This window comes from Hylobates moloch, unplaced genomic scaffold, assembly GCF_009828535.3.
Source record: "Hylobates moloch isolate HMO894 unplaced genomic scaffold, HMol_V3 SCAFFOLD_64, whole genome shotgun sequence".
Classification (NCBI taxonomy): Eukaryota; Metazoa; Chordata; class Mammalia; order Primates; family Hylobatidae; genus Hylobates; species Hylobates moloch.
The window spans coordinates 82,137-151,259 of NW_026652339.1; the positions used below are offsets into that span (position 1 = coordinate 82,137).

At 55.2% G+C, this 69,123-nt stretch overlaps 2 protein-coding genes across 4 annotated transcripts in view; one reads left to right on the top strand and one right to left on the bottom strand.

The window, feature by feature from the left end:
* Positions 1-11,050: 11,050 nt before the first annotated feature.
* Positions 11,051-26,348, top strand: LOC116463786 (endonuclease V). Of its 3 annotated transcripts, none has more exons than XM_032147053.2 (10): positions 11,051-11,120; positions 11,520-11,691; positions 17,769-17,903; positions 18,146-18,185; positions 19,480-19,592; positions 21,002-21,070; positions 21,461-21,589; positions 24,594-24,658; positions 25,799-25,857; positions 26,067-26,348. In XM_032147053.2, the coding sequence occupies exons 1-10, from the start codon at positions 11,065-11,067 to the stop codon at positions 26,153-26,155; spliced, it is 927 nt and encodes a 308-aa protein (XP_032002944.1). In that variant the 5' UTR covers positions 11,051-11,064; the 3' UTR covers positions 26,156-26,348. The 3 variants fall into 3 exon arrangements, with proteins under 3 accessions (XP_032002944.1, XP_058290827.1, XP_058290828.1); XM_058434844.1 differs by having other exon boundaries at positions 26,192-26,331; XM_058434845.1 differs by lacking the exon at positions 17,769-17,903 and having other exon boundaries at positions 26,192-26,331.
* Positions 26,349-61,506: 35,158 nt separating this feature from the next.
* The window catches only part of LOC116463789 (neuronal pentraxin-1), a 9,776-nt gene continuing 2,159 nt past the window's right edge, over positions 61,507-69,123 (bottom strand). Inside the window, exons 3-5 of the mRNA XM_032147054.2 lie at positions 67,878-68,122; positions 66,432-66,611; positions 61,507-65,738 (exon numbers count right to left, since the gene is read on the bottom strand). Coding sequence (XP_032002945.1) covers positions 65,517-65,738; positions 66,432-66,611; positions 67,878-68,122 — 647 coding nt within the window. The 3' untranslated portion in view covers positions 61,507-65,516. The remainder of the gene's footprint in view (positions 65,739-66,431; positions 66,612-67,877; positions 68,123-69,123) is intronic.

Genomic DNA, 69,123 nt, shown 5'->3' on the forward strand with positions numbered 1-69,123 from the left:
AAAAAATTAGCCGGGCATGGTGGTGGGCACCTGTAGTCCCAGCTACTCGGAGAGGCTGAGGCAGGAGAATGGCGTGAACCCGGGAGGCGGAGCTTGCAGTGAGCCGAGATTGGGCCACTGCACTCCAGCCTGGGCGACAGAGCGAGACTCCGTCTCAAAAAAAGGAAAAAAGGGGGGGGTGGGGAAAGAATTTACGTAAAAAGAGTGTTATATGGTAAATTCTTGCCCTGAAATAAATTAACTGGTTGTTTAAAGAAATGTTTGTAATAAGTCAGAAAGTTGAGGTATGTCGAAGAATTGTCTGCGAAAGTCGTGAAAGACAAAAATGTTATAAAAAATTATGCAAGAAATGTTGTATAATTTAAAAGTAACTAGGCCTCCTAAATGTAAAACTATTGGGAAAAAAAACCAGTTTATGTGCAAGTGTCAGGCCTCTGAGCCCAAGCTAAGCCATCCCCTGTGACCTGCACATATACATACAGATGGCCTGAAGCAACTGAAGATCCACAAAAGTGAAAATAGCCTTAACTGACGACATTCCACCATTGTGATTTGTTTCTGCCCCATCCTAACTGATCAAAGTACTTTGTAATCTCCCCAACCCTTAAGAAGCTTCTTTGTAATTTCCCCCACCCTTAAGAAGGTTCTTTGTAATCTCCCCTACCTTTAAAGAAGGTTCTTCGTAATTCTTTGTAATCCCACCCTTGAGAATGTGCTTTGTGAGATCCACCCCCTGCCTGCAAAACACTGCTCCTAACTCCACCGCCTATCCCAAACCTACAAGAACTAATGATAATCCCACCACATTTTGCTGACTCTCTTTTCGGACTCAGCCCACTTGCACCCAGGTGAAATAAACAGCCTTATTGCTCACACAAAGCCTGTTTGGTGGTCTCTTCACACAGATGCGCGTGACATTTGGTACCGAAGACCCGGGACGGGAGTACTCCTTCTGGAGACCGGTCCCTATCCTCGCCCTCACTCCATGAGGAGATCCACGTATGACCTCGGGTCCTCAGACCAACCAGCCCAAGGAACATCTCACGAATTTCAAATCGGGTAAGCGGTCTTTTCACTCTCTTCTCCAGCCTCTCTTGCTACCCTTCAATCTCCCTGTCCTTCCAATTCCAGTGCTTTTTCCTCTCTAGTGGAGACAAAGTAGAGACAAAGGAGACACATTTTATCCGTGGACCCAAAACTCCGGCGCCAGTCACGGACTCGGGAAGACAGTCTTCCCTTGGCGTTTAATCACTGCAGGGACGCCTGCCTGATTATTCACCCACACTCCATTGGTGTCTAATCCCCACCGTTCCAGAATAAAGCTGTGTCCGTCAGACAGCCAGCGCGATATCTCCTCTTCCTCCTGGAAGTGGCAAGTACTCTCCCCTACTTCCCTTAAACTCACATTTCTGAAGAACAATAACCTTTATGAGCCTAATACATCCCTTCATTCTATTAGGTCTATCCATCCTTACCCTACTCTTTGCAACAGGGCTTTACGCAGTCACCCCCACTACTTGGACTGCACCCCAAAAACTTGTCATCCCTACTATCTTCTGTCTAATCATACTCCTATTCACCATTCTCAACTACTCATAAATAACCTGCTCTTATTTACACTGCCCGTTTACATTGTTTCTCCAAGACATCACTGCTGATATCTCCTGGTGATATCCCCAAACCGCCACTCTTGACTCCTGCTTGGAGTGGATAGATGATCTTTGGTGACAGGGCACCCTCCAATACTTCCGCCCTGATGAAGTTCTATTCTTTACTTTTATACTCAATCTTACTCGCATTCCCATTCTTATGGCACTCTCTACCTCTCCCCAGTTACCTCCAGCATCCTATCAATCTCACCCACTCCCTCCTCACTACCTCCAATCCTTCTCTAGCAAAGAATTGTTAGCTATGCGTTTCCCTTTCTTCCTGCTTTTACACAGCCATCCCTGCTCTACAGGCCAACTGGGCTACCTGTCCTGTCTCCCTGCACCTCAGAACCTCCTTTAATAGCCCTCATCTTTACCCGCCTGAGGAACTTCTTTATTTTCTAGATAGATTTGGTGAGAACTCCCCAGACATTTCACATCAACAGGCTGTCACACTTCTCCGCATCTACTTACGGCACCTTTCTCCTTATGCCAGTTCCATCCCCCCCATATTTGGACCCCTAACCACACAAACAACCATCCCTGTTGCCGCTCCTTTATGCATCTCCCGACAACAGCCTACTGGAATTCCTTTAGGCAACCTTCCACTGTCCAAATGTTCCTTTACTCTTTATCTCCAGAACCCAGCCACACATGTTACCAAACAGATGGGAGCATTCCAACTTCGCATTACTGACAAGCCCTCTATCATTACTGACAAACTAAAAAACATTGGCAGTCGCTATTGTTTAGGAAGACACCTACCCTGCATCTCACTCCATCCTTGGCTACCCTCCCCAGCTCGTCTGAATCTCCTCCTAGCCCCTCCTCTTGCTCATACCGAGCCCCATGAATAGCAGTGAAAGGTTACTCGTAGACACTATGCGCTTTATCATACACCAGGAGAACTGAACCCCTCCCTCTACGCAGTTGCACCATCAATCCCCATTATAATCTCTAACGGCTGCTGCCCTTGCTGGACCTCCAGGATTCTGGGTGCAGGATTCCTCTTTGAGTTCACCCTCTCACCTTGCCACTTTACATTTCCAGTTCTGCCTGACACAAGGTCTCTTTTTAAGTGGCTCTTCCACCTACATGTGCCTACCTGCCAACTGGACGGGCACATGTACTCTAGTCTTCCTTACCTCCAAAATCCAGTTTGCAGATGGGAACAAACAACTGCCTGTCCCCCTCATGACATCAACACAACAAAAAAGAGTCATCTCACTAATCCCTTTACTTGTGGGTCTACTTTCTGCCTCCACTATTGCACTTGGAACTGGAATAGCAGGCATCTCAACCTCTGTCACAACAGTCTGCAGCCTCTCTAATGACTTCTCTGCTCGCACTACAGACAGATCACAAACTTCATCTGTTCTCCAAGCCCAGGTTGACTCTTTAGCTGCAGTTGTCCTCCACAACGGCCAACGCCTCGATTTACTCACTGCTGAAAAAGGAGGACTCTGTATATTTTTAAATGAAGAGTGTTGTTTTTACCTAAATCATTCTGGCCTGATGTATGACAACATAAAAAAACTCAAGGATAGAGCCCCAAAACTCGCCAGCCAAGCAAACAATAACGTTGAACCCCCTTGGACACTCTTTAATTGGACGTCCTGGGTACTCCCAATTCTTAGTCCTTTAATACCTATTTTTCTCCTTCTTTTATTCGGACCTTGTGTCTTTCGTTTAGTTTCTCAATTCATACAAAATCACATCTAGGCCATCATCAATAATTCTATATGACAAATGCTCCTTCTAACAACACCACAATATCACCCCTTACCCCAAAATCTTTTTTCAGTTGAATTTCTCCCACTGTAGGTTCCCACACCGCCCCTGATCCTGCTCGAAGCAGCCCTGAGAAACATCGCCCATTATCTCTCCATACTACCCCCCAAATTTTTCACCGCTCCAAAACTTCACCACTACTTTGTTTTGCTTTTCTTATTAATATAAAACAGGAATGTCAGCCCTCTGAGCCCAAGCTAAGCCATCATATCCCCTGTGACCTGCACAGATACATCCAGACGGCCTGAAGCAACTGAAGATCCACAAAAGAAGTGAAAATATCCTTAACTGGTGACACTCCACCACTGTGATTTGTTTCTGCCCCATCCTAACTGATCAATGTACTTTGTAATCTCCCCCACCCTTAAGAAGGTTCTTTGTAATTCTCCCCACCCTTGAGAGTGTACTTTGTGAGATCCACCCCCTGCCCACAAAACATTGCTCCTAATTCCACTGCCTATCCCAAACCTACGAGAACTAATGATAATCCCACCACCCTTTGCTGACTCTTTTCGGACTCAGCCCACCTGCACCCAGGTAAAATAAACAGCCTTGTTGCTCACACAAAGCCTGTTTGGTGGTCTCTTCACACGGACACGCTGACACAAGGTGTATAAGAAAAGTAAATATACCTTTGGTAAAAGGATTATAAGAAGGCATAAGAATGTACATTTTTACCTAGATTAAAAGGTTAAAAATTTTTTTGAAGGTTTAAGCAAGTTTTAAAACGTTAATTATAAAAAAAATTGTGTGTAAACAATATTAGCTAAAGTTAAAGGGGTATCATCCAGGTTTTCTGTGAACTGGACATTAAAGTAAAAACACAATGGGTTTTTCTTAAAGCACTAACTTACTCTTTAACAAAGATTATAAAAGGTTAAAAAGAGTCTATAAAAATCTTATGGTCTGACATTAAAAATTGAATGAATATGCATACAAAGTTTTATCAAAACTAAGTTTAACATTAATAGCACGCTAATATAAAGGTGAAATTTAGCTTATCCGGTATAAAAATCATACAGAAAGCATTATTAAATATAAAATAGTGTTTGGCTTTCTTTGGTTTAAAAACTAACAAAAATAGGTGCTAAAGGAAATTTCTCAGTAAAAAGGCACCAAAGACTATGAAGTCCACTCTTGATGTCCCCACATTTGAAACAAAAAGTCAGTTTCTTAGAAATTATGTACTTGGTTTATCTTCCACTTTCCTTTCCCTCAAAACTAAAAGTCTTTTAGCACAGGTACCACCCCTAGAATTTCCAGTAAACCAGCACCAGCCTGAAGATCACCTTCTTATCAAAGGGAGGAAAGAAAACAAACTAGCCTAGGAAGGACCCTACCTTGTGCTGCTAACCACCGAGACTGCTGTTTGTACAGCGGAAAACGGAGGGACTCATCACGCCCGAGTCAAAGCTCCACCCCCTCCGGAGTAGTGGGCCACAGTCCCAGGGGAAAATCCTACCAAACTAAAGCTAAGAAAAATTTAACTCTTTTATCTATTCTATTACTCTTTCTTCTTTGCTCGCTCTATTGCTGACCATCTGGTTATTAACATAACCAAGTGGATTTTGCCTGAAACTACTGCATTGAATGCTTGCCTTGTTACACCTTGTGGGGACTTGCCAAGTCAAAGACAGCTCTCGACTTCAGAAAAGTATCTCTGTCCCTCCTGACTCTCCTCAGACTGGGCATTAGTAAATTAGTACCATTTAATCGGGGGAAATTTCGATAAAGACTCCAGTGTTAACCAGGAGTCTTGCTCCCCAGTGCAGAGCTTTTATGCTGTAGTTGGGCCAACATTCTGTGGACCACTAAAGAGCAAGGATGGACTGCCCCAACCGGTTTCTGTAATTTCCCAAAATCATACATTTATTTTACTAGAGGATCATAGAAGTTAAAAACTTAAAACAAGCTTTGGCAATTAAGACAGCATACCAAGATGCAAATGCCTGGTTGTAATGGATCAAATATTCCATCCGCACGTTAAACAAAAGCAACTGTTATGCTTGTGCACATGACAGGCCAGAGGCCCAGACTGTCCCCTTTCCACTAAGGTGGTCCTCTAGTCGACCAGGTGTGGGCTGCATGGTGGCTCTTTTCCAGGATTCTACAGCCTGGAGTAATAAGTCGTGCCAAGCTCTCTCTGCTATATCCCAAAGTCTGGCACCCTGCAGGTCAGCCCCCGAGGGCCATCCAGCCTCTGTCTCCCAACACTAAGTTCACTTCATGTCTCTCACAACAGGGAGGAAACTTAGCATTCCTTGGAGACCTGAAGGGATGCAGTGAGCTTAAAAATGTTCAAGAGCTTATCAATCAGTCAGCCCTTGTTCATCCCTGAGCGGATGTGTAGTAGTATTGTGGTGGACCTTTACTGGGCACTCTGCCAAATAACAGGAGTGGCACTTGTACTTTAGTCCAATTGGCTATCCCTTTCACCCTGGCATTTCATCAACCAGAGGAAGGAAAAATAAGACATCGTAAAGCGAGAGAAGCCCCTTATGGGTCTTTCGACTCTCACATCCATTTAGACGCAACTGGAGTCCCACGGGGAATACCAGATCAATTTAAAACTTGAAATCAAATAGCTGCAGGATTTGAGTCAATATTTATTTGTTAAGTGACAGTTAATAAAAATGTAAATTGGACAAACTACATCTATTACAACCAACAGCAATGAGCTTTTCATGAGTTAAAAGAAAAACTCAAGTTGGCCCCAGCCCTCAGGCTACCCAACCTGACAAAACCCTTTACACCCTATGTGTCAGAAAGAGAAAAAATGCAGTTGGAGTTTTAACCCAGACTGTGGGGCCCTGGCCAAGGCCAGTGGCCTATCTCTCAAAACAACTAGACGGGGTTTCCTAAGGCTGGCCCCCAAATCTAAAAGCCCTGGCAGCAACCGCCCTGTTAGCACAAGAAGCAGATAAACTAACCCTTGGACAAAACCTGAATATAAAGGCCGCCCATGCTGTGGTAACTTTAATGACTACCAAAGGACATCATTGGTTAACAAATGCTAGATTAACCAAGTACCAAAGCTTGCTAAGTGAAAATCCCCACATAACCATTGAAGTTTGCAACACCCTAAACCCCGCCACCTTGCTCCCGATATGAGAGAGCCCAGGTGAACATAAGAGTGTAGAGGTGTTGGACTCAGTTTATTCTAGCAGGCCCAACCTCCGAAACCATCTTTGAACATCAGTAGACTGTGAGCGGTACGTGGACGGGAGCAGCTTCGCCAGCCCCTGCAAAGTGACTCTGAGGAAGACAAGCCCTGCTCCAGTCACACCCGGAAGCTGACTGGTCCACGCACGGCCAAAGCATGAGAAAACTCATCGTGGGACTCATTTTCCTTAAAATTTGGACTTGTACAGTAAGGACTTCAACTGACCTTCCTCAGACTGAGGACTGTTCCCAGTGTATACATCAAGTCACTGAGGTAGGACAAAAAGTTGCTACAGTCCTATTATTTTACGATTAAGTGTACCAGGACTCTAAAAAAAAAAAAAAAAACTTGTTTGTATAATGCTATTCTATGCAAGGTATGTAGCCCAGGAAATGACCAATCTGATGTGTGTTATGACCTATCTGAGTCTCCCATGACCACAGTTTTTGAAATAAGATTAAGGACTGAGGACTGGTAGGGACTCATAAACGATACGAGTAAAGTGTTAACCAAAACAAAAGAAAAAGGGGTGCCCAAACAAGTCACCTTAAAGTTTGATGCCTGTGCTGTCATTAATAGTAATAAATTAAAAATAGAATGTGGTTCCCTTAATTAGAAAAGAGGCTATATGACAAAAAATAAGTACATTTGTCATAAATTAAAACTGTGTGGAAATAAATGTAAATACTGGTCTTGTGTCATTTAGGCTACTTAAATAAAAAAAAGGATCCTGTCCACCTCTGAAAAGGAAAAAGTGGCCCTTCCTGTACCAGTGGTCAGTGTAACCCCTTAGAACTAGTAATAACCAACCCCCTTGATCCTCGCTGGAAAAAAGGGGAGCATGTAACCCTAGGAATCGATGGGGCTGGACGGGATCCTTGAGCAAATATCATGGTTTGAGGAGAAGTTTATAAACGCTCTCCTGAGCCAGTATTTCAAACCTTCTATGATAAACTGAATGTGCCAGTACCGGAAATTCCAGGAAAAACAAGACATTTGTTTTTGCAATTAGCTGAGCATGTAGCCCAGTCTCTCAATGTCACTTCATGTTACGTATGTGGAGGAACTGTAATGGGAGATCAATGGCCATGGGAAGCCCGAGAATTAGTACCTACAGTTGTACCCAGTTCCTGATGAATTCCTGGCTCAAAAGAATCACCCTGATAACTTCTGGGTCCTAAAAGCCCCAATCATTAGACAATACTGTATATAGCAAGAGTGGGGAAGGACTTCACCTGGGAAGACTCAGCTGCTTTAGGCAAAAACTGTACACTACTACTACAAAAACAGCCACCTAGTGGAGTTCAAACCACACTAAGAAAAATCCATTTAGTAAATTCCCAAAGTTGCAAAACGTGTGAATCCACCCGGAGTCCCACAGAGACTAGACAGCCCCCACTGGATTATACTGGATATGTGGGCATAGAGCTTACACCAAATTACCCGACCAGTGGGCAGGTGGTCATGTTATTGGCACTATTAAACCATCTTTCTTCCTACTGCCCATAAAGACAGGCAAACTCCTGGGCTTCCCTGTGCTTCCTGCAAAAAGAGAAGCATAGCTATAAAAAAATCAAAAGATAATAAATGGCCCCCTGAAAGAATCATACAATATTACGGGCCTGGTAATTAGGCACAAGATGGCTCATAGGGATACCCGACCCCCATTTACATGCTCAACTGAATCATACAGTTACAAGCTGTCTTAGAAATAACCACTAATAAGACCGGCAGAGCCTTGACTATTCTGGCCTGGCAGGAAACTCAGATGAGTAATGCTATCTATCAAAATAGATTGGCTCTCGACTACTTGCTAGCAGCTGAAGGAGTCTGTAAAAAATTTAACCTTACTAATTGCAATTGCTGTCTACACATAGATGATCGAGAGCAATTAGTTGAAGACATAGTTAGAAATATGACAAAACTGGCACATGTGCCCGTGCAAGTGTGGCATGGATTTGATCCTGGAGCCATGTTTGGAAAATGGTTCCCAGCACTAAAAAGATTTAAAACTCTTATATTAGGAGTTACAATAGAAACTCTTTTGTAGGAGTTACAATTAAAACTCTTATATTAGGAGTTACAATAGAAACCTGCGTTCTGCTCCCTTGTTTGCTACCCGTACTTTCTTCAAATGATAAAAAGCTTCATCGCTACCTTAATTCACCAAAATGCTTCAGCACAACTGTACCATATGAATCACTATCGATCTGTCTTGCAAGAAAACATACGTAGTAAAAATAAAAGTGACAACTCCCACTACTGAGTGAGATTCTCAGAGAGGAGGAATAAGGGAGGAGACCACTCCTCATATTGCCTTACGCCCAATTTCTGCCTCCAAAGAGAGAAGTAAAAACTAAAAGGCAGAAATGAAATCCACAAGCAGATAGCCCTGCACCACACCCTGGGCCTGGTAGTTAAAGACTGGCCCCTGACCTAATTGGTTATGTTCTGTATAGATTACAGACAGTGTATAGAAAAGCACTATGAAAATCCCTGTTCTGTTCTGTTCCGTTCTAATTACCGGTGCATGCAGCCCCCAGTCACGTACCCCCTGCTTGCTCAATCGATCATGACCCTCTCACGCAGACCCCTTAGAGTTGTGAGCCTTGAAAAGGGACAGGAATTGCTCACTCAGGGAGCTCGGTTTTTGGAGAGTTGAGTCTTGCCGAAGCTCCCGACCGAATAAAGCCCTTCTTTCTTTAACTCGGTGTCTGAGGGGTTTTGTCTGCAGCTTGTCCTGCTACGCTCTGGTGGGAAAAGACGCCACAGCAGCAGAGCAGGGTGCGCGGGGTGCAGCGGGTGACGCTCATTCGTTGAAAACTGACCCTGCTTTCAAAGCCTTGTCAGTTCCCAAAGCTGTATGAAGCCTTTCCTGAGCCTCAAACTCTAACTAGAGTCTAATCTCATCTTCTGTATTTTCCCCTTTGTTAGTCCAAACTGCGCCATTTTGTAAGCCCCCTTCCATTTTGCAGACCTTGGTCAAAGTGAAACATTCCACGGGGGTTCGAGCCATGAGAAACAGCCTGCCTCTTAACATATTCTGCTGGGACAAAGTGCGAGGAACACCACATTCTGCCTGAACCACCTCATCCTGGGAACACGTTAACATCTTCCCGAACAGCAAGCCATACTGCCTAGATCCCTCCTGCCCAGGCCTACGAGTACTCCAGCCTGTAATCGCTGGTGGGCTCTGGCATGAAGCTGGTCCCCCCCAGGTGTTTGCAATATACCTGTGTTGCTGTAGAACCGCCCGCGCGCCGGCACTCTCACTCTGCGTCATTCTTTAACCTTCACCTTCCCTTCAAAACCTAACACGCTTGACGTTTATATTCAGACTATTTTATATATATATATATATATATATATATATATACACACACACACACACATATACCCTTCTGAATCCTCCCAGTAGAATATAAAACCACGGGTTAAACTGCTACACTTCAGCTTCACTGGCTGCCTTTCAGAGCTTCAAATACACCAACCTCTTTCCCACCCCGGGACCTTCATGCCAAAGCTGTTCCATTCACCCGCCATGCTCTTTCACTCACCCTTCAGGTGTCTTCAATATCGCCTCTCAGGCCTTTCCCAACCACAAATAAATACACATTCTCCCCACAAATAAATACATATTCTCCCTCACAGTACTTCGCACAACACCTGGCACAGCGAGAGCACTGAACCAACACTCGTTCAACTGAGGAGCACAAGGTAAGAACCAAGACCCCCCAAGGTCGCCCGTACTTTGGTAGGGGAAGCTTTCTGCCCAGCAAGGTCCAACCCAGATGAAACCCATTCCAAGTCTGCAGCCCCGCCGTGAGTCCAGCCCGCTAAACTGTGAAGAATTTAAATACACGACACCTGCCCTCAAAAGCTTGAGGGCACCCCTGAGCTGCCGTCGAGGTGGGGGGCGTCAACGACAGGCGCTCAGTAAGTGCTCCTGAGGCAACCGCCGGGCTGTCCTGGACCTGGTGAATCCTTTCCGGGTTCGGCAAAGGGGGACGCTGACCCGGCCAAGGAGTGGGACAGGCAGTGCTGGACCACCCTTTTCCAAGCGCGGAGATGCCGTGCCCGCCGGCTCTCAACAGGGCGAGCGGCCCTCCAGCCGTGCAGAGCGCAGCGCTTGCAGCGGGGACAGCAGAGGCGGGACGGGCGTCACGGAGTTCCCGGGTCCTCGCGCGGTCACTTACCTGGCCTCAGCTATCCGCTGAAAATGGGCGGACGGACTCCCGGGATCCGAGCCGATATCGCGCGCGGCCCCGCGGAGCAACTTGAAGCCGTGTGCGTGCCTGTGCGTTCACGCAAGGGCTCACCCGGCCGCCACGGGCTTCTGAAGACCCAGGTGGGAAGTGCGGCCCGGGAAAGCGCAAGCATCTCCATGGCAACGAGGGCGGATGGCGCCTGCGCGAGTCACTTCCGGAAGTGACATGCGGGCGGGGTGCCCGAGACAAAGCCATGGCCCTGGAGGCGTCGGGAGGGCCGCCGGAGGAAACGCTGTCACTGTGGAAACGGTAATGCTGTCAGGCGACGCGCACGAGGCGGGGGATGAGGCCGGGCGGCCCTTCGCGCACCTTCCGAGCTCGTAGTCTTCAGGCTGTGGAATCGGAGCCGCCACCGCCCGAGCCTTCGAAGCACGGCCCAGCTTCCGGCGCGGGAGCGGAGGGATCTCAGGAGTTGTAGTCCGCGGGGTGGGCGCGGTTCTCGCTTCCGGCCAGTTCGTTTGGCCTGCGCTTGCCCGGGTCTCCGCCGCTTGGGCTCCTAGGGACTGTGGCGTCACCGGTACGTCCCTTGCTTTCCCCTGAAGCGGGAGAAGACCCGGCAGAGGCGCTCTGTTCGCTGCAGCCGCGCGGGTGGAGGAGGCAGAGTCTGGGGTGTGACCCTGACCAAGTTTGACACTTCTGTCCTCCTAGGGAGCAAGCTCGGCTGAAGGCCCACGTCGTAGACCGGGACACCGAGGCGTGGCAGCGAGACCCCGCCTTCTCGGGTCTGCAGAGGGTCGGGGGCGTTGACGTGTCCTTCGTGAAAGGGGACAGTGTCCGCGCTTGTGCCTCCCTGGTGGTGCTCAGCTTCCCTGAGCTGGAGGTAACCTGGGAGGACGCCGAGCTCGAGGCGGGCCTCTCGATGGGCTCGGGCGTGCGATCTCCGGGACAGGGAACAGTGCAAGCCTAGATCCTGGCTTCTTGTTTTGTAGGATGTCATTAATAGTCTGGGGAGTTGGCCGGGCGCAGTGGCTCACGCCTGTAATCCCAGCACTTTGGGAGGCTGAGGCGGGCGGATCACCTGAGGTCAGGAGTCTGAGACCAGCCTCAACATGGAGAAACCCCGTCTCTACTAAAAATACAAAATTAGCCAGGCGTGGTGGTGCATGCCTGTAATCCCAGCTACTCGGGAGACTGAGGCGGGAGAATCGCTTGAACCCAGGAGGCGGAGGTTGTGGTGAGCCAACATCACGCCGTTGCACTCCAGCCTAGGCAACAAAAGCGAAACTCCATCTCAAAAAAAAAAAAAAAAAAAGCCTGGGGAGTCTTGGAAGGGAAAAAAAAGGAAAAAATTAAGGGAATTCTGTGACTGTTAAGAATCAGCTCATGAGCTTCATCTTCAAGTCTGATTGTTATCTTGGGATCCTCAGCTCAGTGACCTGTCCATCACACCCCCTGTTGCTCAAGCTGGAGATCTGTGTCCTCCTAGACCCCTCCTTTCCTCTCTCGTCCAGTCGCACACTAGCTCCCTTTTATTCTGCCTCTTAAATGTTGCTGGAATCTGTCCCCTTGTCTGTTTCCCCACTGCTCCTTCCCTGGCTGTGCCACCGTCACTCCTGTGGGTTCCTGAGCAGCATTTTCATGGGTGCCCTGGCCCAAATGTTCCTCCTCAGTAGTTTCTTTTACATACTGCCAGCAGACCGATTTTCCTAAACAAGTATTTTCCTCAAAAGCAACAAGTCTCCTCCCTCCTTCCCTCCCTCCCTTCCTTCCTTCCTCTCTCTGTCTCTCTCTTTCCTTCCTTTCCCCTTCCCCCACTCTGTGCCCAGGCTGAAGTGCAGTGGCATAATCTTGGCTCACTGCCAAGATCGGATCTCAACCTCCTGGACCCAAGTGATCCTCCAACCTTAGCCTGAGTAGCTAGGACCACAGGTGTGAGCCACCACACCCGGCTTATTTTTTTATTTTTTGTAGAGACAAGGTCTCACTATGTTGCCCAGGGTGGTCTCCAGCTCCTGGGCTCAAGGGATCCTCCCACCTTGGCCTCCCCAAGTGCTGAGATTACAGGTGCGAACCACCACACCCAGCCCACAAGTCCTCTTAGAACATTGAAGTGCCCTTCTCATGACCTCATGGTGAATAAAGTTCACTCTCGTTGGCATGGCTTCAAGGCCCCTTATGACCTGTCCCCTGCGTAATTTAATATGACGCTGGAGGCTCAGCCCTCACCACCATTCTCAGTTCTTCCCACCTCCTACAGCCCACTTTGAATCCTTCACACGTGTGCCACGCTGTATTTGGTGGCCTGACCTTTGCAGTAATGTTTCCTCTCCTGGAAGGGTTTCCATCTGGCTAACTCCTATTCATCTGTTTGGGCCCAGTTTAGACATGACTTCCTCCACTAAGCTCCCTCTCGTCCCACAAGCCCAGGAGTTGTCCCTCAGCACCGTGTCTTAGTCCGTTTGGGCTGCTGTAATAGAATACCTTAGACTGGGTGGCTTACCCACAGAAGGAATTTATTTCTCACAGTTCTGGAGGCTGGAGGCTCGAGACCAGGGTGCCAGCGCAATCAGGTTGTGGTGACGGCGCTCTTCCAGGTTGCACAGGGCCAGCTTCTTAACCATGTTCTCACATGGTGATCTACTCACCTCCCTAGAGGCCCCACCTCGTAATACCATCACCTGTGGGTTATAATTTCAACATAGGAATTTGGGGAGGACACCAACGTTTAGATCATAGCAACCCTCTGCTTCCTCTTGTCTCGCTGGAATGGAACTGGCCCGTCTTCCCTACTGGAATATAAACTCCGTGATGGTAGAAACCATGTTGCTTTGCCCACCATGGGTAGCATGCAGAAGACGCTGGAAGCTTCCTGAAATACGTACGTGTGTGAATGGACAGTGGGCTCGTGATTCACATGAGAGTCAACAGCTCCGGAAGCCTCTTGGCGTCACTCGCATTGCTCCTCTGCCGACTCCCGAAGATGACAAATGTCTTCCTGCTTCCATGGCTTTGTGCTTTACTTGGGAGGCCCTTTTCAGTCCAAATCGAGCAAAAATGTACTGAGTGCCTACTGTGTGCTAAAATTGGGATATTCGGCAGTCCCTACCCTAAGACGTCCCCTGGCCATTTTGTAGGCTAGCATTGGGAGTGGGTGCACAGTCTTAGGGTCCTGACTGCTCATGCTCACACCCAACTCTGCCACTCCCCACTTTGCCCTCTAGGCCTCTGTCTCCTTTTTTCTGACTTGAGGATGATAGTGGTATTAATATCTAGCTCACAGATTGTGATGAGCAATACATGAAATGCATGGAAAGCAGTTAACACAGTGTTCCCTTCCCCCTCCAACTTTCCCTGGCTGCAAATTAATCACCTTCTCATCTGCATCCTGGGCCTCTTTTTAATGCACGTGCTGTTATAGCACTTCTCACATTGTATTACAGTTAGTCGTTTATGATTCCATTTTTCCCGCTGACTGTAGGTTCTCAAGGGTAGGGCTGTACCATATTTCTTTTACAAGCCCAGCACCAAGCAAAGCACCTGCTACTTCGTCGGTATTCATTGTTCTGGCTATGAAAGCTTAGACTAGAAAAGGATCTTGGAACAGTCTGGTCCACTGGTTCCTGAATGCCCTACCGTGGACCTGCAGAAGCAGAATCACCCAGAAGTGTGTTGAGAAACAGATTCCATAGGCACATCCACAAAGACAGAAAGTGGATCCTTGGGCCTTGGAGTTGGGGTGGGATGGATGGGAAGTGACTGCTGATGAGTATGAGGTTTATTTAGGGGCTAAGGAAAATGTTCTAAAGTTAGATTATAGTGATATTGCAGAACTCTGTAAATACCAAAACCATTGCATTATATGTTTTAAACAAGTGAACTTTATGGTATGTCAATTGTATCTCAGTAAACCTGTTAGAAAAAAAAAAAAACAGGCCGGGCGCAGTGGCTCATGCCTGTAATCCCAGCACTTTGGGAGGCCGAGGTGGGTGGATCACGAGGTCAGGAGATCGAGACCATCCTGCCTAACACGGTGAAACCCCGTGTCTACTAAAAATACAAAAAAATCAGCTGGGCGTGGTGGCGGGCACCTGTAGTCCCAGCTACTCAGGAGGCTGAGGCAGGAGAATGGCGTGAACCCAGGAGGCGGAGCTTGCAGTGAGCCGAGATCGCGCCAGTGCACTCCAGCCTGGGCCACAGCAAGACTCCGTCAAAAACAAACAAACAAAAACAGATTCCAGGCCCTACACCACTTACTGGGGGAAAAACTCTCCCAGAGTGTGGCCTAAGAATCTGCTTTTTAAAATAAGCTTCCCTGTGATTCTAAAGCAGAGCTGGGTTGGAGAACCACTGGCCTGCTCTTCCCACCGTGAAGAACACGGTCCTTAGCATCCCTGACAAACGATGGTGGAGACCGTTCCGTGCCAGACGCTGAGCCATGGCTAGTGTGTGCTGCTCCACAGGCCTCCCAGCGGAGCCCGTTCCATGCCGGACGCTGAGCAATGGCTGGTGTGTGCTGCTCCGCAGGGAGCTGACTCCTACTTGTCTGTGACTCCCATCGATCAGTTCTGCCCTCAGATAGTGAAACAGAACGGATCTTCCCTGCCTTCTGCTTGTCAGCCTGTCTGCTGCTGGAAACAGCTGCCTGCTCCTTGACCACACGGTCCCAAGAGGCTGCGGTGACATCCAGCTTCTTCACTGGCCAGTGGCCCTCTGGTCATGCCCTCCGTTCACAGGGTCCATCTTTCCGTCTGCACTCAGAATCAAATGCAGGAACTCGGGTGTGGTCTATCCAAGTCCCTAGACCTAACTCTCATCCATGCCATTTCAGTCGGTGTAGCTGGAAACCCTGGTAGCTTTTGAGGGGTACCAGGCCACTGGCTTATGTTGAGATTGCTGGTCATCCAGACCTGCTCCCCACACTGATCATACAGTGATTTTTCTTTTCCCAGATTTTTAATTTGAAAATGTACATATATCCCCCCAAATTAGAAAAGGATATGTTGGACACCTGTATTCCTTCTACTTACGTTCAGCTGTTGCTGCTCTGGAATATTCTCTCTCGCGCACATGTGCTCTTTGTGTGCGTGTGTACCATACATCCCAGCGACTGTGACAGCTCAGAAGACATCAGCAGGCCTGTCCTGAGAATGACACTCTCTTCCACAGCCGCAGTGTCATTATCATACTGATTACAAATCATAGTCATCCTATAATGTCACCTGAATTATAACATTATGGGAGAGATTCAGATGTAAGCAGCCACCCCCCTCCTGTGGGAACTCAGGCCACACTTGAATTGCACGTGTCACTGTGCAAAGTGACTTTACTCTGTGGGGATGTCAGTGATCCAGCCTGCTGGCTTCTCTGTGAACCCAAATTCTGTTATCAGAATGGACCCTCCCCACTTTGGGTCATGGGCAGATTTGATCAGTTTCCCCATTGAGTCACTGATAAAGATGTTGGGAGAACAAGCCCCAACCCTCTGTGCTAATACAGAGCACTCCGTTTTCTTTGGTGTGTTTAATTATTGATCCAGCCACAAGTGAGGAGTATAAGTTGTGATTTGAAAGCTGTCACCAAGAGATTTGGGGTATTCAGTAACAAAACTGCAGGAAGGTAGACAGGTCTGCAGAATGTGGACATAGTGAGAAACGTCTCCCCATTAAGGCCAGTGTGACTAAGGAAAACACAAGGTTAGGAGACTCAGGCCTGCCATGTTGTGCTCTAAACTGCAGCCTCTGCCTCCTGGGTTCAAGCAATTCTCCTGCCTCAGCCTCCCGAGTAGCTGGGATTACAGGCATGTGCCACCATGCCCGGCTAATTTTGTGTTTTTAGTAAACACGGGGTTTCTCCATGTTGGTCAGGCTGGTCTCGAACTCCCAACCTCAGGTGATCTGTCCGCCTCAGCCTCCCAAAGACAGGCGTTTTTGGGATTACAGGCGTGAGCCACCGCGCCTGGCCAACGCTGTGTCTTTTTAAAGCCTCCAACAACCCATGGAGGGGTGGGGTGGGGCATCAGCTTCAATACACAAAGGAGGAGACACCAGGAAAGCAAGGGGCAGGCAGAGGTGATGCAGCCAGCAACCTTAGCCTTGCTTCTGATGGAGACTAGGTCCCAGAGGGCTCCTACGGACCTGATCCCAGGGAATCCTCCTACAGACCAGGTCCTAGGGAGCTCCTCGTATGGACCAGATCCCAGGGAATCCTCCTATGGACCGGGTCCCAGAGGCTCGTCCTATGGACTAGATTCCAGGGAATCCTTCTACAGACCAGGCCCCAGGGGCTCGTCCTATGGACTAGATTCCAGGGAGTCCTACAGACCAGATCCCGGGGAATCTTCCTATGGACTGGGTCCCAGGGGCTCCTCCTAAGACCAGGTCCGGGGATGGAGGGGCTCCTCTTATGGACCAGGTCTTGGGATGGGATTTCTCATATGGACCAAGTTCCAGGGGGCTTTTCATATGGACCAGGGAATCCTCCTACGGACCAGGTCCCAGGGCTCCTACTACACATCAGGTCTGGGAGTTGGCGCTCCTCAAAAGGACCAGGTCCTGGGGTGGGAGGTGCTCCTCCAGTGGACCAGGTCCGGGGTGGGGGGTTCTCATATGGACCGGGTCCCAGGGGGCTGCTGCTATGGACCAGGTCCCAGTGGGGGGGGGGGCGGTGCTGCAGCTACAGACCAGGTCCTGGAGTGAGGCGCTGCTGCTATGGACCAGGTCCTGGGGCATCTGCTCCTATGGACCAGGTCCCGGGGGTACCTGCCCACCACCAATTTGCAGGGTACATCTTCTGGTTCCTTTTTCCAAACCCATTGTCTCGTAGGTGAGGCAGGGAAGGGGAGCCATGAGGGTGACGTAAGGGAGAGGGAAGGATGTGGGGGGCAGGGCATGGAGGGAGTGGGGACGGGGCAGGTGGCCGAGGGCTATGCTGCCCACTGAGCTGCGTGCCTGGTGGCAGGTGGTGTACGAGAAGAGCCGCATGGTCAGCCTCACAGCCCCCTACGTGTCGGGCTTCCTGGCCTTCCGAGAGGTGCCCTTCTTGCTGGAGCTGGTGCAGCAGCTGCGGGAGAAGGAGCCGGGCCTCATGCCCCAGGCAGGTGTCTCATCCCTAGGACAAGAGAAAGGTCCCTCCTTTCCCCTGGGGGAGGGAAGGCGGCTGCAGGTCGCCGCCACCGCAGTGGCAGGGAGAGACTCGTGAGCTTCCTGGAAGAGAGGAATGAGGATTCTAAAAAGCTGGACCCCAGAGACAGTGCCCCCTTCTTGCCTCAGGGATGGCCCTGTCCTGAGGGCCGAGGCGCAGCTCAGCTGACTGTGACTCTCCCCGTGGCTCCATAGGTCCTTCTTGTGGATGGAAACGGGGTGCTCCACCACCGAGGTAATCCTCCTCTCAGAGGTCCAGGGAGGGCACTGTGGGGAAGAGATGGGGTAGAGGGCACCTCTGTCGTCCCCCCCACAAAATGCTGGGCCCTCGGCCTCTGCCACCAGCCCCCTCCAACGGCTCCTTTCTGGGTGCAACGAGGACTCGCAGTGCGCTCGGCCCCTCCCTGCCCCCCCACCGCCGGTAAAGGACTGTCTACCTTCGCTTCACCCCTCACCTCTTTCCTGCCCGCCCCTGCCTTCTCTACAGTGCCCTGTGCTGGCTCATCTCCAGGTGCCACTATCCAGTTCTGACCTGATAACCAAAAGATGTCCCAGGGCCAGGGCTCAGAGTGGCCTTCCCTGCCAGCCGCCCACCCTGCATGGCCCGTCAGGCCCTTGTCCACAACTAGACAGGTGTACCCAGGCCCCCGCCAATGCCAATGCCGGGAACCTTGGCCTAGGGAGCGTGGCTGAGGGAGATGGGCTCTTTTTTTTTTTTTTTTTTTTTGGAGACAGAGTCTTACTCTGTCGCCCAGGCTGGAGTGCAGTGGCATGATCTCAGCTCACTGCAAGCTCTGCCTCCTGGGTTCATGCCATTCTCCTGCATCAGCCTCTCGAGTAGCTGGGACTACAGGTGCCTGCCACCACGCCTGGCTAATTTTTTTTGTATTTTTAGGAGAGACAGGGTTTCACGTGTTAGCCAGAATCGTCTCAATCTCCTGACCTCGTGACTGCCTCAGCCTCCCAAAGTGCTGGGATTACAGGTGTGAGCCACCGTGCCCGGCCAAGGGAGATGGGCTCTTCTACCCTCACATACAGAGCTGAGGGCGGCGCAGCAGCACCCAGAGAGGGCCCAGGAGGGGTGACATTGGACCTTCCTGGCCAGCAAGTGTGATTGGGCCCTGGCTGTTGCCTTTGCACATGGGTGCAGAGCCAAAGGGTTGTCATGTGCCGACCCACATGCTCGTGCCAGTGCTGGCAGGCCACCGTCGAGGGAAGAGGAGGCTGGGAGGTGCAGGAAATGACCGGAGAGCTGGGCTGCAGTATCCCAGCATGCCAGCGAGTTGCTGACCCTGGCACTGACTGTGTCAGAAGGAGGCTTCCTCCCCGGCCTCGCACCCAGGAAATCGGGCACAGGGGGCCTTGGCCCAGGGCTGCTTGGGGCTGAGATCTGGTTTCCCTAGCCCTCTGCCCGTCCACAGACCTCTGCTCGCTTAGGGAAATTTTTGGTGAGACTCTGGCTTGTCCTGAATCCCTGCGCCAGGCCCCAGCCCCACCTCCCCAACCCCACCCTCCTTTCTCCCTGGCAGGCTTTGGGGTGGCCTGCCACCTTGGCGTCCTTACAGACTTGCCTTGCGTTGGGGTGGCCAAGAAACTTCTGCAGGTGGACGGGCTGGAGAACAACGCCCTGCACAAGGAGAAGGTGAGGAGGGGCCTGCTGCAGGCCATGCCCGGCAGCTCAGTGGCGGGGCTGTGGTGGCCCTGGGCATGAGGACGCTTCTGGACCAGCCCTTGCCTGCTGACGCTGCCCTCCTCATCCCTGGCTTGTGACCTGGAATAAGGAAGACCTGCTTTCCTCTGGGTGTTGCCTTGCCTGTCTCAGCCGAGGGCGCTCCAAGCTCCTCTCCTGCCTCCTGGGTGTGCCTGCCTCTCTGGTCCCCCTTGCCTCTGAGCCACCGTGACACACCAAGTAGGGCTAAGTCCTCCAGTTACTGGGGACAGGACGGGCTTCCAGGCTGTCCCGGGCGCACTTGGTGCTTTCCCCACCCCGCCTTGCCCCAGCCCCTGTCTCCTCCCCTGCATGCTCAGGTACCACAGCCTCCATGCCCCCCCCCCCCCCGCCCACCAAGGCCTGCCCGGAGCTGCCACCCACAGTCTTCCTACCTCACCTTCCCCTGCACCTTCCTCCTCTGGGACCCCATGTTGGCACTGGGAGTGAGACACTCTCAGTGGAGGGAGCCGGTGACACCCCCAGCTGTTTCACTGGATGGCAGATTCTGAGAGCAGAGACTGCGTCTCATTCCTCCCAGCTCTCAGGTGCCTGCATGGAGCAGTTGCTTAATAAAAATCTGTTGAGTTGATGGGGACCTTAGATAGACCCACTCAATGAGCCAGTCCACCGCCGCCAGAAATGCCGGCCTGTTGAGCTGAGTCAGATGTGCCCAAAGCAGGAGAGAAGCCACAGGAAGGAAGCGGGCTCAGCACCGGTCACTGGGCAGTGGTGGCACCTGTGTGGCTGCCAGCCTGGCACAGCGGCCCTGGGCAGATTGCTGCCCTTGTTCTAAGTCCCATCGTCAGTTTTGGACAGGGTCTTGTGAGCAGCACCCTCAGCTCAGGGGCAAGACCACATCACTGCCTGCATGCTCAGTGTCGTCTCAGGTGGTGTGGCTTTGCCTGGGCTGTGGCTCACCTCCAAGATCAGTCCCCTTCCCTTTCCTGGCCCAGTGACTGGGTTTTAAAAATAAAGAGACCTGGGCCGGTCGCGGTGGCTCACGCCTGTAATCCCAGCACTTTGGGAGGCCGAGGTGGGTGGATCACGCGATCAGGAGATCGAGACCATCCTGGCTAACATGGTGAAACCCCATCTCTACTAAAAATACAAAAAATTAGACGGGCGTGGTGGCACATGCCTGTAGTCCCAGCTACTCGGGAGGCTGAGGAGGGAGAATCGCTTGAACCCGGGAGGCAGAGGTTGCAGTGAGCCGAGATCGCACCACTGTACTCCAGCCTGGGCAACAGTGCGAGACTCCGTCTCAAAAAATAAAGAGACTTGCCTTCAGCCCTTCACCAAGAAGAGAGGGGTTTTTTCCCCATTTTTCCCCCATTTTCCAGATCCGACTCCTGCAGACTCGAGGAGACTCGTTCCCTCTGCTGGGAGACTCTGGGACTGTCCTGGGAATGGTGAGTGGCCAGGACCCTGAGCCCCTCCAAAGCCCTGGGGTAGGGGATCCTTTGCAGGCAGACACAGGTGCATACAGACACGCGTGCACTCACACTTGCCTACATCAACCCCCTGCCTGCCCGTCCATCCGTCCTCCTGCCTCTGACTGAGCCCAGGGTGTGATGTATGTGTTTGTTCCCTCCAGCTCTGCTGAGGAAGCCTACCCTGCCCCAGGGACAAGCAGCAGGAAGGCACCCTGAGGGTGGGCAGGCCCTGGCCCCAGAGAGCACTGCCCCTTCAGCTTCCCTCTTGCCCCAGGACATTTTGTCAGAGCTCCAGCCGCTGAGGCTGTCCTGACCCTGGTCCCAGTGGCCCAGCCCACAGGACAGCCCTCGCCTTCCTTGTCACAGGCCCTGAGGAGCCACGACCGCAGCACCCGGCCCCTCTACGTCTCCGTGGGCCACAAGATGAGCCTGGAGGCAGCTGTGCGCCTGACTTGCTGCTGCTGCAGGTTCCGGATCCCAGAGCCTGTGCGCCAGGTGGGTGTGCTGGGGATGCGGGGAGGCAGCATAGGCTCCTCTGCTTCCTGCCACCTGCTGTTCAGGGCTCCCCAGCAGCTCAGCTGGGGTCAGAGTGCAGTGACATGAGGACGGGTTCCTGAGCCAAGGACAGGTCACAGACCTCTTGCTGGAGAGCTTGCTTGGCCTGCGCTGGGCCCTGCAGTCAGGACAGTAGACTGGGGGGTGCACGGCTCCCAAGAATTCATCCCCAGGCCCTCTGCCCCATGCACTCAGCCTCTCAGCCTCTCTGAGCCTCCTGCACCCAGATACATGCCAGCTTGGAGAATCAGTGATGTTAGCTCAGGTGGTGAGGTGTCCTGCCAGTTCCCAGCCAGCCCCTCGGGTCCCAGAGGGAGCAGCTGAACTTGAGCCAGGAGGCTCCTGCAGGAAAGCTGTGCAGGCCCCAGAGACGCTGGTCTGGGGACTTGGGTATGCCCGCCTCAGAACCCAGCACCGAAACTGGCGTTCGGTCCCCTAGGAAGGGTGAGAACTCTGCTGAAGCCGTCAGCTCAGCTGAGAAGGGACTCAGCCTGTGGGCCAGGAGAGAGACAGCTGGCACGAGATGCCCACAGCCAGCCTCGATAGGACCAGGGGACCACAAGACATGGGTGGATGCCGTCCCAGAGAAGCCCACAGAGTGAGGGTTCAAGAAAAGTCAGTCTTAGGAAGAGACCCGCTGGAGGAAGGGGAAGGACAGCCCTGGGCAGGAAGGAGTTTGATGTGCTCAAGAAATGGGGGGCCTGGAGGGGTGGCTCACGCCTGTAACCCCAACACTTTGGGAGACAGAGGTGGGAGGATCACTTCAGCCCAGGAGTTTCAGGGCACCCTCGGCAACATAGTGAGACCCCGTCTCTACAAAAAATACGTAAAAACAAATTAGCCAAGTGTGGTGGTGCGCACCTGTGGTCTCTGCTACTCAGGAGGCTGAGGCGGGAGGATCACCTGAGTCCAGGAGGTCGAGGCTGCAGTGTGCCCTGATTGGGCCACTGCACTCCAGCCTGGGTGACAGAGCAAGATCTTATCTCAAAAAAACTTTAAAAAACAAAAAGAAACTCAGCAGGAAGATGTGGCTGGAGCCAGGGCAGTGAAGTACAGAGTGGGTGGGAACCCGTGAGCGTCTTGGGGTGCGCCAGGGTTTCAGACGTCACCCACAGGGACATGGATGGCTGTGAGTTGGCAGCGGGGCGCCCGCAGATTGGCCTTTTTAGGTGGCCGCTGTGCGTGCGGTGGAGGCTGTGGGGTGGAGGTGGGGATGCAGATCTGCACAAGCCGTGCTGCTTCCAGCAGCCCAGCCCTGGAGCCTCCCTGGAGTCTGCTGCTTCCCCATCTTACCCCCACCGCTTGCCCTGCAGCCTGCGCTGGGGCAGCCGCAGCACCAGTGGAAAACCCCCAGGCCACTACCATGGGGCTGGGGCCTTCCGGCTGCTGGTGTGCAGTTTGGCCTCCAGGGGGCAGCAGCAGCCCGCATACCACAACGGCCCTCGCCCTGGGCAGCTGTGCCCAGTGGTGGCATCTGACAGCGGGCTCCGCAGCCTTGCAGGGCTTTGCTCAGGGCACAGGTGTGTGGACTCTCAAGCCTGTGATCTGTGTCCCCAGCCCCCAGGAAAGAGGCCTTTCTTCCTCCATTCCAACTCAGCCATGTGGTCTTCCGAGAGAGAACCCAAGAAACTGTCCCCCAGACCTTCAGCCCCAGGAACTTTAGGTCGTGCTGCTGCAGACAGCACAGTTCCCGGAGCTCCTAGACCTTTTTCCACCTCAGTGCGCCCCAGAGTAGGACAGTGGCCCGTCCTTGCAAGGGAGGGGACGCCTGGCCTGTGAGTACCTTGAGCATCTAGAAATAGAGCAAGGATCTGTGCCTAGCACCGGCGAAGAGCCTGCCAAATCCTGGGCCCACTCTCCAGAGGAAGGAAAGCCACAACCAGATGGGATATGCAGCCGCCCCGCACCGGGAGCCCGCAGCTTCTTACGCTGGTGTGAGCCGACGGTCGTGTCCTGCAGGGCTGGCTCTGTCTCTGGGTCCATTTTCTTCCTGAGCTCACTCACCTCTCAACAGGTTCCCCTCCTGACTCTGTTCCAGAAGGTCCTGGGAGAGCACAGATGGGGTTAGTGTTGGTCTGCTCTCTCCCTGGCTCTGCGCCGGGCCGTCTTAGTGGCCCCATGGTCACAGGCACTGCTGCGCTCCTGGTTGCCAGGTCCAGGCTCTCCTGACAGGCCAGGCTGGGCCGCTCCAGGGGAAGGTGAGAGGTGCTGGCCCTGCCTACCACTGCCCCACTTCCCCCATGAATGGAAGCAGGAGCAGGCTGGGGGATTAGCCGTTGCTTTCCATGAGTCGTGCAGCCCTGAAGCTAATCTAAGCCCATCTGAGCTGGGATCAGGGGGACTTCCCAGGGCCAGCCCCCCCATGCCCCTGGGGGTTCCCACTCAGACCTAAGCCCTGTTCAGTGTCCCTCCCTGCTAGGGTCTGCCCCCATCCCAGCCTGTGGCCCACCGCCCTCTTTTATCCTGGTGATTCTGGAGATGGGACAGGGGTTACTGCTCATCTAGTCAGGGGAGAGGACAGACCAGCTGGGCTCAGAGCCCCCAGAGAAGCAAGGGTTAGCAGGGCAGCCTCGGCTTGCACACAGCCTACAGGGAAGCACAGACTGGAGACCAGTGAAGGCTGAGCAGCTCCAACTGCCACTGGTGGGGAGGAGACCCAGGACCCCCTCGCTCAGCCTGTCCACTCACCAGCTACTCAGGCCCTTCAGGGACTGCCCAGCTCGGTTTGAGAGCTGCCATTGCAGGGCTTTGACCCCAAAGTTCCAGGCATGCCTGTCACACACTCGCCGACAGGGCTGCGGCTCCTGAGCCTGAAGAGCTGGCTGTGACCTGTGTGTCCTGAGTGGGCTTCTGTGGGGGATGGAGGCATTGCCAGCAGCAGCTCCTGGTGGGAAACTGGTCTAGAGACCAGCTCAGCACCTGGCAGCACGTCTGTCTCCTCCAGGCTGACATCTGCTCCCGAGAGCACATCCGCAAGTCGCTGGGACTCCCCGGGCCACCCACACCGAGGTGAGCACCCCAGGAGGCTGGGGCACTAAAGGGGCATCTCGCAGACACCTGCATGGGCTGTTTCTGGTGGCTCAGCCTCTCCCTGTTGCAATATTGTGGCTCAGGACAGACAGTGCAGGGCCAAGGAAGGCAGGGGACACAGGAGAGGTCTTCAGAAAGGGAGGAGAGTGGAGTGGGGTGGACTCCTATTCTCATGGGAACTCTCCAGAAACACCACTGCCTCCACGCAAAGCCCTGGGACCATGGCCCCGTCTGGTCCAAGCCCTGCCTCCCAATAGGGCTATCCCCAGCCTTCCTCAGTCCACTTAGCCTGTGAGGTACCAGGACGTGGGCTCTGCAGAAAAGGCGTGGCCTCGGAGTCAGACATGACCCAGCCCTGCATAGCCAGCTGTGGCGTTTGCACTCTTCAAGCCTCAGCTTCCTCATCGTCGTGATAGGTTCCGTAATTCTTGTCCCGCTGGTTCTTGTAAGTTAGAGTGACCGTGTGCCTGGCACAGTCACAGCTAACAGTGCAAGGCTTTGTCTTAAAACCGTTGCAGATTATTTGATCCTGCTAGCAACCTTGATGTGAGACAGGTACTGTGACCCCACTTTACAGATGAGGAAGCTGTGACCCCACTTTACAGATGAGGAGGCTGGGATACTGAGCGTTGATAAGGAGTAAAGCAGAATTCAGTCTGGCCACTTCCTCTCCTCTTGGTGTGGGCAGTTTGGATTCCAGGCCCTGCATCTGAGCCTCCAGGCTGAGAGGACACCCCCACTCCCTGGGCAAAGACCACAGGAGGCCCCAGGCCTGGGATTCGCCGGGCCCTCGCCCATGATTAGTTTCTGAAGGGCTGCAGTTCCTTCGTGCTCATTTTCCCTCTAAGCCAGGGGCTGTTCCCAGGCCTCCCTAGGCTGCTTTGAGAACTGAGGGAGCAGGTGGCAGGGACCCCCCAAGCTCTCCCAGAGTTGGGGACCGGCCAGCTTGAATGCAGGTTGCGTGTCTGAGCAGCATGCCCTGCCCGGCCCTCTGCCCTGGGCTGTAGCAAGCCCTGAGTGTCCAGGCCAGCCGCAGTTCCCAGACCCCATCTGGGGTGTGAGGGGGTGTCAGGTGGGTGCTAGCATCTGATGCTGTCCCTTTCTCAATGTCATCACCAGGAGCCCGAAGGCGCAGAGGCCAGTGGCATGCCCCAGAGGAGACTCTGGAGAGTCCTCAGGTGAGGGCCAGCCCCCACAGGACCACAGCCCAGGCCCCAGGACAGCCCCGAGGCCAGGCTCCCAGGAGCAGGCGGGCAAGGACCGGCAGTAGGATGGAACTGGGCACCATGAAGACAAGAAGGACACTGGCCACCCCGTTCTGGCCTCAGGACACTGACCACCCCTGGGGGTGGTCTAGGGACTTAGGGAAACCTTACCTCAGCCGCAGGTAGAGCACCCAGTCCCCAAAGACAGGCTGACCGCACCACCCCAGGGGGACGCTGCAGCACAGCCCAGCGCCAGGTGGGGCGGAGGTGACCACGGCCCCTCTTCGCCCCGTCATCGGCTGGTCAGCTGTGGTCACGGCGCCTCAGAGGACAGATCTCTATGGGGGCAAGTGCCAGATCCTGAGAGTGCACGAGACGGGGACTCGGAGCTGCAGCCTGCACGACCCCTGCAGCCTGTGCTTTGCCCGCCCCTTTCAATAGATGGGACTTGCTTGCCCTTTTTTTTTCCTTCTCAGGGTTCATTTTTTATTTTACTTGTTTGTTTGTTTGTTTGTTTCCATTGATCTCTTTACCCGAAGGTTTACTTGCAAAGTCAGGGTTCATTTTTAAAGCAGGTCCCCAGCCCCAGCCATACTGAACCACCTCTGCCCTGACATGGGAGGGGTCCTAGCTGGGGTAGCTGGGCTTTAGCACCTGCCTACTGCCTGCCATGACCCCTGACCCCAGTCCTGGCCATCCTCCAGCCTGCCCCGGGAAGAGGGAGCAGAGAGCCTCATCTCAGCCTGGAGGGGACCGAGGATGGGGGCAGCACACAGGGGCAGTCTGGGCTGTGGGGCAGGAGGCCAGACAGGGCGGCACTGGTGCCTGAGGGGTTGGGTGCCAGGCTCTGTGCCCGGCGGGGGCTAGGATCGGGGATGGCACCATCCCCACAGGCTCTGAAAGTTGATCACTGTCCTCTCTCCCTGCCCGCCTTGCCCCAGAGGCACAGCCTCAAAACTGTCTCCACTGTGGGAAAGCAGCCCTAGGCCCCTGTCTGGCCACTTCCTCTCCTCTTGGTGTGGGCTAGAGGTGCCAGCTGGGGAGTGGGGGCAAAGGGGACGGCTCACCTGCAGCCCGGTCCCAGCCCCTGGGCACCTCCCAAGCACCCCCCAGCCCTTGACATGCCGGTTGGCCTCCAGACCCCAGGCTCCCTGAGGATGCTGGAAGCTGCCACAGAGCATGAAAAAGTCCCTGGAATCCTTTCTTGCCATTCACCTGACCTCTACAAGAAGGGGCCGGTGATCATGATTTGACAGCTTGGGACAAGAATCCAGGGAGGCCGGGTCTCTGGCGCGCCTCCATGCTCCTCCAGACGGTGCTGTCCTGGTGTTCCTGAGGAGCAGGGCGAGCCTGGGCCTGAGGGGACAGGTACACAGGCAGCAGCACTCAGGGCCGGGGAGTGCCAGCCCCACCAGCCTGCGCCCACTCGAAAGCTGCTTTGGAGGGCTGGGCTGCAGGGCCAGAGGCTCCAGAAAAGAGGCCCAGGCTGTGTAGCTGCCCTTCCTTGATGGAGCAGACTCTATTCTAGAAATTTCTATAAGAAGTAGACCCACTCCAGGACAAGTGGGGCTGGGGGGTGCGGATGCTGAGGGGCTCTGCGGGCACTTTGTGCCTGAAGTCACTGGGGGCACAGGAGAGAGCAGGAACTAGGTGGACTGTTCTGGCTGCCGTCCATCAGCAATGCTGGCCGGAACCAGATGAGCAGTGTGGGGCGAGAGGGAGCCCCAGTGCGGCCCCTCAGACCCTCCATGCCTCAGGGTGTCAGTGGCCCCGGACTGGCCTCACTCAGTCCTGGGCACTTGGGCCTGTCGGGGATCTAGCGTTCATTGAGGACCCCACCGGTGGACCGAGGCTCCCCTCACCGTGGCAGAGGGATCTCTGCCCTTCCCACCGAAAGGGGCAGAAGCTAGTGGATGGGGACGGCTCACGGCCCTCCCTTTCCACCTGCCTTGGGAAGGGAGAGGCAGCAGACAGGAAGGGCCTTGGAACTCAGGCCAGTGTGGGGAGAGCGTCCCCAGAGAGTCCTTGGGGTGGGAGAGGGGTGGAGTTGACAGCGGGTGAGGCCGGCTTTGAGGTTGTGTGGACCCTGTCTGCCTCTAGCTCAAGTTGGGAGGTGTGTCAGCTGCGGAGCCATGTGAGCCTCGGGGACAGCCACGCATGGGGTGCAGACCGGTCTAAATGTGCCTGTCTGGTGGGCGCTGAAGGTCCCCTTGGGAGAGTCCAGGGCAGCACCTGATGAGCTGAGAGCCGCAGCCGTGTCCACCTGGAACCTGTTTCCTCACCGGGAACATGAACACCTGCTTCAGAAGCTTTGGGGGTTAAAGGTGGGGATGCACGTAGGTCTCTTGCCCAGCGGTGGACACTCAGTACACTCCTGATAAATGAGGCATGGGGTGGTGGAGTCCAGCACCTGGCTGGGCCCAGGAACGAGGCATCAGTGGTTGGAGGGGAGGGCGTCTGCCCACCTAGCATCTTTGGCAAGGATCTGCCTGCCAGCACCCCCATGGAGTCCTGTCTGGATGGGAGGAAGAGCAGGGCCGTGGACAGCCTCCAGAGGTGTCCCCCTGAAACCTCTGAATGTCACCGGCACAAGCAGGCCAGGCTGGGTTCTCCTGGCAGTAACACCAACCAAGCACAGCCGTTGTCCTGGGGCACGCCATCCGGGTTGGGGGACAGGGAGGCAGAGGTCCTGCGTCATTGCCCGTGAGTCCAGTTCTTAGGCACCACTCTGGGGACCCCTCATGCTGGTCCCCAGGCCCACTGAGGCATAGGTGAGACCATTGCATGGTCCTTGGAAAAACGGGGCTCCTCAGGCAAGGAGTGGACAGAGCCGATGCTGGCGATGGGGGGGCCTTGCCCCAGACAGAGTTATGGGAGACGGAGTCACGGGAGCGCTGTGGGGGTCCAGGCAGGGGAGCTGCTGACTGCAGGTGGCCCAGCAGTACCCAGGTTTCTGCTGGCTCCCATTCCACCTCCCCGAGGGCACTCGCAGGAAAGGGAAACGTGGCACCCAGCTGGTGCCTCATTCCACCTACTTCCTGAGTCAAAGGGCTCCACCACCCCAGACACACCCAGAGCCTGGTGTCCAGAATGCCATGTGTGTGCCCCAACCAGTAGGACCCTTGGGAGGCTCAGCACCCCCTTCCCCAAACCAATGCCTCTCCCCTCTCCACACTCACTGGCATCCCCACAGAATGTCCTCCTGACTTCTAGAGCTTTCCCTATCCAGAGCTCCAGGACCACAGGTGGCAGGGAATTAGAGGCATGAGCAGCACAGTGTGGAAGCTGGGCAGAGCTGGCTGAGATCCCACTGTCTCTTCCAGGCCGGCTTGAACAAAGCTCAAAACGTGTCCCACAGGGGTCGATACCTGCCCATGTGGTGGGGGATATTCCACCAGGTGAAGTGTGTAAGGGCTCAGCAGGGAGCCTTGGCACATGGTGAGTCCTTGGTGAGGGAAGTCTGCTGGTTTGGAGAGGTGAGGCCCCAAGTCAGTCAGTCCGCCATGCTGTGCCAACCCCAATGATGAGAGGATGAAGCCAGGTCAGGGAGGTCTCGTCTACCAGGCTCCTACCTGGGCTGGCAGCTCCTCATGCCATCCCAAGCCATCAGAACTCAGGTCCTCGAAGGGAGGCCTGGCTGCCCCCTTCCTCTGAAGCCACACAGGACCACGCCCCCTGTGCCCTGGGGCTTCACTCCAACAGGAGGGCTTCCCAGGGGCCCGGGAGACTCAGCAGAAATGCCCACAACTGCCTGGCACGTGGTAGGCTTTGCACAAAGAGCAGTAGCTTCAACCCCAATGACCCACCTCTGTGGGTTTGGGCTCCTCCGGGGCTGGAGGCTCTGGGCTCCTCTGGGGCTGGATGTCAGGCTCTGCTTAAAACTGTTGGTTCCTCAAGGACCAGGGGTGTCAGGTGGGCCTCCCCAGCTGAGGGCCTGGCCAGGACCAGGTCAGGGGGTCCTCCCATTTTCCCCTCCCCTTGCAAGGAGGAGCAGGCCAGAGCCTGGAGGTAAGTTTGCAGAACAAAGCATCTATTCAAATCCTTTGCCCATTTTTAAATTTGGGTCGTCATCTTGTTGAGTTGCAGAAGTTCTTTGTATGTTCTGAATCCTAGATATTGACCACTTCTGTAGTTTACAAATATTTTCTCCTGTGGGTTGTCATTATTTTCTTGATAGTGTCCTTTGATGCATGAAAGTTTTTAAATTTGATGAAGTCCATTTTGTTGCTTATGCTTTTGATGTTATGTTTAAGAAGCCATTGACTAATTCAAGGCCATGAAGATTTACACCTACATTTCCTCCTAAGAAATGTATAGTTTTAGTGCTTACCTTTAAGTCTTTGATCCATTTTGACTTAAATTTGTGTATGGTGTAAGGGAGCAGGTCCCATGTCATACCTGTGAGTAGCCAGTTGTCCCAGACCATTTTGCTTTGTTGTTGAGACAGGGTCTCCCTCTGTTGCCAAGACTGGAGTGCATGGGCGTGATCATGGCTCACTGCAGCCTCGACCTCTTGGGCTCAAGCAGTCCTCCTGGCTCACCCTCCAGAGTAGCTGGGACTACAAGCATGCACACCATGCCTGGCTAATTTTTTTTTTTTTTTTTTTTTTGAGACGGAGTCTCGCTGTGTCGCCCAGGCTGGTGTGCGGTGGCGTGATCTCGGCTTACTGCAAGCTCCACCTCCCAGGTTCATGCCATTCTCCTGCCTCAGCCTCCCGAGTAGCTGGGACTACAGGCGCCCGCCACCATGCCTGGCTAATTTTTTGTATTTTCTTTTTTCAGTAGAGACGGGGTTTCACTGTGTTAGCCAAGATGGTCTCGATCTCCTGACCTCGTGACCCACCCGCCTCAGCCTCTCAAAGTGCTGAGATTACAGGCGTGAGCCACTGTGTCCGGCCTAATTTTTAAAGATTTTTTTGTAAAGACAGGGTCTCACCATGTTACCCAGGCTGGTCTCCAACTCCTGGGCTCAAGCTTTCCTCCCACCTCGGCCTTCCAAAATGCTGAGATTACAGGCGTGAGCCACCGCACCTGGCCTATTTCTACTTCCTCCTTTCCAATCTGAATGCCTTTTATTTTTTTTCTTGCCAATTGCTCTGGCTGGAACCTCTAGCACTTTGTTGAACACAGTGGTGACAGCACATATCCTTGTCTTGTTCCTGATCTTAAGGGAACGTTTTCAGTCTTTCACCACTAGATGTGATGTGAGCTGTTGGATTTTCAAGGATGCTCTTTATCCAGCTGAAGACGTTCCCTTCTAGTCCTAATTTGTTAAGTGTTTTCATCCTTAAAGGGTACTGGATTTTGTCAAATGCTTTTCTGGCCTCTGTTGAAAAGATCCTGTGTTCTTCCGTTAATGTGAGGTGTTACATTGATTGATTTTCATATGTTGAGCCAGTTTCCATTTCTGGAATACATCCAACTCGGTCGTGGTGTATAATCCATTTACTCTGCTGCTGAATGTGATTTGCTTGTATTTTGGTGCAGATTTTTACATCTGCATTTATAAGGAATATTGGTCTGATGTTTTCTTATGATATCTTCCTCTGGTTTTGATATCAGGATAATATTAGCCTCATAGATTGGGTTAGGAAGTGTTCTTTCCTCCGTTTTTTTGGGAAGAGAGAGATTGGTGTTAATTCTTGCCAGAACCTTTGGTAGAATTTGCCAGTGAGCCTATCTGGTCTTGGGTCTTTGGGAGGATTTTGATTCTGATTCAATCTATGTATTTGTTATAGATTGTTCGGATTGTCCATCCTTGAGTCAGTTGCTAGCTTGTGTGTTTCCAGGAGTTTTTCCGTTTCGTCCATGTTATCGCATCTGTTGGCATACTGTTGTTCACAGGATTTTCTTGATGTGTGTGAGGCCTCTGAGAATGTCCCTGCCTTCACTCCTGCTTTTAGTCACTGGCATCTTCTTTTAACTTGGGCCGTTTGGCTGTGCATGGTTTTGGGGGAGTCCTCCTTGACTCTGCAGATGCTGAGCAGTGATGTGGCTGGGAAAGGGGACCGGGAGTGCAGGGCACCTCCTGAGGACTCACCTAAGCCCAAGATTCAGAGAGAGCTCCAACCACATCTGCCTGCATGCCTTTCCCAGGCTCTCCCCATGCAGCCAGCCAGCACCCCCTCCCCAAAGACCGGGCAGTTCCTGACCAGCACCTCACCAAGCCCTCAGTAAGGCATGTCTTTGGGGGAGCAGGATTTCAGGAGGACAGTGGAGGTGGTGTACAACTCACGGCTGGCGGTTCCGGGCCTCTCAGGAAGCTTTGCCACTGGGCTTGGGGTTAAGTGGGTGTGGGGCTCCGAACCCTAAAGGGGTGAGAGTTGAAATGAAAGCGGCACCTGTAGTCCATTTGGGGTGCAGGTGTGCGCCAGGGGTCCTCAGCCCCAGCTGATGGCCACATGAACCGCATGAGGAGAGGCAGGGCGTGTCAGCAGCAAACCTAAGTGTGTGCACATTTCTATGGGCCCTCACTCTGTGACACTGCAGCTCTCCAGAGGGACGCTTTGAAAACAAAACAGGAAAGAACACACAGCCCGCGTCTCTTGCCTGAGTCACTGTATTCCTTAAAAGTTGAAGTACCCTGGTCCTTGGCTTTTCCTGCACATGAGAAAATGTTGGCCAAGGTTAGCGATTATGCTTCTGTAATCTGTAACCAGAAGTGCTCTTACGCCCAAGCCTTGGTGTGATTTTGCTGTAATGTAACTTCAGAGCCAGCTAGATGGATGTGACTGTGCAGGTCCTGAGCCCCGGCCCCTGTATCCAAGCAGTGGGCCGAGACACTGAGCCGGGCAGTCAGACAGGACCTCGCTAAGGCTGCTCCCGGGCTGGGGCCTGGGTCTAGGATTCTCAGTAAGACCTTTGAATAAAACTAACTTGAATTCTTCAAAAGCTTGATTTTTTTTCTTCAGTCAAAAGCAGCTTGCTGAGATGCCGGCCCACCCTGGGGATGTGCAGTGGCAGCCCTGAGCTGGCCCAGCCCCTTTCTCCAAGGGTGCTCTGGGGGAGGGGGGTGGGTTTGGGGGAGTAGAGTGCAGGGGAAACAGGGTGTGCGGGTCAAGGGGGGCTAGAATTGGGGGAGCAGGTTCACGGGCCACGGGCTGGGCAGGGGTGGGCCTGGGCACCTGGTACGTGGGGGAACCCCAACTTCCCATCCCTGCGTCACACGCCCTTCCCCTGCAGGGTGGGGGTCTGCAGGGTTGGCATGTGCCCCCCTGCCCCGTCCCCACCCTACTCCCTGGCAGCAGGCAGAGGGGCGTGCAGGGGGGCCCTAAGTGCAGTGGCATCTCGACTCCAACCCACAGAACTTTAAAAATAGGGCCATGGTAAAGTCCGTCTCTACAGACCACAGCCTGCCCAGAGCTAAGAATATTCTTGAACCACTTAATAATTCAAGTCGGATCCAAATAGATTTTCCTGCTCACTTGTGGGCCTCTGTGTCCCCTTCCCAGGCCCCCACCCTGCCTGGAGGCTGGGAGGGAGAGACTCCAAGAAGCGGGTGGGCCTGGCCTTTGGAGCCTCTGAGACCCCAGCTGGTCCTGTCTCCCCTCTCCTGTGGCACTCAGGATCAGAAGACACACCAGGGCTGGAGTGGTCCTTTAGGATCTGGCCAAGGTCAGGCCCCAGGGAGGGGCCCCTCTGGTGGTCCTAGCTGTCCCAAACCCCACCCCTGCTCTGGCCACAGGCACTGGACTATTTGAATCTGGATCTGAGCTAGGCCTTGGCCCCTTGTACGGCATCTGACCTGAGCCACGCACCTCTCATGGGGGCCCCGTCCTCCAGGGCCAAGGGCAGCATGAGCTCCAGGAGAGCCGGCCTCGCCCCTCACACCCCGGTGGCTGGTACATGCCGACCCCAGGGCCTGTGTCCTGCCTCCTCTACGGAAGAGTCCCTGAAGGGCCTGGCCTGGGGCTCCTTGTCCTGGTGAAAGTGGCTGTGCAAAGGCAACCAGGGCCCTGGGTTCCAGACCAAGGCCTCTGTACTTGTGTGCTGTGTGTGCTTGGGTAAACCACTTCACCTCTCTGAGCCTCTTATCAGTGGGATGGATTGTGACCAATGCTTTTAGAATAGGCCGTGGTGTTTGGGGCAGGAAGGGGTATCTGACGGGTGCCCTGAGGCCTGTCACCCTCTCCTCCAGGGGCAGTGCCCAAGCTGCAGACACCCCTCACCCATCCCTGTCTCCCCCCAAGCTCTGGTCTTTCAAACACGAACTCAGGTTGAAGGGGTGCTACCTGGGAATGCTTGGGGGAGCCCACACTTGCTGGCAGGGGAGGTGCTCACCAGCCTGGTCCCCTAACCCCGGCAGCAGCCCAGCCTTAGCAGTCCCCGCTGAACTTCCCTGGCCAGGCCCTGAGTGGAGTTTTACCAAATTATTAATTAAGGGCAAAGCCATGCAGCAGCGCTGACATCCAGATGAATAGCACGCGGTGTAATTAGGCGAGGTGTCATGGAGATGATGGAGCGCAGCCTGCTAGCCCCAATTCACCTTCCCGGCAAGCAGGAGCAACTTCTCTGTGTCCTACCACCATGGGCGGCTGGTGTGGGGCCAGTTAGGGGTGTGGTTAAAGGGGCCAGCTGACAGCTATTGCAGGCGCCACAGGCCCTGTGGACAGGGCTGGCCTCCTCCCCCACGGACAGGCACCCCTTCCCCTCTGATTGCCATGGGCAGAACCCAAAAGGGAATAAAGTGCAGAAAGGGGCAGGCAAGGTGGGAGGCAGGCCAAGGCAGGAGGGATGAGGACTAGGACAGATCCACAGATAGACCTGGAGCAGCCCAGAGAGGGGCATGGAGGGAGCACAGGAGGGCCGAGAGGGGCTGGGGAGGAGGTGCAGAATCCAGGAAGACAGGACAGGCCTCGGGGCCCTACCCTGGGGTTGCATGGGCCTGACAGAGAGCTGGGAGCAAGGAGCAGCTTGAGAATTTTTGGTTTTGTTTTTTAGTTACTTACATTCATGTGTTTTTTGTCGTTTGAGACGGAGTCTTGCTCTGTTGCTGAGGTTGGAGTGCAGTGGCGCAATCTTGGCTCACTGCAACGTCTACCTCCCAGATTTGAGCGATTCTCCTCCCTCAGCCTCCTGAGTAGCTGGGATTACAGGTGTGCCACCACACCCAGCCAATTTTTGTATTTTTAGTAGAGACAGGGTTTCACCATGTTGGCCAGGCTGGCCTCGAACTCCTGACCTCAATGATCCACCTGCCTCAGCCTCCCAAAGTGCTGGGATTACAGACGTGAGCCACTGCTTCCGGCCTACATTTCATGTATGCTTTTAATCAACATCATAAATTGACAGTTTGAATAATCGAATAGTACTACAAGGCTTCTGATGAAAAACCACACCTCTTTCCTGATTCCCCCTTCTCGGAGGCAACCTTTTCTGTGATTGTAGCTGATTCTCTTTGGTATTTACTTCCGAATAGCCATGCTCATGGTGCTGCTGCTGCTGCTTTTTTTTTCTCCTTTTCAGATTGAGAAATTTACCCATGTCCTTCCCACGATGGCGGCTGAAGGCTTGTTCTCTCACACATGCCCCCCCACACTCTCCCACCAGCTTCTCCTTTTGATTGAATCAGAATTCAATGTATGCACTATTATTTCTCAGCATACACTCTTCTCAGCTGAGTAATGTGTTGTAATTACATTTCCTTTCTTGTACAACCTCTTATTTTTCCTGGACTTAATAACTGCCTCATTTAGGGGATTGGGTTGATATTCTGTGTACCCATTACTTATTTATCCCCAAACCCTGCCATGGAAGTATAAATCTCCTTTTGGTTCATTAAAAACATCCGGCCCATCTGGGCACAGTGGCTCATGCCTGTAATCCCAACACTTTGGGAGGCCGAGGCGGGAGAATTGCTTGAGCCCAGTAGTTCGAGACCAACTTGACAACATAGCGAAACCCCATCTCCATCACCATTTAGTTTTAAATAAAAGATATTTTTAAAGTTAAAAACATCCAGGCCAGGCTGCGCTGGGCCCGCCTCACTGTACAGGACTGCGCTGCCGCTGTCCTTGGTGCTGAAGTCAAGGCTGGGGCCGGAGCCTCTCCTCCAGCCTCACTCCTCTTCAGCTTCCGCCAAGCTTCGCCTCCATTCCCGCCCAAGACCCCCTGGGGAGCAGACCCCAGGCCCTCCTCAAGATTGCCGACCCCAGCCCTCGTCCCAGCCCAGGCCGTCTCTCCCAGGCCTTGCCTCTCTGTACCAGGTGGTCTTCCTCCCCAGGGGGCTCCTCCCCGCAGCCCTGGCAGACAGCTTGAATCCCGGAGTTGCAGCAGGTGGGTGTCTAAGTGGAGATCCCTTGTGTATAATCAGAACTTTCCAGGTTACATGTGACAAAAACCAACTTAAGCAAAGCGGAGACCTCGTTAGTTCACTCTAGGAGGCAGCACCACCCTGCATGGCCTGGCCCTGGCTCCCTCCCTCTCCAGGAGGCTGCCCCCTCATCAGCCCAGCCTCACTTCCTCACCCACATAAGGATCCTCGGCGGAGTGAGCCCTCCTGTTCCAGCGGCCCCAGTGGCCCCAGCGAAGGCCCCAGGCCGACACTTGTTGGCTGGCCAGGCTTGAGTCACATGCCTTCCCCTGAACCCCTCACTGTGGCCTGGGGTCGGGGGGCCAAGTGCCCAGTGCAGAGCTAGGGCCTGGACCAGCCTCAGTGCACCTTGTGGAGGGGGGACTTCTCAGTAGAACAGCGCTCTTGCTAGGAGAAGGAACACCTGGTTGAGAAAACTGAGGTCAGGGGACCTTCTCAAGAAGGGTCAGTGGCTTCAGGATCTCTCATAAGGCTTCATCTCCAAGGCCCAAGGAGAGCAACAGTGTCCCATCTTGTCTCCAGGTAATTCTATTCCAGTGCCAGCAGGGAACAGCGTGATTAAGCCTCCATTATTAACTTGCCAATCTTGTTTCTGGGGCACAGACGCTAACGGCTTAGGGGACCCAGTTGGTATATAACGAGGTCTCCATGACAAATTACTTGGTTATCAATTAACTATCTGGGGAGATGTCAAGCAGGATCCATCATGCTGGCAGGAAGAGAGAGCCAATTAACCCAGGGCAGTTCGTCCAACCCACCGTCGCTGCATCCAGCAGGGCCAGGAATGAGAGAAAGGGCCTGTGGAACCCGGAGCGGGGCAGTCCCTCCACCCCCTAGGGACGGTGTGACACCGGCTGCGGCTACACTGGCAGCGGCTTCTGCAGTCATGCCTCACGTGCTCGGCGCACCACTCTTGCCTGTACCCGTCTCTGTCCATTCATTCATTCCTGGACCAGGCACGGGTGGGAGAGGTGACTGAGGACTGAGGTTAGGGAGGGACACACGTGCAGACTGCAGACAGCAGACTGTCTCGTGTGGTCTCTACAGTGAGCAAGATGGGTAAGAGCATCCTCAGGACAGGGAGGAGAGAAGAGTTCATTCTAAAGGTGGGGGGGGTACAGAGAGAGCATCACAGCTGGGAGGAGAGAAGAGTTCATTTTAAGGGGGTAGGTGGGGGACAGCGTCACAGAGCTGGGAGAAGAGTTCATTCTAAGGGGGTAATTGGGGGACAGAGCATCACAGAGCTAGGAGGAGGAGAGAAGAGTTTGTTCTAAAGGTGGTGGGGGGCACAGAACATCATAGAGCTGGGAGGAGAGAAGAGTTCATTTTAAGGGGGTAAGCGGGGGACAGCATCACAGAGCTGGGAGAAGAGTTCATTTTAAGAGGGGGGGACAGAGTGTCTCGGAGCCGGCAGGAGGAGAGAAGAGTTCATTCTAAGGTGGGGGACAGAGCATCACAGAGCTGGGAGAAGAGTTCATTCTAAGGGGCGGAGGACAGAGAGACACAGAGAGACTCTGTGACAGCATCACAGAGCTGGGAGGAGGAAAGAAGAGTTCATTCTAAGTGGGGGTGGGGGGTGGGGGCAGGACAGAGTGCATCACGGAGCTGGGAAGTGGAGGAGGAGGAGCCAGGTCCCTGAGACGAGGGGCAGGGTGGGTGGCCACCAGGCAGAGGGTGCCCAGGCACAGCAGGGGACGGGGCTGTTCCAGGCTTGGGCAAGGGACGATTGACCGTGCACTGTCGGGACCTGAGCAGAATCCAGCTCTGTCGTTGCTGTGCTGGGAGACCTTGAAACAGTTTAGTAAAACCTTGCTGAGCCTCTGTTTTCTTATCTATAAAATGGGGATAATAATCCCTAGTTCTGGGATTGTTGTGGGAACTAACACTGTGGCCCCCTTTTGGTGCTGGCTGAACCTGCTTCCTCCTTCTCCTCCCTACAAGGGAGGTCTTGGACCCACCTCACTGGTGAAGGCTCACAGGGTGCACATGCTGGAGCAGAGGAGCAGGGAGGAGGGAGGCATCCTGGAGGAGGTGGCTTGGGCTGGCAGATGGCACACAGACGGGCCAGAGGCCGAGGGGCAGGGTCAGGGACGTTGGTCACTTATCAAGGTCAAAGCCCAGGACTTTTTGGGTTTTGCTTTGTTTTCAGTAAAGGCCCTTGGGTCACCTGCGATGTGTCCCACCCTGGTGAGAACCAGTGACCAAGCCCTGGCCCTACCCTGTCCCCTGGCCTTTGCCTGTGCCCCCACCCCACCCCTCTGGTAGCCCCCTCCCCTTGCCTACTTGGGGGTGATTGGCAGCTGCCTCTTCCCAGCCCCCTAGGCCATGGCACGGAGCCTCAAGCCTATTCATGACGCGGACATATGGCACCTCCATGGGGGGCTTGGAGGAAACTGCCAATTGCGAGAGTGCAGCGTGTCCCCATTCCAGCCCTGCCGGAGCAAAACAAACGCAAGCCGCCAGGGGAGCAGAGGCGGCCCGGGGGTGTGCGCATGTGTGCGGGTGTGCCTGTGTGTCTGCAGCTCACACCGAGGGGGTGCTGGGAGGAGGGGAGGCTGCCCGCTTCTTAGGAGTCTGAGGCTTTCAGACGCTTCTGGGGGCTTGGCTACTGGGGTCCTAAGGAGCTGAGCTGCCCCCCTCATTCCGCCCCGCAGGCCGTGCCTCTCCCGTCTTGAGGCCCCTTTCGCCTCCCCACACCTCTTACCCAGGACGCTGGGCTGGAGGCTGTGAACAGCCCTGGGAGGAGATCCCAGAGATGCTCTCATTCTTTCTGGAATCAGGACGTTCCGCCCAATGTCAAGCCCAAGTCCCCAGGGCTCCAGGCTTAGCCAAACTCTTCTGTTTTATTGGAGGTGGCACCACCCCCATATCAGTGGGGGCACTGCAGCCACCAGTGCATGGCCCCCTAGGCCCCTGCCCCATGCTGGGCTCACCCTCCTGTGCCCAGCTGGGGACCCAGGCATGACAAAGCCCTGCTCCTGAGGCAGGGGAGGGTGTGGGGGGGGGGCGTGGGGAGGGCGGCAGGGGAGGTCGTGGGGAGAGCCCGGCCAAAGGCCAGGCTCTGGGGGCCTCAGCACCCTCCTCTCCCGACCCAGGGCGGGAGGCTGCTGCCATGGAAACCAGGCCTGTCCACCCACTGGCCATGTGCATCCAGGGGCCGTGGCCACCACCTCCTAGCACCCAGCTCTGCCCCCCACCCCCATTCGTGGGAGTGAGAAGTCAGGAGAGAGAGGAAGGGCGCTGAGCGGAACCTGGAGGGTGGGCCTGGGGTACCAGAGGCTGAGGTGCTCAGGCAGGCTAAGGGTAAGGGGCCTGTCCCCTGAGCCCCAGCTGAGGGTCTAACCCTCTGTGCTGCTGGGAAGCTCCAGACCCTCTGCCACAAACCTTGGCATGCACTTCCAGCAGTGGCAGCCCCTGTGGGGTGTGTCCGTGGCACCCATCAGCCTCCTCCTTGTGGCTGGGGCCTGGGAGCACAATCTGCATGCTTTGGGCCTTCCCCAGGGAGTCAGGGAGGCGAGGGTGCAGCCCGCTAGAGAGCGGCCCATCCATCAGTTCCCTCCCAGGGCACTGGTTGGGGGTGCGGGTGGGGAGGAGCTGCAAGGGCGACTCTCACTCCAGCTCTGCCGACACCCTGTCCCCAGCACTGGCAGGCACCTGGGTGTCCTAATCTGTCTATAGCCTGGCCTTGGACGAGGAGCCTCTGCCCCAGCTGGGTGTTTCAGGGCCCAGGCCCCCACCTTGGCTGGCAGCATGCACACCCGCCACAGGCGCTGGGCCGACCAAGTTGCAGGCACCGCTGTGCATCCAAGCATCTGCTGCTACCGTCTCAGGGCAGATGGGCTGCCAGTGAGCTAAGTGTGTGCGGGGGAAGGGGTGCCATAGGAACCCCTCCCCGCCGGGAGCGCGGGGGCGGGAGAGGCAGGCACCCGCCGGTGGGGGAGCCGGGAGCCATCAGAGGGAGGGGGGCTGGGATCACATGGGCTCCAGGGTTGGGGAGAGTCCCGTGCAGCCGGTTCCTGGGCCAGGGGCTCAGAGGACCTGGGCTCAGCCTCGGAGGATGCAGAGCCTTAGAGGTCCTGATCAGGGCTGGGAGACCTGTCACCCCTGGCCAGGTGGCCCTGGGCAAGTCCCTTCCTTCTCCAGGCCTCAGGCCCAGGAGTGTGTGTGGATGGTCTGGAGGGTGCCTTCCCGCTCCGGAGCCCTGTGCCTTGGCAGGATGAAGGCGTCCTCCGCACACAGATGCCTGCCATCTGCAGGGGCCTCCTGCCAGGGGACGCCAGCACACCCTGCCAGACTGATCCGGGGCACGTGGGCTACACCTCCGCCCCTTGCTCCAAGGCTGTGGCTCCCAGGAAGGCTGGGGCCATGCTGTGTGTTAAGTGAGGCCACTTCGGAGCTTGTCAGCTTTCCCCAGTCCCTGCCTGGCCACAGCAGGAGCCCCACAGTGAGGAAACCTGCCAGGCTGGGCAGGATTCTGGCCAGGGTAAAAGATCCTTCCCTGCCCCTGCTGCCCCCAAAGCCCATCACACTGTATCCAAGACCCCTCAGGAGTACTGGGATCCAAGGAAGGAGGGAGTGTGGGAGAGTTGGCAAGGAAACAGCCCAAGGCCACCAACAGCCTTGGAAACCGTTTGTTGGGGCATCAGGAGGGCCTTGAGCAGAGAGGAGGACCCCACAGACAAACCCTCCAGCATCCCTGCTCCGGGAGAGGGGTGCCCACCCGGCCTCAGGGGGCTTTTCTTTCATGATGGCAGTAAACAGAGCACAGTTGTCTGTGCTCAGTCCCTGTCCTGTGCGAGGCTGCTCTGAGAACTCAGCTCTTCTGTAATTGGCACAAGAATGCTAAGAGCCGCCCTTATGCCCACTAGACAGAAGAGGAGGCTGAGGCTGAGCAAGCTGGGGCGCCTGGCCCCGGCCAGGGGCCAATGAATGGCTGCGCTGGAATTTGAACCTGAGGTCTGCTTGACCCCTTGGGCTCCCTGACCAGAGCACCCCACTGGAAGGGCACGTGTCCTCCAGGAGAGGCTGCCTGGTGCCTCCAAAAGTGCAGGGAAGCGGGGCAGGTGGCCCCTCTGTGCCCCCTCCCCTACCAAGCCTACGGGGGCCCCCATCCCCACCATGGCTCTCTCGGATTCGACAGATGCCTCCGCCTGGCTGTGACTCAGCCTCTCAGTTTGTTGGTGGTTGCCTTTTTTTTTTTTTCTTTTTCTTTTCCAGAGTATGACATCGCCACTGAGCCTTGGCAGAGTGGCTCCCAGGACACTGGCAGGTCCCTCTCAGGCCTTGCTCAGGAGTGCCCGTGGGTGGCCCCAGCTTGCAGGGGCCATGGTGGCTGATGACCAGATGCCACGACAGGCACCCCAAAAGGGCCTCGCCCTTGGACTGTGGCCCTGGGCAGACAGACTCTGTTACCTTCAAAGTAGGCACAGCCCATCCCTTAGTTGCACCTGACTGGGGCACAGTGCTGGGGACACCTGTCCAAAGTCACCCTCCCCAACTGCCTCACAGCCCAAGGACATCTGTCCAAAGTCACCCTCCCCAGCTGCCTCACAACCCAAGGACACGGCACGTACTTGACGTTGCAGATTGGGCCAGAAACCCTCCTGGGGGGAAGGGCCCAGAGCCCTACTTTTCAAGCGCGGGCTAAGAAACAGAGAATTTGTCTTGGAGAAGACTTGCAGGCCAGCAGCACTGCCCATTGCCAAGGCCAGTGGGCTGAGTTCCATGGAGAGAAAAGGGCTTTCCCTCCATGAAGGAAGCTTTCTTGGCATTTGGGACTGTTGGTAGAGCCCAGTTTTTTTGTTTTTTTTGGTTGGTTCGTTTTATTTTGTTTTTTTGTTTTTTTGAGATGGGGTCTCACTCTGTCGCCCAGGCTGGAGTGCAGTGGTGCGATCTTGCCCCGTGGCAGCCTCGACCTCCTGGACTCAAGCAATCCTCCTGCCTCAGCCTCCCAAGTAGCTGTGACTACAGATGTGTGCCACCACACACACACACACACACACACACACACATATATATAGTAGAGGAAGCATATTGAGATGTTGCTCAGGCTGGTCTCAAACTCCTGGCCTCAAATGGTCCTCCCACCTTGGCCTCCCAAAGTGTTGGGATTACAGGCATGAACCACTGCGCCTGGCCCTAGCCTGTGTTTTGTGAGATAGTGAGTTCCCTGTCCCCAGAAGGATTTCAGAATCCCCAGAAGGATTTCAGCAGGGATAGCATTCCTCATGGGACAGAGCCGCTGTGGTGGAATCAGAGAAAAGAGTCACTTACAGCTGGAGTTGGTCATTTCAGGTTCAAGTCCAGGTGTGTCTGTGTGAACTCTGGAGCAAGGTATTAAACCTCTCTGCTTATCTCTGAAATGGGATTTGGGTCTCCCTCAAAGGCAGTTGGGTCTCCCTCAAAGGTGAGACTGTGTGCAGAGTGTGTGCAGACATTTTCATGCCCCAGTCTGACTCATGGCCCCGTGCACCTTGACAGGTCTCCGTCTCTGGGAGCCTCATCAGAAGAAATGGGTTAAACTCCACAGGGTAGGATTTGGGGAGGAGAAAGAAGAGCTTTGGGCTATGGGGAGTGGGGAGACGAGGGGATGGCGGGGCTTACTGTCCTTTCAGTGACCCGAGAAAGAGGCTGGCTTGGGTGAGAGGAATGGGGCAGCTTCTCTTGCCTCTGGGACTCAGGAGAACCCAGGGCTCTGAGGCTCAGAGGGGATCTGGAAGCTGTTGGGGGGCGGATGGGGCACTCATGGCATCTAGAACTGGGACATGCCAGGCAACAGTGAGGAGGCCAGGGGTGGTGGAAAACAATCTTTCAGTGGCAAGCAGGCCTGGGTGTAAGAAGACAGACAATCCCACGTCCAGGATGACAGTCCCAAGGCAGTTGGCTCCTCCTGCCCCAGCGGTCCCAGCCGACACCCACGTCCTTCCCTCTTCTCCTCCTCCCTCCCCCGCTGCCTGTCCTGTGCCCATTTATCATGCCCATGGTAGTGCCCCAAATGGTGCTCCCAGGTGTCCACCCAGAACCTCAGAATGTGACCTTTTTTGGAATTAGTCTTTGCAGATGGAATAAAGTTAAAGATTTCAAGACAAAAATCATCCTGCATGAAGGGTTAACCTGAAATCCAATGACAAGTGTCCTCGAAAGAGAAAGGCAGAGGGAGATTTGAGACCCAGACACCCACAGGGGAAGGTAGAGGTGGGACAGTGGGAGAGATGCCTCCACAGGCCAAGGCGTGCCAAGGTCCCAAGCACCCACGGAAGCTGGGAAAGTGGCCTGGGACAGGGTCCCCGCAGAGGACCAGAAGGATTTTGGAATTCTGGTCTCCCAACCTGTTTAGAGAGTAAATGTTGGTTGATGCTCATTTGTTATGGCAGCCCCAGGAGAGGGAGACAGCCTCCCTTCCCGTCTCTCCAGGCCAGCGGACCGCTGGGTATTGGGGTTGGAAAAGTCTTTCCAGGGCTCAGGGAGTGCTGGGGTGGCCACCACCTTCTGAGCACCATCCTGTGCCTGGGCCTGCCTCCCTTGCAGCCTGAGCCCAGGCACAGGAGCCAGCTCCACTCACACCTGCCAGCCTCAGCCTCAGAGGTGAGCAATGCCAGGAAGCCGATGCCTCCAGAATCCCTTGACTAACGGGGATGGCGGCGGGGCCCTGGCTTTCAGAACAGCAGGAGTGGGCGGCTGGGTCCATGCCCGGTGGGGGAGGCTGCACGGTCGGGCCATTGTTCCTGGTTGTGTGGCCGCCGAGTCTCTCTGGAAGGTTCTATGAGCCTCCTAATATCCTGTACTGGGTTCCATTAAGCCGGCCAGAGTGAGTTCTGCCGGTTCCAAGTGGTGTGTGGGATGGGGAAGTGCTCTCAGCTCCGTCCCTGGGACAGGTTGGGGGTGGGGGCGTCACATGCCAGAGATCTGGGGTGAAGGCCTGAAGACCCTTCCCCTCCTGCTGGAGGAGAGCCAACCTCCTCCACAGGGCCTCGTGGGAGTGCAGCGGCCAGCAGGCCCGTGGGAGATCAGGAGGGAGATGTGCTCACAGCCGGCACTCGAGGCACCTGGGCTCGGGACACACCTGGGCTCGGGACACACCTGGGCTCGGGTCATACCTGGGCTCGGGTCACACCTGGGCTCGGGACACACCTGGGCTCGGGACACACCTGGGCTCCGGACACACCTGGGCTCGGGACACACCTGGGCTCGGGACACACCTGGGCTCGGGTCACACCTGGGCTTGGGTCACAGCAGCCCCCATTCCCCAGGTTGAAGAGGCCTAGGCTTTCCCTGGGCCTGGCTCTCGCTCTCCTCCCCCAACGCTGCTCCGGTCCCCGGCGGCCTCCTCAGGGCCCAAGTCCTCCCTCCCCCTGTCCTCCTTCTCTCTACTACCCCCTTCTTAGAAATGAAGTCATCTAGAAAAATAATCAAAAAATAGAAAGGAAAAAAACACCTTAGAAAATGGGATTTTTTTTTTCCCCTTCAAACATTTGGTGAGACACCTCCCACACGGATGAGTGGCCACGGGGCCTGTTTTGGTGTGAGAGAGACTTGGGCCTGTACCCCCGGAGTTGTGAGAGGCAGGGGGGCCTCCCAGTCCCACAGTGGGGGTCTACACTAGGCCTCCCCTCTGCAGCCTGGCTAAGGTTGGCCCCAGAAGCCTGAGGTCCCCGCCAATGCCCTGAGCAGGGAGGCCGCTGAGTCCCTGAAGCCGGGGTGCAGGGCAGGGCGGGAGGGCTGGCAGGGGCCAGGCCAGGGGCTGCCTTAGCACCTAAGTGAGGCCCTGTCTCCGGTCTCTCCCCTCTTCCCACCCGGCCCACGCCGCTGCAGGGTTCTGGTTTGTTTATTTATAATTCATCCTCTGCCTGCTTCCAAGAAGGCTCCCGGCACTTACTGGAAAGCTGCTTCCTAAAGCTCCGTTGTGCTCCTGGCAGGCTCAGGCTCAAAGCCCGTCAACGCTTCCCCATCGCTCGCAAAGGCAGACGACTCAGCATGGCTTCCAGGGCCCTCCGGATCTGGCCCCCAAATGCAGTCTTTCCGCCACTCCCTGATGTATCTCCTGGCCCCAGAGGGACCCTCCCTTACAATGCAGATTGCTCTAGGGACCCCGGGACCCAGGATGCTTCCTCCTACCTTGGGATCAGACCCTCCCTCACCCCATGGCGCCTTCTCTGGTCCCGACAGCGGGGGACGTTGGCACCTCTCTTCTGCCCATTGGCTGTCTGCTCTGTCACAGTTACCTGGTACAGGCTGCTCCTTCCTGCCCCAGCCCTACCTCCCTGGCCCTTGGAGGAGCTTAACCAAGTCAAATCATTGTTAAGTCTGACGGTGACAATGCCAGGGAAGGTGGAGGCTCCCCTCTGCCTCCGGAGTGGCACTGAGGACGGAGGTGCCTGCAGTTGGTCCCCATGCTCGATAGGCAGGAAGCTGTGGTCAGGAGTGGGGCTGAGAGGAGCCACCCTGGTGGCTTAGTCTGGACACCTGGCTGGGGGTTCCACGAGTGTGTCCTCGGGGGCTGGGTGGCGATGTGTGACTCCAGGGGCTGGAAGGGTGGGGACACAGTGTGGTGAGAACCAGCATGCAGGGCTGCAGGCGGCAGCTCCACAGTCAGGGCTCTGGGCTCAGGGAGCTGTCCCCTGAGCGGGGAAGCTCACACCAGAAATGGTCAGGCAACCCAGGGATCTGTGAGGGATAAGAGATGGTAGTTGTGTGAAGCCTCTAGGCTTTGGGGTGATTTGTTACACGGCCAAAGCTAACTGATACAGCCAGGAACTGCTGATGGCACAGCCAGAAGTCCCACCCACCCTTGAGAGATCAGCCCCTGCTTTAGGCAGGAAGCCCAGGAGGCTGTGGGAAGACCTCTGGCCTGCTGGAGGCCCCGGTTGCTGGTGCCAAGAGGAGGGGCAGGGAGGGACCAGGGAAGGGGACACCCTGACCACTGGAGTGCTGAGGAGCGAGTTGGGGGGTGGCCAGATTAGGAGTTAGCAGCTCGAGGGGCACACCTGGGGGGCTGTTCCCAGGTGGATATTGGAGGCCAGCCAGCAGGCTCCCTTGAACCAAGCCCTCATGCCACCTTCCCAGCCCATCTGGGACCTCACCACATCTTGCTTCCGGGAGGAGGGTCACCCTCGATCCTGGGCCTGCTGCGACTCTTCCCTGCTGTGGCTGAGTGAGCAAGCCGGGGCCCTGGCCTGAGGGTCTGCTTAGTCCCCCTCTCAGATTTGCACCGGTCAGGGCCAAATAACTGGCTAAGCCAGGGGACCCTGGAAACCTCACTTCATTTCCTTCGAGCCCTAATTCCTCCATTGAAAAATAGGGCCCTGTGCGGAGGAGTAAACACGAGAAAGCCCATGGGGCATCCATGCATATCCCCCCGCTCAGCGCCTCAGCTTTCCCTTCTGTAAAATGATGCTATCTCTTCCGCTTCGCCCTCTGCCAGTCTGTACCTCCAACTTCTACAGAGCAGACCGGATGCCTCTGCCCACCGGTAGGGCACATCACAGGCAAGGGGTGGGGGCTGTGCCCCATCCTCCACCATCTGTGGGCTCCAGATCCCACTGGCCCGGCACCATCAGTCATGGCCAACTCCCAGCTCCTCCCTCCCTCAGCTTAAGCAGCCACTGCCTGGCAGAAGGGGAGCCCTGGCATGGCAGGACCCTTGGGGGCTGCCCTCAGGAAGCCTCAGTGGCAAGGGCAGATGCCAGCTGGGCTGTGTCAGGGATCCTCTGCCACCTGGCAGACACACTACAGAGCGTGGCCTTTCCCTGCTGCCGACTCTCCTTGTCACTGAGTTCCGTGGGGCCACAGATGTCCTGGCCATGGGGGTCAATGTAGAACAGATGTCCATCCCTGGCTACAATGCTCTGTGCCAGAAGGACAGTGCCAGAATGGCCCCTTGCTGACACAGCCCCGGAACCCCTGACTTTGGAACTGGGTGGAAGGGAAGAGAGGAGCCAGGTGACTCCATCTCCTGAAGGAACTGCCTTTGGGAGCCCAGGACCGGCCCAGGAGCATCTGGCTGCGGGGTGGCCTATGGCCTCCTCCCCACAAGGCTGGCTGGCAGATGGCTGCCCTGGCCTGCCCAAGCCACACGCCCGGCAAAGAGCTCCTCTCCCAGTGCCGGGGCTCACGAGGAAGCCGGCTGTCCGGACATTTGCATGCAATTCCGGGCAGCCCCGGATGCTTGTCTGGCTTCCAGCCCGGGAAGTGGCATCGCACCCTGGGAAGAGGACAGGCTTCCCGGCCACAAAGAGCTCAACTGAAGATCTGAATCCTGCATTTACTAGTGGTGTAACCAGGTCAGGGGCTTTCTGAGCCTGTTTCCTCCTCTGTAAAGGAAGGCTAATTGTGTACATGTGAGCTTGACATCTAGAGCCACATCCAGCACAGAGGAAGCGATCTATGATGACTGGCTCCTTCCTTTCCCGTCCATGGCTCACACCTTACACCTGCTGCTGTAGGCAGAAATGCCCCCTGGGAACCCCTGAGAGGACTTCCAGAGACCCCACCCTGGAAACTGATCCCACCCTCCTCCTTCTCTGTGCCTTCCACACAGCCTCTTCCCCATCATTCCTTCCTACCAGACTAAGGGGACTTGAGGGTGATACCAGGTGTTCTCCAGCCAATTCAACACCTAGCAGAGTGCTGCGCAGGGCTGCCAGCATAAATCAATGACATCTTTCAGCCCAGAGGGTTCTGAGAGTGACTGCATTTGACAGCACTTCCTGAGGCACCCCTGGCCTCCTGAGGAATGAGCTGCTCAGGGCATCTGGCAAGTAGGCACCAGTCCATGCTGGCACCCTTCCTTCTGGAGAGTCACCCAAGGGAGCCACTGATCGCTGCTAGAACTGGAGCAGAGTCCTCAAACAACAGTCTGCACACACACAAGACCAGGGACATTTCTTTGATCCAGCTCCTGCCTTACAGGACTTCACCCATTCCTGAGGAAGAAGAGAGAGAGGAAAAAAGACCTCTCATACACCCCCTCAGTCTACAGTGTTTACTGAGCACTCACTGTGATCCGAGTAAGAGAGAAACTCTGCCGTCTTGGTGCTTTCAGACAATACACATCAAATTACATTATCAACGATGTTGGATGGCGCTAAGAGCTGGGGAGGGAAAGCAAGGGAGTACAGGCCACAGACCGTCCTGGACTTCGAGTTTGACTTACATTTTGGCTTTGCCATGGTACAAACGCCATACACATTCAGTATACTCCTCCGCTTACAGATGGGGTTACATCCGGATAAACCCACCGTAAATTGCCTTACAATTCTTTAACCTATGATGGGTTTATGGGGATCGAACCCCATATGACAGGAGCATCTGTATAGGAAGGGGGCACGGTTTTCAATAGGTGGTCGCCTCACTAAGTGGGAGTCACAGGGTTTCAGGGGAGGAGAGTTCCAGGCCGCGGGAACAGCAGGTGCAAAGGCCCTGAGGCAGGACGGGGCAGGGAGGTCCAGAGTCCACCGCGCAGAGACCCAGGAGGCCGGCAGGCACGGTGAGGACCTTGACTTAAACCCAGGAAAGTGGAAACACACTGGGGCATGACCTCCTGTACTTTCCGAGATCGCTCTGGCTCCTGTGTTGAGGAGACTCAGGAGGGGAAGGTGGAAGCGGAGAGACCCAGCTGAGACGCAACTGCAGTCATCTCGGCGGGAAAAGGCTGCTTGGAGCAGGGCGGTGGCAGAGGTGGGAGAAGAGGTCAGGTCTGGGGAAATTTCGAAGGCACAGCCAACAGGATGTACTGCCGGGCTGGATGCGGGGTGTTAGGGGTCAAGGAGGCCGCCAAGGCTCTGCCTGAGAACTAGGGAGGGGCAGGGACGCCATTTACGGAGCTGGGGAACAGCAGGAGCTCGTTTTGTTAGCAAGTGCGAGGCGCCGGGCATTTAAAGGCGGCCTGACGGGACCGGCCAAGGCGGGAGAACGGACAGGGCCCTGAGGGGCCGCGCTCGGATCGGCCTCCTCCCTGACCTCGGCGTTCCCGGCTATCGCCTCCAGAGCTGCTTCGGGGCCGACCCCGGGGGCTCTCCCCGCCTGCGGCCTCGCGCCAGCCCGGCCGGCTCGCCTAGTGCCCGGCGCCCAGAAACGCGTGGAGCTGGGAGATACCACACAGCCCACGCCGGAAGCCTAAACCCGTCGGCTCCCGCGGCCAGCACCGGCCGGAAGCCCGCAAAGCCTAACTCTCGCGAGACGCCTCCTGAGTCCCGCCTCTCCGCGGTTCCACCAATCGCCGCGCTCCTGTCTGCGTTGCTGTGGCAACCCCGCCGTGCGCCCGCGTTCCCGGAGCCCGTGCTGTGGCACCCTTGTTGTCGGGGCTTGGCCCTGGCTTTTCCTCAGCTCCCGCGCGGCGCGCCCGTGTGTCGCAGGTCCCCTGCTGCTGCCCGCAGCTTTTGGGGAGTTCGGGGGGGGGTGGAAGCAGGGCCGCAGAAAGCCCAATCAGAGCCTTCTGACACCCGCCCCGACCTGCCGCCCTGGAGGCGGAGAAGCCACGGCCGCCCTCCCGCGGCTTCCGTCCCCGCCGCCTGGCTCCTTACTGACACGCGCGCCGCCCCCGGTCGCCCGTTTTCCCTGGTCTCCGGCCTCACCTCGCTTCCAGTCCTGGCCTGAGGTCCTGAGGGCTCCCTGGAGGGGGCGGCCTCCCCGCACCCAGCGTTTAGCAGGGCCCCTTCAGCCTCCCTGCCCGCCAAGCTCAGAGTTGAGGTCTGCAGCAGGGGAAAGAAGGAGGGAGATTGGGCAGCTCAGGTTCCCTAGACCACACCTATCAGGCAGAGGGCGGCCCGCTTCCGTCAGCGCCCGACCTCGGCGGACAGGGGAGAGGATGGGCTGAGAAGCGGGAGAAGGCCACTAGCTGGAAACTCCCTGAGGACGGGGGCACCATTCTCGCCCCAGCCCCAGCGCTCCGCCTCCGCAGAGCCGGCCCAGCGAAGGAAGAATGAAAATATGAACGTGACATGATGTGGGCTTGAGAGGCCGCCTTGTTCTTTGGATTCACCCAGAAACCTGACTGGAAGGAAAGTTACTGCAACTGGGGAAAAGCACAGTTGGCTGGAGAATTTGGTTTAAAAATAAATAAATAAGTTTTAAATTATATAACTAACACGTGCTTGGTGTAGAAAATTTGGAAAACATATGAAAGTACTGCATAAAAATCCTCGATCCCACTGCCACAGAGAACCATTATTAACATGTCAGAATCGTTTCTTCGGGTCTTTTTTTTTTTCTTAATGCATTTATATTGCATATACATTTTTTGTCTTAACAATATATTGATGTGCCCCAGTCCCCCACAGACCCTAATGTATGAATGGGAATGGAGGCGTCTGAAATGTGACTCACAGAGAGTTCTCTTTCCTCCCTAACACCCCATCCCTGCCTCACCCCTTCAGCACATTCACAGCAGCACAGGGACTCGGGACTCAGACAAATGTGCACTGAGCTGGCTGTCATAGCCTCTGGCCCCAGAACACCACCTTCCCCTGTAGAGGGGGTCCTAGGAGTGTCCTCAAGTGCTCCGTGCCCCATGTTCCTTTCCATGGTACCAAATTCTTCTGACCTCCTTCTAGGTCAGGGGTGAGGGGGTGAAGTAAGGGGTTGGGGGAGAGTGTCCCCATGAGGCCTGAGGGGACCGCTAGTGCAGGGGAGGAAGGGAAGTTCAAGCAAGCAGGCCCAGCGGAGGGCTTCACCCTCCAGGTGCGGCCAGGTCCTGGGAGAAGGAGGGGAAGCAGTCTGGTCCAGGAGAGAGGCAGCAAGGGCAGATGCCAAGCCTTTGCCTCTGCACTCCCTGGGGACCTCTGGGGACCCCCAGCACTAGTAATCAAAGGAGGACAGACGCCTACACACGCGTCCCATATGTCTCGCCCTAGCAGGCAGCGCGAGGATGCCCACTGTCACCCCGGCCCCCTGGAAGGCTAGCTTGCTCTCCTGGGCACAAGTCAGAAGCAGTGTGAACTGGGGTGGGTGGTGGGGGACCCCTCCCGGTGAGCCACCCCTCTGACCTGGCTGTCAGTGATCCACAAGTCTGGCCCGTCAGCCCTCCCTGCTGAGCACACAGTCCACTGACCCTTCTTCAGAATTGTGGGAATGACCTCACTGCCCCTCCAAGCAGCCTTTCGTGCTGCTGCCCACAGCAGACATCTGGGGAATGGACTGCACAGCCTCCATGTGTCCTGGCTCCTTGGTGCCTGCAGAGTCGGGTTGATTTTGTCTTTCCCTTCAACTCTTGTCTTAAAGGATATCTTGAGTGTGGTGGCTCCTCTGCTCAGATGGTGTTAATGTGGCGGTGGCAGTGGGCACTTCTCTGCTCCTCGGCTGGGTGCTCAGCCTCGCCAGGCTGCCCGGAGCTGGTGGAGCAACAGCCCTGTCCCCTGTCCAGCTCTCTGCAGCTGCCCTCTCCTGTCAGAAGCTCCTGGAAAGCAGTTCTGGCACATAGAGGCCATCTGCATGTTCTCCTCCTGCCCGCCCCACCCCGAGTAGCCACAGAGGATCTTCCCCAGCTGCCTTCACCTCCGCCCCCAGACAGAGCCTCCTGGCTACTCCCCCAGAAAGTGTCTCCAAAATCACTTCCATTTCTCCTCTGCTCGCAGCCACCCAGTGGCTTTCATTATTATTCAGAATAAAACCAAAGTGTCCATTACCATCCAACCAAAGACCCCAGGAACGCGCTGCAGTGGAATCAAGCCACGTTTGTTGACTGGTTGCTGTGAGAGGGTGTTAGGAAGGACCCACAAGCCTCCTCGTGTTGGGAGAGCATGGAGGGAGGAGGAGTTGGGAGAGGCTCAAGGCAGCAGGGCTGACTCCACTGCTGGGTATCTTGATAACTTTTATCTAGAAGGCAGGAAGAACAAAGTGCAGCTGAAGCTGAAATTGATCAAGCGGCAGCGGTCATTCAAATGAGCCAGGACGGGGCGGTTTGGTGACCCTTGAGGTCCGGCTGATGCTCATGTTCTGCCTATGCTCCGACACGATCCTGTGTATCTTGCTCCATCTCGGGCACACAGTGGTCTTGTCTGGTGTTGGTGTTCAGTGACATTGCTTAGCCACGAAATTGTCTCCAGGCCAGTGACTAGTGACGCCAGGGTGGGTGGCTCTTCTCTTTTTCAAGACCTGGGTGTCACCTGACCCCCAGCTGCCTCTGACTCACCAGCCACTGCCCTTCTTGTTCACACTCTTCCTGACAAGCTGGTTTCCTGTGTGGCCGAGCAGTTTCCTCCTTCAGACCCTTCATGGTCACCGGGCCCCTGCCTGAAGCCTCCGCCTCAGGAACCCATGTGGCTGGCTCCGGCCCTGCGGCCTTGCCGCTCTCTCTCCATCCCCGCACTGTCCCCTTGGTGGCTCTTACTGCCACCTTCCTTTCCACCTACTGGAACCCTAGGGTCTTCTGGTTCCTCTGCCCATCTACCACCAAATTCCCACAAAAGGGAGAGTCTGGGTGACACGCTGGTGTGTTTCTTCCTGGGGCAGTATGGTTCCCACATGGATCCTCAGATGTTCTTTGGTGTCGGTGACCCCACTGTGGGCCGTTGGTTTTGCTCCGAGACCAAAGCTGGCTGCTGGTGGGCACAGAATGCACACGTGGCTTGGACCAGACAGCCTCTAGGCCTCCCCTTTCTACCGCCAGGTGCCGAGGGGCCAGCAGCCTGGACAGCCCGGAGCCCTGGAGAGCTCTGACCCTGGCCTCTGCCCCACCCAAAGTGGGTCTGGCCCCTTCTTGGAACAGGATCAGCCCCCAGCTGGAGACAGAGACCCCACGGCCAGCCCAGTCAGCCTCCTAGTACTCCCCAGTCCCCCGGCCTAAGGACGCTCCACTGTCCTGGGCTGCCAAAACAAATATCACCAACTAGGCACCTCAAAACTCATCCTCTGGCAGTTCTAGAAGGGAGAAGTCCACAGTCAAGCGGTCAGCAGAGCTGGTTCCCTGAGGAGGCTTGGAGGGAGAGTCCGTTTCACACCCCCCATTTTGCTTCTGGTGGCTGCTGGCAATCCTTGGTGTCCCTTGGTTCAGAGACATCGCTGCAACTTCTGCCTCTGTCGTCCCGCGGCCTCCTTCCCAAGTGTGCGGCTGTGTCCTCTCCTCTTCTTACCAGGGCCCCAGTCACTGGACTTAGGCCCAACCCAATCCAGCCTGACCTCATCTTAACTTGATTACAGTTGCAAAGACCCTATTTCCAAATAAAGCCCTAGTCACAGGTTCTGGGTGGGCATGGATTTGGGGTGACATATTCCACCCAACGCAGCTCCCACCCCCATGTGGTAGAAGCCCAGGGTCAGGGAGGATCCCCGTTCCCCTGCTGGCTCCCTGTGCACTTCCAACTTCCAAAGGGGGCTCAGTGGGTGGTCTGAGCTAGACACAACCTAGCTCCTTCATTCCTGTGAAGCGTCGTTCTCACGGGCCGTCTGGGCAGCAGGCATTTGCTGACGTTTGGAGTAATGGGGTCAGCACTTTACAGGTGACAACCTGGGGCACCTCTTGGCAGCTGGGTGCCTCCCTGTGACTTCAGCTGTGACCTCAGCTGTGACCTTAGCTGTGACCTCAGCTGTCTCTCTCTGCCCTTCTTGACCCCATCACCTCTTTTCCTCCCCTAACTCCTGGTTCCATGGGCTCTCACCTCCTCTCTCCCAGCATGTCTGAGAAAACCACAGTCCCTTTCACTTTTTGTCCAAGCAGTCCAGTGCTCTCTGCCCTTCACCTTCTCCTCCAGCCTGGACCCCTGAAGGCAGGGGAGAGGGTAGAGATCGCCTCTCAGATCCAGAAGATCCAAAAACACCCCTGGGGTGTAAGAGTCATGCTGATTCCCTCGGATGTGAAGCAGTCCGTTCTTATTGCAAAGAGCACTTCTGTTTTTTTCTTCTTTCTACATCTGCGCTAACATTCTGTGATTCTTAGAGAACGAAAATTCTGAAGAGCAAAGCCCAGAGCCAAGAATGTTCAAGCCAGAAGGGATTTCTATGAGGAACAAAACAGACAGGGCCTCTGCCTGCGGGGTGCATATCCTGAGTGGAGAGACGGGGCTGGACAGACCCAGAAAGCGTGGCTCGCCCTGGAAGGGAAGGTCAAGTGCGACGGGACAGAATGGCCAGAAGGACTAGTTTATACTAGGGGGTGAGGGTCAGGGATGAGTAGGATTTAGTGAAGCAAATGATTTCTTGGATACAACATCAAAAGCACAAGAAATAAAAGGAAAATAGATCAGACTTCATCCCAATGAAAGCCCTCTGTGCATCTAAGGACACTATCAATAAAGTGAAAAGACAACCCATAGGGTGGGAGAAAATGCTTGCAAATTATCTACCAGATAAGGGATTAATATCCAGACTATATAAAGGGCTTCTACAAATTCACCAACTACAAACCTGATCCAAAAGGCCAAGGATGTGAACAGACATTTCTCATGAGGAGACACACGAATGGCCAATGAGCACGTGAAAAATTCTCACCGTCACTCACCACCAGGAAAATGCACATCAGGACCACGATGAGAGGCCTGGCGCAGTGGCTCACGCCTGTAATCCCAGCTCCCTGGGAGGCCGAGGTGGGTTGGTCACCTGAGGTCAGCAGTTCGAGACCAGCCTGGCCAACATGGTGAAACCCCCGTCTGTACTAAAAATACAAAAATTAGCCAGGTGTGGTGGCAGGTGCCTGTAATCGCAGCTAATTGGGAGGCTGAGGCAGGAGAATTGCTTGAACCCAGGAGGCGGAGGTTGCAGTGAGCTGGGATCACACCACTGCACTCCAGCCTGGGTGACAAAGTAAGACTCCATCCCAAAAACAAACAAACAAACAAACAAACAAACAAACAAACGAACAAACAGAAAAACACACCACAATGAAGCACCAGTTCACACCCATTAGGACGGCTACTGTCTAAAAACCAAAGAATCACAAGTGTTGGTGAGGATGCAGAGAAATCGGACTCCTGTGCGCTGCTGGTGGGAATGGAAAACAGTGCAGCTGCCGTGGAAAACAGTTTGGCAGCTCCTCAAAAGCTAAACATAGAATTTTCATATGATCCAGCAATTCCACTTCAGAGTATATACTCAAAAGCAAGGACACCAACAGACACTGGTACACATGTTCTTAGTAGCATTATTCACAACAGCAAAAGCTGGACATGACCCATGTGTCCCTCAACAGGGGAATGGACAGACACCACGTGGTTTGTGTACACAGAGGAATCTTATTCCGCTGTGGGAAGGACTGAAACACTGGCGCTCACTGCAGCACGGATGGACCTTGGCAACATGATGCCGAGTGAAAGAAACCAGGCACCGGGGTAGGCTGTAGGATTCCACTGCTGTGAGGCACTCAGAGCAGGCAAACTTGTAAGGAGAGAAAGTAAAGTAGAGGTTCCCAGGGGCTGGGCTTTGGGGTGGAACGGGGACTTAGTTATTGCTTCATGGGGACAGAGTTTCTGTTTGCAGTAATGAAAAAGTTCTGGAAATAGATGGAGGTGATGGTTGCGCAACATTGTGAATGTCCTGAATGCCACTGAATTGTACACTTAAAAATGGTTAACATGGTAAATTTGATTTTTTTATATTTACCACAATTTTTAAAAATTAGTACTGTACTATAAAAGCCATGGAATAGGCTTTCCATAGGTGAATTGCATGGTTTGTGAATTATGTCTCATTAGAAGAGGAGCATTTAAAAGAAAGAAGGAGGCCAGGCACAGTGGCCCACACCTATAATCCCAGCACTTTGGGAGGCTGAGGCAGGTGGATCACCTGAGGTCAGGACTTTGAGACCAGCCTGACCAACGTGGTGAAACCCCATCTCTAATCCCAGCTACTCAGGAGGCTGAGGCAAGAGAATTGCTTGAACCTGGGAGGCGGAGGTTGCAGTGAACCGAGATCATGCCGCTGCACTCCAGCCTGGGTGACAGAGTGAGATTCTGTCTCAAAAATAAATAAAATAAAATAAAATAAAATAAATAAATAAATAAATAAATAAATAAATAAAAGAGGGGCAGCAGCCCCCACATGCAGCCCCCATGCAAGGGCCCCCAAGAAAGGGCTTGATGCATTGGAGGTGCTAGGTGGTCTGGCAGGCTGGAGCCAGGCCACTGGGGAGCTGGGAGCAGAGGGAAGGGTGTGGAGGGGCAGCCCTGCCCCGGGTTCTGCAGCAGCCCCCGCCTTGTCTGCCTGCACTGCTCTTGGCTGGTTCTGTGCTGAGTGCAGCCTCTCCTTGGAAGCCAATTTTCTGCACAGTGAAATGTTTTTTCTGTGCCCACTTTAGCAGATGGCCCCCCACCTTGGCCTGAATTGGGAAGCACAGAAATGCAGCAGGGGACAGACGGCTTCTTTGGCAATGTCTTACAGGCACACGAGCACGCAGACTCATACCCGCCCCCCACAACTCGCCTTCACGGACTCTGGGCTGCAGCCGGCCTCCGGAGACCTCTCCTCTTCTGCTGCCGACCAGCCGCTGGACGCCTGGCCCAGGTGCTTGCTTGAGATGGATGCAAATGACTGCATGTCTCCAAGGCCGGAACCGGGGCGCTTCCTCTCCTGCACCCGCCCCTCTCGGCCAGTCCCTCCACTCCCCTTAATGGGAGAATGCTGAAGGGATCCTGACTGGGGCTCCCGACCTCCAGTGTGGAGACCCCGCCCCAGGCACCTGTCTCAACCCCATTTACATGGTAGCTGAGAAACTTCTGGGGAGACAGCCTGACCTTGGCCCACCACTGGAGTCCAGACCTTAAACCCACTGTGGTCAGTGGGCAGGAGTCTGGCCTGAGGTTTGAGGAAGGGCAACAGACTCCAGTGGGGAAGTCGCCATTGAGGAAAAGTCTAGTGAAGGCCCACCAGACCAATGGTGTGTCAGGGCTGGGTTCCGGGGCCAGCAGGGAGGAGGGGGCTCACGCAGGGAGGGTTGGTGGCCTCCACAGAGGGATGCCATCGGTCTTCATGGGTTGGAGGCCAGCCCTTGGGCACCAGAGAGAGCCTGAAGGGGCTACAGAGACCATCTGATCCTACCCTGTTGTTCTAATTTTTTTTTTTTAAGACAGAGTCTAGCTCTGTTGCCCAGGCTGGAGTGCAATGGTGCAATCTCGGCTCATTGCAACCTCCACCTCTCAGGTTCAAGCGATTCTCCTGCCTCAGCCTCTGGAGTAGCTGGGATTACAGGTGCCCGCCACCACACCTGGCTAATTTTTGTATTTTTAGTAGAGATGGGATTCCACCATGTTGGCCAGACTAGTCTTGAACTCCTGACCTCAAGTGATCTGCCTGCCTCAGCTTCCCAAAGTGCTGGGATTACAGGAGTGAGCCACCGCACCTGGCCCTAACCTATTGTTCTGTGCTGGGGTGGGGTGGGGAAGATGGAGGCTTGGGAGGCCACTGCCTACTCCTCATGTGACCAGGTCAGTCTCAGGAAATATAAGTGTCCTTCTTAGAGGAACTGGGAGACAAAAGGATTTTCCGGTTTTGTTTTTGTTTTTGAGACAGGGTCTCACTCTGTCACTCCAACACACCTCAGCTCGCGGCTGCGTCCCTCCAGCCTCTGACTCCATCATTACAGGGCCGTCTGTCTTCCTCTGTGTCTCTTCTTCTTTTTTTAAATTTTTAATTTTTTTAAATTTTTTTTAGATGGAGTTTCACTCTTGTTACCCAGGCTGGAGTGCAATGGCACGATCTTGGCTCACTGCAACCTCCACCTCCTGGGTTCAAGCAATTCTCCTGCCTCAGCCTCCCAAGTAGCTGAGATTACAGGTGTGCACCACCACACCCAATTAATTTTTGTATTTTTAGTAGAGATGGAGTTTCACCATGTTGGTCAGTCTTGTCTCGAACTCCTGACCTCAGATGATCTAACTGCCTTGGCCTCCCAAAGTGCTGGGATTACAGGCGTGAACCACCACACCTGGCCTCTCCTTTTCTTATAAAGATAGCACATCTGCAAAGACCTTGTTTCCAAATACAGTCAAATTCATAGGCACCACAGTTAGGACTTGGAGCTGTATTTTCGGGGGACACAGTTCAACCCATAACAATCCAATGTGGGGGCACTTTTTTTTTGACACAGAGTCTTGCTATGTCACCTAGGCTGAAGTGCAGTGGTGGGATCATGGCTCACTGTAGCCTCCGCCTCCCAGGCTCAAGGAATCCTCCCACCTCAGCCTCTGCAGTAGGTGGGACTACAGGCACGGGCCACCACTCCCAGCTTTTTGAAACTTTTTGTAGAGATGGAGGTCTCACTATGTTGCCCAGGCTGGTCTCAGACTCCTGGACTCAAGTGATCCTCCAACCTTGGCCTCCCAAAGTGCTGGGATTATAGGCATGTGCTTCCATGTCCAGCTGATTTCCAGGTTTTAAGGGTCAAAGTGTTGGAAACATTTATTTAAAAATCCAATAGGAGGGAAACGTGTGACCAGCGAGTGCAGAGGGAGTCTGTAGCGTTTCCAGGGAGCACTCCAGGCCAGGCCTTGAGGATCTGGGAGAGGAAGGAAGTTCAGGCCATGGGGCAGACGTCTCCGCAAGCCGAGACCATAGGGACTTAGCTGTGCGTGAGTGTGGGTGTGTGAGCAGCCAGCTCCTCGAGCTGAAGGAGCTCGTGTGCCAGCAAGAGGGTGCTGCTGGGGATGAGCCCACCCCCGGCTAGCTCGTAGGGAATGGGCACAGGGAGAAAGCAGGCCAGGAATCCCTCAACTGGGATGCCCCTGCTCCAGGAGCCCACAGCTGGGCTCAAGGCCATACACATGCCCGGCTTCCTGGAGCACCAAAGACAGGAAGAGGGCAGCTGGGGGACCTGGAGCTGGATGCCCTTTCCCAGGATAAATGTAGGGCTTCCAGAGGCCTTGCATTTGCAGGGGGCCACTTCAAGCCACATCCCCAGACCTTCCAGGGCTTGGTCCAGCTTCCCCTGCTGCTGCTTATGGGACCTGGGTGGGGGATTTGACAAGTCCTGGAGCAGCTCCGTTGCGGGGAGGGAGAGATCCAAGGACAGGTGCCCTGCGGTCCTGTGTGGGGGCAGGGGATGCAGCCTTCAGGAGCTGAGAAGGGGACCCCCCAGACATCCGGAGCTTCCTGGTATGGATGACATGGGAGGCACTGGAGTCCGAGGGCTGCAGCTGGGGTGCCCCATGGCCCAACCTGAAGGCAACATTTCCCAGCTCCCGTTGGGTCTTTGGCATCCCAGGAGGGACTGGTACATGGGAAGGGGCCTGTGGACAGTGAGGGGTGGTGTCCGGCCTTCAGGAGAGGAACCTGGAGGAGGATCCTGGTATGGCAGAAAGTAGGGGGGTCTGCCCCCAGTTGTACCTGCTCGCACCAAGCCCTGTGCATACAGCTCCTCATCCCATCTTTGCAGCCCTGAGAGAGAGTACTGTCAGCCCCACAGCATAGGTCAGGACCCTGCTGTTTAGCCAGGCCAGGCGAGAGCCCTGAGCTGGGAGTCAGGAATCCTGGGTTCTGATTCCTGGATGTCAAGCTGTGCAACTCTGAACGAGCCCCACAGCCCTTCTGGGCCTGAGTCCCCTCATCTGAACAGTGGGGGAGCCAGACTAGACGACCCTCAAGGTTCTCCAGAGGCCCAGATATCCTGCAGGTCTTGGACGTAGCATCTCTCTCTCCGTAGGGACAGAGACAGAAGTACCCGCCATGCAGGCAGGCTGCCCCTGGCCCAGTGCAATTTGAGGAGGCTGCTGCGTGGGGGCAAAGCTGGTGAAGACTCAGGGAGTCCCGTCTTCCTGTGTTGGGACAGATGGGCAGGAGCTGTAGCTCAATGCAAGGAACCAAGCATGAAATGACAGAAAAAGAGACGGGAGCGCAAAAGAAAACTTGCCGATAGTCAGAGCCATCTGAAAACAGGACAGACTACCTCTCTGGGGTAATGAGCTCCACATCACCAGAAGTGTGCAAGCCGAGAACAGTTTCAGGCACCCGAGAGGCTGCTGAAGTTAATGACTTCCAAGACACCCTCTGGCTTTGACTTCTTGCGCCCGCGTCCCGCTGCCCAGACTCCCACCTCACTCCACCGAGCTGCAAGGCCCGTGGCTTCCTTCCAAGCAGCTGTTCTTAGTTAGCTCCACGGCCCCCTGAAGGCATTCGTGGATGAGCCAAAATCAGGTGTGAGAAGTGCAGAAAGTACTTTGCATCTAATGATAGTTAACAACGCAAGTGTTTGAATGAGCTCTCACATAGAAATTAGAAACGTATGCGCGACGTTATCACAGATGTAACTCTGCACTTTCTTGAGTGGGAGGTATGAGGCGGTGTGTCCATTGGAGCCACTGGAATCGGGCATAACCCTGGGCCCGACCATGAGCGTGCACCCTGGGGTGAACACCACCCAGCGAGAATGGCTCTGGGAACACAGGCCAGGGGCCTCCCTCCTGGCAGGGCCTCTCTCTCCCGACCAAGGCTCTTCCTGCAGGGACACAGGGGGTTCCCTGCCTGCTTTGCTGAGGCCAAACCTTCTCCCTCCACACCATCCCAGGTGAGAGGTGGCTTGCTCACACCCACTAAACCCCCGCTCCTGAGTCCTGGGAACACCAGAGCACCGGGCAGGGAATCCCCGGGTGATGCCAACAGGAAGCCAGAGTGACCAGTCCCTTCCGCCAGCCCAGTGTGTGCGTGTGTGTGTGCATCTGTGTGTGTGTGTGAGGTGGGGGGCACCAACCAAACCACTGGGTCGGTGATTTTGGCTCCATGTCCCCTGACTTCAGGTTGTAAGTGTGCTGGAATCACTCACCCCAGGGCACTTGGGTCCTGGTTACTCTGTCCCTTGGAGGGAACAGCTCGCAAGCTCCAAACACATCCAGAGTCAAGCCAGGTCCACAAGGGGGACAGGGAAGTAAGCTCAGCCTGAGGCCCAGCGTTCCCGTGGCCATTTATCCCTTTGTAGGGACACTCTCAGACAAGTGCAGGGAAGGGGCCTGGGACTCTTAAAGTGGGAAGGCAACCACACGTGGCTAAGGCCCCGCTAGCAGAGGCTGCGGCAGAGAACTGCCAGAGTTGCTTGGGCATGACAAGCCCAGGCCACCTTGAACCCGGACCCAGCTGTGGACCGCAAGTCCACCCCGGAGGGGATGGGGAATGCGGAGTGACTCTACATCCCAGGCTGAGTGGCCTCACTGAGTTGGGGAAACACTGGGCCACTCTCTGCCTCTGTGTCAGCTGCCCCTGTGAAATGGAGACCCCTCCACCCAACATCCAGCGTCACCAGATGGCGTGGGGTTGTTAAAGGGCACAGGGCAATGCACAAGCGAGGCACACACCCCCTGCAGGTGAGGGTCACCTGCACCTGGCTGGGGAAGAGGGGTGGCTGCAGTGGGAGGTGGCATTGGCAAGCCTCGGAAAAGAAGAGACGTCCTGAGGAGACCACAGTCTTTCTCCACTCTTTACTGTGTAAAAATAAACTCAACAATTCATGTCATTTCAGCAAGAAAATGAAAAAAAAAAAAAAAAAAGCAAGAATACCAGTAGAAATAGTGCATTTCCAGAATTGCTGATGGGAGGTGGCAGGTCCCATGGTTTTGACCCATTTGATACCCAAAAGGCTGCAGATCATATGAAAAATGTACAGCTTTGGTTAGCAAATAATGAAAAAGTAAGATACATCGATTCTCTTTCATATTATACAGTATATACATTATAACAATATCAACCGTAAGGGGTTTGCTTTTTTTTTGTTTTTTTTTTTTTTTTTTTGGCAAATAAGACAAAATTGGGACTCTAAGTATTGGGCTTTTTTTTTCTCTTCAATGACTTGTTCCCTTTCAACAAATTGCACTTAAGTCCACTGTGTACAGAAGTAATACATTTCCCATCGTTTGTTGAATAAATTTACACACTGTGTTTAAGAGATGAAACCATAACTTCGTCAAGCCACATTTGGTTGCCATAAGATTCCAAAGGATTCTATCCTCTTAGTGTGAACCACATGTAACCCAAGCTGCTTCTATCAAGGTCGGAACTGATATTCAAATCCTCAGCTCATTCCACTTAGTAAGTCAGCTCCAAGACACAGGTTCACCATAAATGGCCAGTTTTACCTCCTGGTCCCCAACATGCTTTTGAGAACAGGTGGCCCCTCTTTGGAGCTCACTGGAATGACTGAACCTCATGCCAGCCTCTCCTCACTCCCTCACTGCCCACAAGACACCCCCTTGGTCTCAGGTCCCAGGGCTGGTGACAAAGTGATCTTTGCAGTCTTAGAAAATAAACTGGGAATCTACAAAAGGAAAAGAAAGCATACAAAATGTATCTCTTTCTTCCAAAATACATGCTTTCAGTTCTACATTTTGGTGGAGCCTGAAAGTATTTTCGAGGGAGATATAGGTTGAGTTAATTTATAGGTTTGTCCTTTTCTTTCATAAAAATACTCTTGTTTGGTAATAAACTTTTTCTTCTACAGTAAGAGAAATAATACTGTGTTATCAAAAGCAAGAAGGCTTACGACTCAAGTGGGATCTAAGCCCCTGAGGGCCCGGAGAGCTTCTGTCAACAGCTCTCCCACCCCGGACACCCAGGGAGCTGTCGGACACCAGCTCGGCAAAAGCAAACACTGCCTCAACAGTGCTTTTTATCTTCTTGTTTTATAAAATGGCTTACCTGAGAGAGGCATGTATTATTCAGTGCAAGAGGGAACATCAATCAGATTAAGGAGTAGATGGGAACTACGTGGATTAAATTTGCGGCTGTGTCATCGACCTTTCTCGGGGCCAGCAAAGTGCCAAGTGTCAACACAGTGAGGGAGTCGAGGGGCTTGGCTCAGACCCTAGCAAGGGGCAGGAGGGAGCTAAAGGTCAGCTTCGGCCCTGGCACCATGGGTGGGTCAGAGGAGGGGCGAGGAAGGTGAGCGGGCCAGGAGGCTGCAGGGGTGGAGGCGTAAGCACTGGGGTGTGCTCTGCCCCTCGCTAGTCAGGGCAGAGGATGGCTCATGGTCCTGAACGGACAGCTCCCACCTGGCCCACAGGGGCAGAAGGTGGTCTGCGGTCCAGTAGATCGGCAGGGGCGGGGCTGGCCGGAGGTGCTGGCAGGGGAGCACCCCGCACAGCCCGCACTGAGCGTTGCCTACACAAGGGCTCCGAGATGGCTGGAGTGAGGGTGGGGCTAGATCTGGTCTAGAGAGGCGACTCCAAGCTCTGTCGCTGGCTCCCAGCTGTGGGAATCCTTTAGGCTTGTTCTCAACCTACACATTAGAAATGCTTCTTGGTGTGTCTGGGGAGGGGGAGAGGGAAACTGAGCTCTCTCTTGACCTCCTCCAACAGCCTTGGCTTGCTTACCCAGCCATTTTCAGTAGCTACACGGGTGGTCACAGAACACTGGGTGGCACTCGGCACACAACACAGAACCGGGGCAGTCCATGCAGGTGTGGGAACACACGTCGGACCCAGGGAGCAAGGAACACGCCACCCCGAGGAACATGCAAACGGAGAAGATCCCTGCAGATCCAAGGATGCCACAACCCGACGGGCGCTGATGAAGCACGATTATCTAAGAAAAAGCCACTGTTGAACAACAACACGCAGCGCGGTGCCTGATCTGCACCCCCCTCCGCGGGAGTGATGCATTGCAGAACGGCGGCCGGGTACCGTGCAGACACCCACGAGAACACTGACACAGAGACACTGACAGACACACACAGATGCACTAGGTTCTTGACACAACATGGACCTGTGTTTAAGGGGACAGGTGGCCCTTGAAGGAACAGAAGACAGAAACACCTGCTCCTCCTGCAGAAATGTCTGCAGCTGCAGCTGAGCCAGGCAGTGCAGTAGAATTTCTAGAAAGACTTGTCAGCCGTTTGCTGATGAGACTCCTGGAGACAGAGTTGGGGTGCCCTAGGGGCGTGCGACCACCAGATGGTGCAAAGCAGGAAGCTCCTCCTACCCTCTCCTACCCTGGGCAGGGCCTCCCGAGCCTGCTCTCTTTCTCACTCAGTGCACACACACAACACACACACACACACACACACACACACACACACACGCACATACACTTCTCTTCCCTCCTTGGAAGGACTAGAAGGGAATGTTCATGTTGCTTTTCACGGGGAACAAAAAAAGGCAAAAAGGTTCTGGACACTGGTCAGGTGTCAGTGTCACTGGCCAGTGGCAGCTTGCAGGCTGCTGTAGGCCGTGAGCCCCGTGAGATGGAGGAGTGGGTTTCAGGCCCCCGCCCTGGCCAGGCCTGGCTCCACGTGTGAGGTCTCCGGAGTACCCCTGGAGGGGTCTGAACCAGCTCACCTGGCGCCTGGTGTGCTGGGAGGGATATGGCTGTCAAAGGCCCCCAAAGAGGACCTTCCCACCGATGGGCTGGGTTGAAGTCCCAGTGGCCCCATGTGGCCAGGTCTTCATCGAAACACGGCTTCTTTCCTTAAAAGGTCCCCTCTGGTCTGCACTGCCAGAGGCCAAAGGAGAGGGGCGCTGGGGCCTGGGTTCCTGGGCTGTGGGTGGGACGCTCCTCTCTCAGGGCCCTCTGGGCTGAAGCAGCGCAGCACAGCTCCAGAGGTGGGAAGGGAGGGGCAGACCCCAGCCTTGCAGGATCTGAGGAGGTGGGAAGGCTGAGAGCAGGGCCGTCCTGGGGCAGAGCCAGCTGAGCTGGGCACACAGGCTGACCTCCCAGGCTCCATGCTGCTCTCAGATGCAAACAGCAGGGATGGATGCTGGTTGGCCCTGGGGTAAGGGCCACTGTCCTCAGCCATCCCCTCTCCTCCAGGGGAGAGCACAGGGTACCATCCCAGGACAGCCCGCCTTCACCCTTCAGAGACAATTCACTTCTATTACAAAATAAAAATTCTCTGTAGAGAGCCCCCGCCCCCGGCCTTTGACAAACCACTAAAAGACATTTATTACGTCAATATAAAGATATGCTGCTCTGAAAAAGGTTTGCAAACAAAGACAAATGCGTGTACTGAGGTTGCACCAACCCCAAGGCACGCGCGCAGTTAACCAAGTTGGCAAATATGAATTTTCATCATGAGATTTTTCCAAAGCCAAAAGAAAGAAGGAAATGAAGTATGTCCTCAAAGAAAAGGCCTCCCCCAGCCACGCACACACACACGTAGACACATACATGTAGACACGCACACACAGATCCTCTCACCTACTTCTGCCTTGTTCAAAACGTTGCAGCACCCACTTTAGCTGTGAATGGGGCACGCCTGAGAGAGTCCGGGCTCCTACAGAGAAGTGGGGCTTCCTCAGGGACAGATGGGAGCAGGGGCTGCTTCGTGTGCATGAGGACAAAACCAGGCTGTGTGCGTGTGCGTGTGCAGGGGCGACGGCCTCGGTTCCTTCCTGGGGAAAAGGGAGAGAAGAGACGCACAAAACAGATCATCGCCGCACAAGCAGGGGGTGAGGGCGGGCGGGCTCAGCCTGGCCTGCCACGCTCAGTTGATCTGGCGACAGGCCTCGAAGGTCCACTTGGTGGCTCCACCGTAGATCTCAATGTGGGATTCAGCCCAGGCGATGACATTGCCGGACAGTGCCTTGGTGCTGCAGGTGGCCAGGTTGTAGACCTCCCCAGGGGTCAGCTTGCGGTCCCAGATGTTGAAGTGGGCCAGCTCACCCACAAATGCCTGGGTGGCATCAAACCCACCACCCAGAGTGTCCTTCGGAGAAAAACAGAGGATGAGAGTGGAGGGGTCGCCAGGTGGTCTGGGGGCCCATCCCTAGGCCGGGGGTATGAGCGCCTCTGTGCCTGTCCAATCACAGACTCTCACGGCCACTCCTGGGTGCCGTTTCATCTCCCTGTCCCTGACTCTCTAGCCCTACATCCGTCCCTCCCCTCAGGGAGCCCAAGAAAAGGCATGGCACCATCTCTGCCCTGGAGCTTCTCCTGGGGGGACCTGGACTCTGCCCCTCCTGCAGCTGGTCCCTCAGCCATGGACAACCACAGCAGCTGGGCCTGGGGCCCCTGCCCAGACATCACTCCATGCCAGCTAAAGCTGCCCAACAGGGATAGACATCCCGGATTCTCCATCCCTTCGTCTTCCTCCCAGGTGCTCAACGGGAGACAAACCACTTCACAGGAACTAAATTATTCATCACTAAAAGCAGAATTGGCCTTCCCATGCCAAAGAAAGTGTTGCTGCAGCCATGAGAGCGTTGAAACCAAAGCTCACTCCTGCAGGAAGTTCAAGCGCAAGTCCACCCAGGGCACAGGCCTTGCCTGGCCTGCTCCCCGGGCTGCTTCTCAGGGGAACCACTTCTCCGGCTACCTCCCTCCCTCGTTGCTCCTCTTCCCCTTCCCAGCCTCTGGTTCTGAAGCTCTCTCCCCTTCTCCACAACATCCAGCACAGTACCTGCTCCTGGCCCAGCACCAGCACGCCCTGGGGCTTGATGGGGTGATAGGGTGCCAAGTTCTCGCCACTGCCACCCTGCGTGCCATCCTGGTAGGCCTCCCAGACCCCGTCCCGGGTGGTCCAGGTGACGCAGATGTGGTGCCACTTGCCATCATTGATGACAAAAGGCAGTTTGGCCACCTGGGAAGAAGAATGACAGACGCCGGCTGGTGGGTACAGAGGTACAGCCCAGAAGCCATAATCACTGCCTCGGTTGTTCCTATCTCTACTTGCAAAGTAAATATCAAGAACTATTACTGAATTCTCACAGCACCTACTGCCCCAGACTTCAGTGTCTGTCAGCCCCGCTTGGGCGTGGGGCACAGAATCACACAGGAAATGTAATGCTCTACTGAGGGAACCCCCAAGGGCCATGTGGGTGCACAGTCTCTTCACTCCTACTCACCCTCCTCCCTCTTTGCTAGTCTACACAACAAGCCCTTGGATGGAGAGCCATCCCTGGTGTCTGAGTTCACTGCTGCCTCTCAGGACTCCGTGCGACACCTGTGCAGCCTCCTTGCTGGCCTCTCCTCTCTCTTCCAATGTCCCATCTCTAGCCGTTACACCCTCTCGCTCTACAACACGGCAAGCCTTTGCCGAGGATCTGAGAGATGTCACGGAGCACGATGCCTTTTAAAGCTCAGACCAGCCTCCGACCTTGAATTTCACTCTCCCGCTGCCATTCCAGGTCGGGAGGATGACGGTCCAGCAGACAGTGAGGAAAGAAATTTCACACCCTTTCCGCTTGGGGAAAGGGGGCCCAGAATGGCACAGCCCTTTGTGGGGAAGAGCAACAGGAACAAGGGTGTGGAATCCACTTCCCAGCCCAGGTTTCAGCCACTGACTACCACTGCTGGCCTGGACTTGAGACACTTTGAGAGCTGGCAGCTAGTTCTGCAGCTAACAGGGGAGGATGGAGAACGTTCACTAGAGGGAAAGGCTGCCGTGCCGTCCTGTTCCAAGGGGTCGCACAGACCTGTCCTCCTTCCGAGAGTTAGGGGGCTGAGTGGGATACACTTGGAATCAGGAAAAATCTCTAAGGCCCCCTCACCCCCCTAGAGCATCTCTGGGTCCCTGCTATGGAGGGGCAAAGCCAGCTGCAAGGCCAGCTGATGGAGGAGTCCAGATCACATCATCAGGCAGGGCCAGGCCCCATGGCTCGTTCTCTGCCATCTCCCATACCCACCCCAGGAGGCATCCGGGAAGGTCCAGCTGTCCCTGCTCTCCCAGTACAGGTGAGGGTGCTCCTCCCACTTCACCCTCCCCCTCCCTCAGTCCCACCTGGCAAACACTTTCCTTGGGGCCCCATCAACATCTGAGGCCACCATAGCTCTGTCCTAGCATGCAACATGAGCTGGGGCCCTGGGGCCTCGCCCTGCCGCCCTGCAAGCCCGGGGGCTGCTCTACCTTGTCATTGATGAGGATCTCCATGGGGTTGTTGCCCCACTCAATGAGGACCAGCTCGTTGGCCTGGCCGGGCACAGCATAGGAGAAGGGCGTGCCCACCCCTGGCGCGGCGCTGGACTTGAGCCACATGCAGACAGTGAAGGCGTACATCTCCGGCAGGGTCTTCTTCACCTTGGCATACATATAGTTGGTCCGCAGTGGGAACGTGAGCTGGAACTTGTCTCCAGGGCGGTTGTCTTTCTGACCTGCGGAAGACACAGTCCTGACATCTGCACCTGCGTGAAGTGCTTATTGGTGTCTGAGTTGAGTTCGGTCCCCACCAAGCTCTGTGATGTGGCTGGGGCAGGCTCTGGTCTCCATTCTGGAGATGCAGAGCAGGTGGCTTCCCAGGTCAAGTACTTTGCCCCAAGGCACAGGGCCAGTTCGTAAAGAGCTGACCCAAGCTCTCCATGCTCCAGGTCTGGCCGGCTGTCACGCCCACGTGCTGGCATCCTTGGAGAGATGGGGGTGGGGGGCAGTGCCTGGTGGGCTGCCGCATCAACACTGGGCTGCGTGGTGGGCATGAGAAGGGAATGGGGACAGCCGCCAAGCCAAGTCAACCCAAGGAGTAGGGGTGGCTGCAGAGGAGGAATGAGGCTAGCTACCCTGAGAGTAACCGACCTGATTCCAGGATGGGGCGGGGCTCAGAGCCCCTCCTCGCTCAATCGCAGGCTCTGCTCCTGCCTCTCCCCACCCGACAGCCAAGCCCTGGTGCCCACACACTTCCCCCCAGGCCAGATGTGCCTCTGACCCACCAGTGCCTCTTGGGTATGAGGCTGGGCAGCTCCCCCCGCAAGGCCCTTCCAGGGACTCTGCCTGGAGCCCTGCTGAGAGGGCAGGGCAGCAAGGAGCTGGGAGCACTCTGGGCGCCAGGGCTCCCCAAAGTGACTGCTCTAGGATGCCGCCACACTCTCAGGTGAGCGAGCGTCCTCACAGCTCAGGTTCCAGGCCTGGTGGCCTCCCCTTCCACAAGGCCCACCTTCTCCCTCCCCACCGGCCACTTCTCCAGTGAGCGCCAACCCCCATAGCCCATCCATATACTGTGGCACCCTGGGTATGGTGTGACTGACTCCAGGCAAAACATTCCTGGCCAGCAATGGGCACCAGTACCAGGCCCAGAGCCCAGGAACACACAACCCCTAGTCAACCCCTGGGTGAGCAGCCGTGGTCCTGCCAGGAAGCCCAGAAAGAAACCAGTTCCCCAGGC

Coding starts and splice junctions, on each gene's coding strand:
- LOC116463786 (XM_058434844.1), top strand. CDS start 11,065: ATGGCCCTGGAGGCGTCGGGAGGGCCGCCGGAGGAAACGCTGTCACTG. Junction 18,186..19,479: donor CGGGGTGCTCCACCACCGAG/GTAATCCTCCTC, acceptor TCTCCCTGGCAG/GCTTTGGGGTGGCCTGCCAC. Junction 21,590..24,593: donor TCCCAGAGCCTGTGCGCCAG/GTGGGTGTGCTG, acceptor TGTCTCCTCCAG/GCTGACATCTGCTCCCGAGA.